The sequence below is a fragment of the Anas platyrhynchos genome, chromosome 5 (genome assembly GCF_047663525.1).
Source record: "Anas platyrhynchos isolate ZD024472 breed Pekin duck chromosome 5, IASCAAS_PekinDuck_T2T, whole genome shotgun sequence".
Lineage (NCBI taxonomy): Eukaryota > Metazoa > Chordata > Aves > Anseriformes > Anatidae > Anas > Anas platyrhynchos.
This window is the reverse complement of record NC_092591.1, coordinates 47,694,824-47,766,912: the sequence shown is the minus strand read 5'-3', so window position 1 is coordinate 47,766,912 and position 72,089 is coordinate 47,694,824. Positions and strand designations below refer to the sequence as shown.

The window sequence follows — 72,089 nt, the reverse complement described above, 5'->3', positions numbered from 1 at the left end:
GTGAACCAATATTGTCACAAGCAACAGGCTGGGAAAGAGCAGACCAATCGATGAACATGAACTGACTTACACTATGCTAAAATTAGGTACAATATCCTGACTGAAGTTATTACAATTAACTAAATAAATACACATTCCCAGTTAATTATTTCTGTAATACCCTTGTGCCTAGAGGCCACACTGAGACTGAGAGCCAGCCACACTAGGCACTGTACATACATCCAGCGAAGGTACAGCCCGGTCTTGCACAGCTTGCTTTTCATATAGAGGAAAGAAACAAAGGACCAGAGACAGAAATCATTCTTTGTTATCCCCGTGTCATAGAAACAGACCCAGAGAAATTTCATGATCTTGCCCAACACTGTGTAAGAATTATTTGGCAGGACTCAGGAGCAAATAGAGAACATCAATATCCACCTAACCAGACTGTCTGCCCAAACACTGTTTTTACCAGAAGACTTCTCATGCATGGGGCAGCTCTGGACTCTTGTTTCTCTACATTGCATTCATTCTTTTTCAAACACAGCACAGCATGTCATAGCTAGAGCTTTTGCTTTCTCCTGGCTGTTGTTGGGCCTGTGTCCCATCTATCTCACCCGTGTGAAACTTGCAGATATTCTGTAATGATGAACGATGCTTCACTAGCAAAAATTCAAGACCTCAAGCACACAAACCTATGAGCATACAGTTTCCGTTGGCTACTTACAGTTGTCTGAGTTCATGTACGTCCTTTCTCAAATCTTGAGACACGTTTTGCCTCCTTTTTATGCTTATGAAAATCAGCTACATCGAGAAAACTTTTAAAATGTAATGGCAAGCGGAGCACATGTGTCTTGTCTTGTACATCCAGAGGTAGCCCATTCTTTTAGGTCAAAACAACTGACTTTTATAGCCTCATGTCTTGGAAATAAGCCTCAAAAACTTACTTTTCTAGCCAATACTTTGTCTGCAAAAGCTAAGCTACCTTTGTCACGTGATAAGCCTTTCCTGATTAGTTTCTACCACATTAGGTTCTTGCACATATCAAATACGAAATCATCAAAGCAGATATGGTGTTGCTTGCTGACTCCTTCTGTCTGCTAAAAAAAGGCTTGCACAGAAATACAGCTTGGCCAGTGTGTGGTGACTTGACTCTGTTTTTAGAGACCTCCTGCAGTGACATCTTCCAGCGCTGCAGATCTAAGGCCAGGGCACTTGCTTTGGCCTTTCCCTCTCCATCTTCTGCCAACCTCAGTTCTTTCAAAATCAATGATAAAATGCTGCTGGCTTTACGGTCACCTGGAATTTCATCCTAGAGCTCCAGAGAAGCAGTGCAGTGAGGTAACTAGTGGCTGGTTCTCAAATTTTCTTTTCCCCATCTCTGAAGAAAGCAAATCTCATAAGAAAGCTGAAAATCATGAAGTTTTAAAAGTACTGTTCCTACGTCTTTACAAAACAACCACAAAGTTTTCTTCCAGACATTGACAGATTCATTCTGTAGTCAATCAATTATCCTTGTGGATTTGAGAAGGTTTGAAAATTTGGCTCCAAATAAGTAATCTGTTCTCTAAATCTTAACGGTGGAGTTAGTATAATGATTCCACAACGAAAATTTCCTATTCCAGCAGTTTAAGGATAAAATATGACTTTCTGTGGGTCCTTGAGGCCACCTGGAGTGGTGACAAGTCAACCTCTGTGCCATCTTCCTGGCCATAAAACTGTTTTTCTTCCTCTTTGCCAGGCTGAGCATTCTATGAAAGGTTGAGTGGACAAATTGCAGAACAGTGTATAAAACAATGAGAGTTCCCAGATAACCATGTCTGAAACAAAATATTCCTTAGAACAGCATGGGTGTATAATTTGAATACATGCTTATTTCGTAGTTTTGGAGTATTTGTTTACCTGAAGCCCTGCAGCTTTTCAGAACATTTTAAAGGAAAAAAAAAAAAAAGAGAGAGACTAGCAGCATAGGTGGCCTGGGCATCTTCCTTTTTGAAGTCGCCTGGCTGACAGTGTGAAAAAAAAAAAAAAAAAAAAAAAAAAAGAACCCTCTGTGTTTGATGAATGCAAGAACCAGGTTTCCAAGCATGGAAAGAGCCTTTAGAAACACAAGTGAGGTTTTGATCCCTGGCCCCGGTGTCATCCATCTTGGAAAGCTTTCTGTTTTTATTATTTTAAACAGGTCAGCAACAGTGAGGTGGGAAACTGTAGATTTCAAAACAGACGTCTCTAGAGTGCTTCAGCAAAACATTGTATGATTTCAGACGGGAATTTAATATTGGCCTGGGACGCCTTGCAAACTACGCTCCTAGCCTCTGAGAGAGCAGCACCCCCAATCAGCAGCCGTGACATTTTGTCCCACACTGGCTCACGGGGGCTTCCTGGGACACCTCTCCTGCAAACAGCTCCTGTGTGTGGCTGGGGGCTGGGGTCTCCACTTTAGTGCTTCCCCTGGGGCATGTCTGCAGGCCCCCAGTGCCGTGGTCTGTCCTCACATGTCCTTCCCTTGAGACTCTGCGGCCCTGTTGGCCACTTGTGGCCACGATGCCTCTGGATGCTGGAGGCCCCTGAGACGACACGGTCAGCCCCCGGCTGCTGTCCCAGCCCAACAGAGGAGGGATTGAAGGGTGAATGGAAATCATTTTCCACTTTCGGTTGCATGTCAGATTAATGCGAGTTTTACAGCTCACTCCGATGTATTTAGCACCACGTGTCTGGGGTATGGACAGGAGGGCAGCAATGCTTTTTGTTTCCTGCACCTGCGTACGTGAGAGCCTGAGCTGGGCCCCGTGTAGCGCTGTGTGCCGACGCTCCGTCTGCAGGAGAGGAATTCGGGAAGAACAACAAAGACCTCTTCGGAGAACTTCCTTACAGAAAAGGTTGCGGTCGTCTTGCCAGCTCTCAAAATTAAAGCTATGTTCCAGTCAAAAATGCCTATTCAGACCGACATCAAAGAGAAGACTGTGAGCAGGTCAAGGAGTTTAATTTCCATGGCACTCGCGCTTGTGATTCACATGCGGGGCGCAGTAATGACTTACATGCCCATTGGCAATAACGTGACAGAGGGCAACGAACAGAGGGAGAAATGAATCGGAGGCAACCCAGCGGGCCTGATGCCGCCCTCAGCCAGCAGTGCGGTGTCACCTTCATGACAGCCTCTGTGAGCACCGGCGGCCCGGGTCGAGGCCTTCAGAAGGGAGCCGTGGTGCCCCTGCCCGGGGGTGTCCCCTGCCCAGGGGTGTCCCCTGCCCGGGGGTGTCACCCCGCGTGCCACCCGGCGGCCTGGCGCCAGCACACTCCGTGTCGCTCTCCAGAGGCCAGGCCCTTCCGATCACCTCAGGCTGAGCGCGCTTGGGCCCTCCTGCAGAGCTGGGTCTCGGCGTCTGCTTCCCGAATCATTCGAGGCATGTTCTCCTACCGGCCTGTAGCCTTCTAGATGTCTCCAGTTAGGCGAAGGACTGTCTGTCCAGGTATGAAGGCGGGAGGTATGTAAACTTTTTAACAGTGTCTGTATGTTCTCCTACTACTCCTTATTTGCTTTTCTCATGGGACGATCCAACGAGGCATTACAGACTGTTGATAAATAGATTTTCAGCCCATTTCGTTTAACCATTACTGCATTTCCATATCAAAGATTTCACGCTTGGCATGCCCAAGCCTATTTTATTTGTAATCTTTTCTCAAATGAGAACTTTGGAATGTTTTTTCATTACGCGTTTCATCTGCAGCGTTCTGCCTTCGTGTTATTTTTAAGATGAGATCTTTTACTCTACCTCGAGTCATTCTACAACTCGTTGCCTCTTATTTATTCTGGCCTCCCAATCTAACAGAATTTCTGTGTTGAAACTTGTTGCTATTTTTTCCAAGGATATACCATATGATGTTAAGCCTGCGCCGTGTATCAAAGTGCAAATATAAACTAGTTGATAGTCTCTGGTCACACCCTGGGTAGGTGTGGCGGTTGGGAATTTTTTGCTTTCTGGCTGGAGATCAGAATGTGCTTAGCATGGTTCCCCATCCAGCATCTCGGTCGGGAGGGGACTGGCTGCTTTCTGCATGTATGTTGTTTGAAGGGTTGGGAGCCAAATAGTTGTACCGCTTCCAAAAACAGATTTTTACTTGTTTGGCTATATTTAGAGCTGCAATCGGGAGATCTGAGGGTATGATAATCTGCTGCCTCACTGTCTTTCTCCTTCCTCTCATTCTCTCTCCCTGTCACTTTGCGGGTAACAGGATGGACGAGCGTAGCTCCAGTGTCAGCCTCAGGCATGGTGCAGAGTTGCACTACTCCAAGAGAAACTCCAAGGAGGAAGTGTGACTCAGAGAGCTGCAATTCCTTCCACGGTTCCTCCTTGTTCCAGCCGGGGAAGTAAGTTACTTCAGCATTTGTGCTGCTAGACTACAGCATGCTTCTCCCCAGCTGCTTGCAAGCCTCAGCTTGCAGGATAGAAAGAGGGATAAGGGTCTGAGCCAGAACTGAGGCATCTCTAACGTGTGAATGGGGGTTTGCTTCCTTCTGCTCCTTGGTCGCCCACGTGAGACAGGGACCACTCTGTCTCCAGGCAGAGTTTCTCTGTAAGCAGTCCCCTCAAAGCCACCCGCCTATACTGGCTTTCCAGTCCTTTTGCAGAGATGCACGCAGCTGCCTGTCTTGTCAAGCATCTTTCACATTAGTATCACCAGCAGTGCACTAACTGTCGGACAACTTTACACTCTTTTTTCCCTACCCAGACTGTAACATCATGCCTGTTTTTGCGCTTAATTTTCACAGTCTTTCATCCAATAAGACATAGCCTCAGTCAGGGTAATGCACAGCTCACCAGACACTTCTGAATTGCCTTTCAGACAATCAATTTCCCACTGACTTTTATTTTCCCTAGTAATAGTTTCTTATACTCAGAGACTGGCAAAGGATTTGCAGGCAATAATTTTCTTGCCAAAACAGAAACACTAATCAGAGTACTCATAGTGAAAGGTTCATAATCAGTATTTCTTCACTTGGAGTGCAATTGCCAGGCCTGAGAACACCAACTGGTGTATTTGCAAATGATGCAAAGGACTCTTCACCCGCTTCACATTCTGCTCAGCATTGATACACTTTGGAAAGCCATACAAAATTCACAGCATTTTTTTTTATACTCTGTCATGCAGAAATACTCTCTTACAGTACAAAGGGATCTTTCACTGAGGACTATTTTTAAAGAATTTATAACATGACAGTAAAACGCTGTGTTAACTGAGACAGTGTCAAGTAAGAGCAAATGCTAAATACTTCAGTGATGCACTGGTCTGAAAGATAAAAGGGTCAGAAAACCAGAGGAAGAAAATAATCCATATGCACATCAACTAGGCGGTCCAGGTAGAAATAAAACCTCAATACTTCTTGCTGTACCCTGTAGATTTACTAGGCAGAGTTTTTCAGGAAGTGTTTTGCAAGTACAAGACCAGGAGTAAGAACTGACTTAAGAAAATAGATCCGGCCCTCATGTGGTGTTCAGCAGCACAGAAATGCACACACACATACATACATTCATACTTCCTGCCCGAGTGATATCAGTTTCAAAAATAGCCTCTGAAAGAAGATTCATGCTATTGGACCAGCTTCTGATTTCAGTAAAGTGGACTGAACAGAGATCTGAATTTATAGCTCCATGTGTGATTTTCTGCACCGACGTGTATAAAGCTCATCCTTACGTTATGAACTTTGAGTGGCATCAATGCTAATTCACCTGCCTACCTGACAGAGATCTACAGAGAGATATGGAAAAAGAAACATTATTCATCTGAGCTGGTCTTTATTCCTAGAACAGGGGAAATAATTGATGCAAATGAAGCATGCAGTGCAAATGTGCAAAAGTTACTTTTATTTTACATTGGTTTATTCAGGTATTTTAAATAGGCTTAGTTAAAATAATCAGTTGAGCCTTTTTGACAACTTTGTAAGAAACCCTTATGTGGCTAATTCTTAAATATCATCAGACAGCAGGCTGATTGTGTCCGAGTGCACATTGTTGCCCCAGGTAGCAGATAACTTCCTGTGTTGAAACGATGACTTGAGAGCGATATACTTGCAGACAAGGAAATATCATCTTCCAGCCCTGCTGTGTCTTAAAGTAATCTATGAGAACTCTTTCTAGCTCAATGCCTGTGTTTAGCCAAGGTATTAGACGTATTCAGGATGTATGAAACTCATACACCTTCTAAATTACTTGATGGTTTTGAGTTCACATTGCTAGGTAATTTAGTCAGATATCTAGTGCTAACAATAATTGGATATGCTGAACTGCCAAGAAAGTTGCTTGTCTAGGTATGTAATAAATGTGCTTAACGGGGCTTAATTATACAGACAGGCAATGGGCACCTTCACCACCTTCTGTAGTTAATATCCTGTTCCCAATGCTTAGTAACATGGAACAGCACTTTTGAAATAGGGGAATACTTTGGAACAGCAAACATTCATATTTCATGCTTTGGCAGTCCTGAACATACCATCAAAAATGGGAAAAGAACTTCCAGTGGATCAAATCACGTACTCATTAGTACACAAGTAAATTCAAAATAACTCCATAAAGTCAAGACAGAGGAGAACTTGACTCTCCTCAGTAAATACTTCCTTAATAAAATTGGATGAACAATTTGCTGTGAACAATTCAGTGAAAATATCTGTGTTTTGTATAGCCTTCCTTTTTCTTTTCTTTATATTCCTCTTTCTCTTTCTCATCCTCTTTTTAACCTTTTCCACCTTCTGATAGCGTGCATAGAAGGCCTAAGAAGCTAAATGAAAGCACAGGCAAGAAACAGATGACAGAGTCAGCAGTTTCACCAGGATAAAAGAAGCCATTGCTAGAAGTACAGAAGATAGTAAAATATCAATAATCAGAATGGATTGCTAACGGAGGAAGGGTTCGTTCCCTATATGGGTTTGTTTCCTGAGAATTCCCCTTGACTTCTACATTGTATAATATATCCTGAACAAAACACAGCTAAAAAAGGAAAATAGTAACACTGATTCTACCCTAAATAGCATTTAATACTGCCCATCGCTGCAGTATCTGAGAACAAGATATACTATTGCTGATGCAGTACAAAGTTCATGGAATATCAAGTGTTGGTAATCTGTGCTCTGAGCCTGTGAATGTATGTGCAAATGGATCAGATCCACAGCTGGCATCTGTCTGGCTCCAGATCTGGTCCAGTAAGTTTCTAAAGAGTAGTTCAAGTCAGACCATTGAAAACTTCCAAAAAAAGTCCCAGGGCATATGACAGAAATGGCCAAGTGGGACAGCACAGTAGAAGAAAGAAATCCTGTGGGTTCATTTCTTTAAAGCACAGAAGTCATTAATCATTTCTATTCCTCGCCATTTGAAACAGCTGCCTGCCTGCATTTGCTAAGTAACTGCTTTCCTAACCACACAGAAACGAGGCTGTGGGCCCCAGAACGCTTATGCTTCCAGATATTAACAAATAATTTCCCTCTTTCGCTGTGTCAATGAGAGCACGTTAGCATCCTTAGCATCTGGTTTTGGTCGTGAAATAACATGCTAGTGTTTCCACACTTCATGAATTCCTTCCAAAAATCTCGCTTAGTGCTTATCTTCTCAGCTGAGGCTTCAGAAGTTCAAAGGCATGACTTGAAAATCTCAGCGGCCTTCTACCTTTTACCGGTGACGCAGAACATTGCTCTTTATCAAGTTAGTAAATAATCTCTCCTATCATGCTTATTTGCTCATCTTCTTGTAAAACTGAGTTACATTTTCCATGTAAGCTCTTTACTTCGAAAAGCACGCTGTCATCTCTACAGGCTATTGCAATTAGTGAAATGCCAGCCAGCAGGTGGAGACGCATGAAAGCAATCTCAATTCATAGACAGGCTGCTTTGACATTTCATTCCCATAGCCCTGGCCAAGCACTAGAGCGGGCCAGAGCCAGAAAATATAGCTATTGGTTTCATGGAAAAGTTCAGAATTAAAATCTTGGATGGCTGACAAACATGTGACAGAGCAGCTTCTGCAGCATGACTGCTGCACACAAAGCCGCACTAGCGAGCTGTCCCGGCAGCACCTTTCATGTAGCAGTGCGTGGTGGAGGGAGGGAAGCCTGCTGCTGCTCCCTCCTGACCTCGCTTCATTCACTTTGTTCAGCAGTCCGGAGCTGCCTGTCAGTGTCAGCTGTGCCGAGTGATGCAAGGAGCCACGCGCGCCTCGGTTTGTGCGGGTTCGCGTTTGGCCGGGTGCTGGGCGAGGACGGGGCTGTGGTGGCCCAACACCCAGATGCATTTCCACCTATTTGCTGCGAAAGTTCAGCCTGCGATGGCATGAAAACAGCTTTGCTTCCTCTGTTCCATTCATAACTCCTCCCACCCAGTGTTTCCTCTTTCGGAATGGAAACATCATTGTAATAGCTATTTCTGAAATATCCCTGCCAAAATCAGGAAGTGCAGAGGAATACTTAAGTGCGAGGAGGGGGAAAGGTAGCTTGCGAGTTATTTCGGGAGTGGGGAATTTGTTCACATGAGTCTGGGAGAAAAGCCGAGGATAATTCTGTGTTGTCTTCAAATTAGATAAGTTTCTAGCTCAAGTGTCTCCATGCTTTAGAAACTGTAGGAAACTGCAGTAGTCTGTCTGCAGAATGCTTGTGTCAATGCAGCGTGCACGTGGAGATATGGAAAGAAGGAAGGAGATGGTGTAAAATTAATAGAGCTTTGAAACTCTGCAAAAATTATCTGCAAGCTTTTTGAAAGATTTCAGTGTTCGAATGCAGGACATACTGGCAGATAGCATTCATTGTGCAGATACTGGAAAATGGTGTCTAGTTTTGCACATTCAGACCCCTCAACATGTAATTGTTTGTGGTGAATTATCAGTTTGATATTCTTCCTTGGAATAAGAAAGGCACTTCAAACCTTGCAGATTCAACTTCAGTGCTTCTAAAGAAACACATTTTGCGGCTTTTCCGTCCTTTTGGATTCTTCTCCTCCCCTCTCTACCTCATCTCTTGCACTTTTCTCTTTGGAGAGCAGAGTTTAACATGCCATTGAGGAGATAGCCTGCATGCAAAGTCCCTCAAACATAAACACACTTAAAGAACAGATTCATCACAGTGTGTTTCCTAATGTGGAAACCGCATTCCATCTGCACCCTTATCCGATGGTCATTAGCTTAGATGTTGAATGGGCATTCCTTAAAGTGAAGATTATAAAAACATACATACTGCTCAACAGCGATTCATCAGCTTCCAAGCTCTCTCTGCTGGAGAGCAATCGAGCTCAGAGTGACTCAGGCTGGGGACTTTGGGAATGCACGGCAGGAATTTGCTACATCGAGTCTGCAAAACTGCCTTCAGATGATTTCTCTGGCCATTTAGAAGCCCTGTGTTCATTTGACTCAGGTATTTTTCTGCATTTGTTTTCTTTGTAAAAGTTTGTTGTAACTTAATGTATCAGTTATGCATATTTTCAAAAGCTTTTTTAGATCCTGGCCCTGATCTTTCATTCAGGTTTGCAGCACTGTAACATCAGTGACTTCTGTGCTGTTGCCCCGACAGAGGAATCGGCGTCCGCGTGAGCGTGCTTGTCAGGAGTTTACAGATGACAATGGTCACACGCGCACACTGCCTGACGATAAGGCAAGTTATCACCACTATTCCTTGACCTATTTTTTAGCTTGTAAATAACTGGGTCTAAATTCCCAGCCACAAACTGAAGACATTGTTTATTGATCTATTGTATAGGATTGCCTTGAAAGAGTTAGCATTTATCTGAGGTGACTCACAGATTGGTCTGATGATGGATGTGTTCTCTAGTTTGCTGTGTGTTGAATGTGTGTATATCTCCCTATATATGAAAAAAATATTCACTATATATACATACATACATATTTATGTATGTATATATATAGTGGTTTGCTTTCACAAAGTAGCCTGTAGAGCCTTTCTTTCCTTTGAAGGTTGTTTTTTAAAGAATCACTGTTAATCGAATAAAAGTTACTGAGGCAGAGGAAAATAAACTACCTGGATTACTCCCTGTGGAGCTATCAAAGACATTAGAAATAAAGGACATATTATTATTTAGGGCAGTGGAGTAAGGGTGCAAAAGGAGAACTGAATTCAAGTGAATTATGTGGATATGTGTATGAACATATTCTTGATAAGCTCCTTACTACATGATGCTTCAGTTCTCTGTTTCTTAACATAGGGAAAGTGCTCAACAGCCTTGTTAAGAGGATAATAATAATAACAAGAACAACAACAAATTTGTGAATGAGCACATACTGCAGACATGACAGTAATGACAACTTACTCAGAAGTTACACAGTTATGCCTTCTGCCCAGACCTTGCTATTTGATATAATTTTGAATCCTGCTGTAACCAATACGCTATTGCAGATGCCTTAAAATGCTGGTCTCTGTGGCACCTATTTGAACTGGAATTAGGTCCTCATTACATTGTGACAGAAGACAATGAGAGTAAACTAAGGATAGAATCACAGTGAAAGATTTTAGGGCAAAACACCAAAATAGTTGTCCTGGGCTAAAATGAATCTCTAACAGCACTGTACTCGCACCTATCAGATGTATTAAAGAAGTAATAAATGTTTGATGAAGTACCACTTAGAAAGGTGTTTTGGAAGCACCTATTTTGTCTACATAATTACTGTTCAAATGCAGGCTGTGAATATTTGACATCTACTCCCACTGAGTATCACCAAGCTGCTTGCTATTCACTGCAAAATAAGATTACTATGATTTTATTTCCTTCTGAAGTGCGATTGCAAGTATTTTGAGATCCCTCTGTTCCATTGTTAGAGTTTTACAGGTCACATGGATGCATATTGTACCTGTATATTAATGACAACATTTGGTTTATGTTATAAACTTCTCTTCCCACAAGTACGTGGTGGTGTTGTATAGAATGCACATTCCCATAATCATTTAATATGTTTTCAGTCTTAAAAATAAAGTTTATATAATGAAAATACAATATAATTATACACATGAGAGTTCTGGTTTGGAAGAGGTTCAGCGGAATTCTTTGATAAAACAAGCCCCCAACCACAAAAACTACATACAGTGATTTGACAGTCAAACATATATAATCACTTATGCTAAATTAAAGGCAGTGTCACCACGTTAAAAGCAGCACATTGAAATCCCGTATGTCAGTTTTGGCCAACGAGTGACAAATACTGTAAGTCTAACCAAATGCATCCTTGAATAAACTTTGAGCAGCTTCTGAAAAAGGTGCTTAGGGTGGTCAGTTATATAAGGAAGGGAGAGTGCCAGGGATACATTTATATAGACTTATTTTATGATGATACTCATTGAGCTCTCTTACACGGAGTCAGCAGCCTAATCCTTTTTTGCTCCATACCAGTTTCTAGCACCCAGAAATAGACCATATGAGGACTCTCAGAGGGCTCAAAAGCAAAAATTCATCCAAAAATTATCTTGTTGGGCAGAACCAAAAGGTTAGTGAAGTTACACACCTTATTATTGGTATTTTCCATTTGCTGTTCTTGCTAATATCTTGTCCCAAAACACACGAACCCATTTACACTCCACCAAAACTGTTTGCCTGCTTAGAGAGTCCATGGACACCAAATTTTGTAGCTCCACTGAGAGCAGCAGGATGATGCTGATTTGCACCAGATATGGATCTGGCTCACAGCATGTTCCAGTCTGAATTCACAAAGCATGGAGTAATGTGAAACAAGGAAGTGACTTTTGTGAAAAGCATTTTGGAAAGGAAAACCAAAAATGATGGATATACCACTGGGGCAGAGGGAGTGGAGCCCGCCTCAAAGAGGACCTTGTAGAGCTGCCAGCCTTCCCACAAAATGTGCTGCTGCTCTCAGAGAGGAGGGGGAGGTTTCCCCAGGACAAATGCAGCCACACCAAGCACCCTAATAACTACTTTGTAGATATTTTTATGTACCATCACATCAAAACCAGACTGAACTTCCAAAACATTTGAATTCAACCCATCACTGATTAATGGAAGGAGGAGAAGGAGAATGGGTGGGAAGAATAGTCATTGTGAACAGCCATAACACTGGGCAGTAAGCCACGCTATTCAACAAATGAGACAATACATTAAAAAATAAAACTTTGTTTTCAGGGGCCTTCTATATATATCAAGAGCTTGATTCATAGACCACTAAAGTTAATGGGAATCTTTCCTTTAACCAACTACTGATCAAGCTGTTACAGAAGAAATGTTAATACAGATTTGTAATTACTCAGTGTCTCAGTATTAGAAAATTACAAAGTCAAATACATCATCAACAGCTGGTAATGAACTGTAACTGATTACTCAGAACACACAGACATTTTGCCCACCTGTATGTACTGCATTTTACTGCAGAAGCTATTAGCACAAACCAATACACGGAGATTAAGATTTAACAAAAGACAAAAACGGTGGATGCTTACAAGAAAGGCCAGTTAACAATTTGTGTTCCATCTGGCATTAAAAGCTCTATAAGCAGCATTATTTGAGGGAAAACCTTAATTTCAAATATTGCATACCTTTTTACAGCATTTTTCTGTTTCTTGCCCTCTGGAAGCAATTAGCTCAATCATATTACAGCTCTTAGATCTTCAGCTATGCAACTGCCCATATTACCATTCCAGTTAAATATGCAGCAGAGCCACTAGTCCTTTGTGGGGAATGGGATTGTTCATTTCAATGGGAGTTTGGGGTGGGGATAGTAAATCATCCTCTTTCTGATCCAGATGTGCTAATGGACAAGGTGACCTTCCTGCTTTTACCATTAGTTTGCTGGAGGTTCTGCCCCCACCCATCTACTGACAGAGAAGTCAGTATGGGAATTTCCAAATCACATGAAACTTATCTGTACTAAATTAAATTCTTGATCTAATTCTCAGTCAGGGTAATTCATTTCTCCTGAGGTCCATAATCAATTGAATTTTACCAAAGTCAGCTCATCAAGAAACACTGAGTTTAGCGGATAGGTAGGGACAATGTGCTGCTTTCACAGGTAAGAAGAGTGGCAGCCCACCCAAGCTATGCTCTAAGACTCAGAGAATAGTAAGCAATATGGGATCTCTCAAAAAATGCAGGGAACATGACACACGTGACCTTTTGAAAAGGTAGACATGATTTCCCTGTAGGCTGCCATGTAATGCAGGCTTGGATTGAAATAATCTAGTTGGTTTTGCCCAAAGTGGACAAATTAGGACAATGCTCTGCTGATGGGTAAGTTGAAGGAGTAATGTTAGCATGGGTGGCAAACCTCCTATGTGGATACAGAAGGAAACCGCTATCAATAGCCTTAATGTTAGTCACCACATTCAAGGAAAACCATTCCTCTCTCTCACTCTTTAAAGATATTTCCTCTAGGATGTTTTTTGACCTTTTTTAACCATGTGAGACACACCACAGTTACAGGCTCTGGATCAGATTCCTGTCATATAACCAAAAATGTGTAGAGAGAAATTAACTTCTGTAGTAGAATACCAGGTGAAAGTTGGTGGCTTTTCTGCATACTCCAAATCTATGATGGTTAGATCCTTAGACATATTCAGCAAAACCTCTTGAAGGGTACACAAAACTCAACAGTTTTCTAAAAGAGCCTAACCGCATGAGATTGCACTTCCCTGACGTAACTGAAATCTATCCCAGGGCACTTGCTCTCTGCCTTTGGGAGCTCTGAAACTGCAGCTCTGCTGATTGCACCAGCTCCGCAATTACACTCATGCTTTCATTCTCTAATCACTTTTTTTCCCCTCATAAGTTTGGCACTTGTTAATAGAAAACAGATACTTAGTGTCATTAAGGATCAGGGCTAAAGACTCTTCTGGTGCAGAACTTTGTCAACAAGTCAGCTGCAATTCCACTGAAGCACAATTCAGGTGTTTCTACAGTCCAGGAAATGCTTGGATCACTTTTTCCCTTCCTCTTGTATACAAATGCAAGCATATTTAATATCCTGGACACCTCTACCTGATAGTGTTGACAGAAAGTGGCACTGCTGACATTGTGATCAGTTGACACTGGGAAGTCAAATGGCAGGGGCAAATTAAGGTGGCACAGGCATGATTGTAGATATTTCTGGCCCTTCAGTGACAATATATGCCAGTAAACAAACAAGAAAAATAGTTCTTTTGGTCATACTTAATGTAAATATCAAAAGGATTATGTCTGATTTCCAACCAAGAAATGTCAGGTTCAGAAATTTCATTACAGCAAACAGGAATGGTTCTCATCTCATTCAATTCTACACTTATCTCTACCTGAAACTTTTCAGAGATGTTGATGCTATCACTTTCTCCGCTTCATAGCTGGAAAGAAATTTTTCTTTTAATCTGAGTTTTCTAGTTTTTTGTTTATTTGTTTTTAATTTGAGGCTTATTTCCCCCCTTTCTTGTTGGAGAACAAAGGTTTAATATGAAAATTTGACCTTGTTTGAAGCCAGCTGTGGCTCCTCATCCAAAAGGTAGTTCATAGGCAGGTGACTTTTAATTTGACTCAGGAAAAGATCTGTTAAACACAAGCTTGCCAAAATCGGGGTGCTTTCCAAAGCATGTTCATGTTAAAAAGAATTAAAAAGTAAGGAGAAATACAGATAATACCCAGGTAAAGTAGATGGCTGGAGAAAGGCAAAGTAGCCTGGCTCCCTCTTGACTCTGTTTAGGTCAAAGGGAAAAGTTGAGGCCCTGGCTTCTGCTTTTTTTTTTTTTTTTTTTTTTTTCTTCCATTTTATCGGTAACAGGAACACAAGTCTTGCTCTCCAAGACTTTCTGTCCAAGTTTCTCCCTTTGCTTGCCTCCCATCCCAACACCTACCCTCTTCCTTTCTTTAACCTTACACAGCAATATTCAGCTTTGCCTTCTGAAAAGGCCTGAGCTGTCCCTGTGCAGAGGTAAGGGCTGGCTGAAGGAAGGGTGCAACTTTCATTTTAAAAAGCATTTTGGCATAGCAGTAGGTAAAAGGATTTTAGCTAGGTTGCAGGAAAGAAAGTGTTTGCATTCTTCCTGGTTTTTGTTTAGTCCCTGGACCAAACACTTTTATTTTGTGTACCTAAAGAGGCACCTACATCCGTACTTCAAGACATTGCCTGAATGGGATTGGTTGCTGCTGGTCAACTTCCTTGGAAATGAACTGAAATTTCATGATTGTATTCTTCAAGGCCCAGTCATTGCAAATAATGGTCAGGGTTTCCACGCAGGAAGAACTTTTCAAAGCATTAGCATGTTTGTGGCTGAACATGTATACCTGGTGACAAAATCAGGACCTTCAAACCCAGCATAGATCCACTGTGGTGCTCCAGGAAGATCTCCGTAACCTTTCCTGCTCCTGGAAGAACATGAGGCCATTGAATGTATAATCAATGGTGTCAAGGTGATGCAAGCTACTAATTCTGAGTAACCACATCCATGTCCATGGCATGCTCAGCCAAACTGAACTTCAGTCGTCAGTCTTCTCCATCTGCTCTGTCAATTTCTTTTGACTTATCTTTTTTTAAAAGGCGCCAATTATGCGCAAATCAAATGAGTCTGTTTCTTCAGGTCCATTAATTATTACATTCCATTTACATTTTCTGTTTACTTTTTCCCTTCTCTATGGAAGCTATTGAAGGTCTGATGATTCAGAATGCTCTGGGAACACTATGTGGCTTTCCTTCTTGTTTGCCCATTGTAACGGAGCTCATTTTTCAGTGGAGGTTTCCCATTCTTTCTAGGAAAAATGTGGTCAAACCCATGTACTCCCAAACCTTTTGATCTCCTGAATCCTCTTCATATCCCAGATAAAAAAGTCAGTGATTAAGACAGAGTTCCTAAAAGGACACATAGTCAGGCTTCCCTTTGACCAAAATGGTTTCCCAGTGAATCAAACCTTTCTCAGCTCAGGGGGGGCTCGACAATAGGCCCTGAAAAGATGGATAGAGCAATTGTCCTGCTTAGTGATCCACGAAAGGAAAGGGGTCCTTAGTGAAGGGAGACCTACACTAAGTCTGACCTGACACTGCAGGAGTAAGACAATGAAAGGTCAAGGAGACTAACGAGAGGAAAAATGCAGACAATAGGTGCCACAGCTAGCACACAGCTCCTGCCACGCAGACTATGGGGCAGCAACGTTAACTGCCTCAGACATGTGAAGGGGAAGTGAAGCGGAAAGAACTTGAAGTTTCCTTCTTAAGAATTGTGGCCCAGCATCTTCAGGATTTACCCAGGCCTCACAGAGAGGTCAAAGTGACGCAGCTAGACCTGAGATGAATGAAAAATAAAGATTATCTAATTGGGGAGGAGAAAAATATAGACGTCTTTTAGACCGAATGAAAAAGGCAACAACCTGATGTCTGGGATCTGCAGAAAGATCCCAAGGCATTTTTGTGGGAGGAAGTAGAGAAAGTATTTGCCTAATTCTATTTAAACAAAAACCAAAATATCCAGAACAAAACAAACAGCTATGTATGTGGACTTGCAACGGGCATATTTTTCTTCTGCATGAACACAAAGATCCTCAGTTCACACTACCTGGGACTCAGCTCTCTGCATTTCCTTCAGGCACTAGGCAATTGTCTCTACATGTGAATGAATTCTGGTCCTTGTGACCAGTCTGGAGACAAAAGCAGGAATCTCTGTGGCTTCTGCAAGTATCCCTGTCGTCAATGGCATCTCCATTATCACTTCTTTGTAGCTGGGCCTTGGCCTCGTTAAACGGAACAGCCCCTTCCTGCTTGGGTCAGACAAGTGCTCTGAATGCTACCTTTGCAGCTGTGCATCAAGGAGCCGCCCTTTAGAGATGTTAACAAATACCTGCTGCCACACCACCGCCGGCTCTTGAAAAGCCTGGTGAGGGAAGACAATCTCCCTCGGTTAGGTTTGTCACACAAAGAGCTGAACGTTTTTGCCATGTTAAACCACATTCTTCGTCTTTGCAACGGCCTGGTCTTTTGACAGCCGACATCACAGGCACCGAGGTTCATCAGAGAACTGTTTCCGTGGCAGGAACTGACAAGTGGAATAAACACCACGCACTTAACAGCGAAATAGTGCAGAGCTCTAAAATTCAGTAGGTTCAGGTAAGATGACTTGCTTTGCTTTGCAACCTGGCACCAAAATTACACTTCTCCAACATATAGAAATCAGATATGGCTGTAGAGAGAAGGGATTGGGGTGGTAGTATTGGTTAGGGGACTGCACGAAGAAATTAACCAGCACACTCGGATTTTATTCCCGGGTCAATTGCTGGCCTCTTGTGTGATCCCAAGCAAAGCCCTAGAGCTCCCTCTGCCTCAGCTTCCCTGTCTGGAAATTAAATCCAGCTTCTCCTAGGAAACTTTTTGGATCTTGTGTTAAAAGTACAGCAAATTATTATTTTCGCCTATTTATTCAATTAGACGTATATCAAAGAGAGAGAAAATATAAGAAGCATATGTTGGTTGAGGAACAGTGTGAATTTCAGTTGGCATTAGATGACTAATGAAAATTACAATTTAAGAGTAAAATATTTTTCCGTATTCTGAGATGATGACTCAATCAAAACCAAATCCTCTTAAAAGCTATCTTGATTGGAAACTATTAGATAATTTCTTCAGAGGGTAGAGAAGGGGGGTAGATGATATTCCTCCTACAATTACCGAGTCTCCTACAAATGAAATGATCTTCTTGCATTCCAGTGATGACCCCAGACATTGATGAAAGCTGTGTTTCTCGTCTGACCTCTTAAGTTTCCACCTTTGTAACTCTGTTTTATTACAATTAACTCTATAGAACCTGTAGATGAAAACAACACTTATGGAAGAATGAAAGATGGAGCTTTTCTCTAAGGAACTTGCAGTTTAGGGAACTTTATTCTCAGTCATCTCCCCTAGTGATGGAAGAAATTCTACTCAAGATCAAACTGTAAAGTGACAAATGCTTTTAAAGCCTGTAGGTTTACAAAAGAAAGGGAACTGGGTATTTCTGCAGTGCCGAAGCAGAGAATTTGTATGAAGAAAGAGAAAGGATTACAATGCCTACATTTTCTGGACATCTGTTTTTGACCAAGCCAATCTGATCTGTAAACTTAATCAGGGATTCAGGTTAGAAAGAAACACAGATAGTTAAATGTTTGCTCAAAATGCAGTAGCTAAAGCAGAGTTTGAAACCCAGGCAAATGCCTGCTCCCCAGGCACTTTTGTCCAAAGCTGGTGAGCGTTGTGGTTCTGAACATACTAGGTGTAGTTAACAGAAGTCAGCAACCACACATCCCAAGATAGAAAAAGGAGCAGAGTACTTTATCTGGCTCTGGGAATGTGTAACCGAGTGTCTCAGACTATGGGCTGGGATGGAGAAGATAATGACTACTAATAGAGGTTTGCCCCAGGTGCTGAGCACAGGTCCACACAATTTTTTTGTCATGAAGAATAAATGTTTGGGTTGTTCCTACAGTAATACTGCTGTACAGCCCTGGAGTATGCTTCTGAAGTGAATTTCCCTGTTGTTCCCCTTGTGCTTTGGTTCACATCATAGAGCACATACTTTTGGCTCCTTTTGGGTTCTTCTAAATCATAAGATCCTTCCCAACTCCAGGACTACCTAATTTACATGCAGTCAATGGGACTAGACTACAGTTGGTCCTGCGTAAAATCCCTAAAGTGATGGAATTATGGATGCCGGGACCTCAGTGCCAATAGTAAGTAACAGCTGACATCCTTTCTGGGGTCAGCACTTACAAGCAGTGAGACAGCTCCAGGGCATTTCTCTGCAGCAGTCCAGGGGCTAGCAATGGCAGGGGTGACACTGTGGATTTGAGCTGAAGACCCCCTCCCTCCACCCTGCTGTTCACAGATCATTTTCCATCAGGTAGAACTGTGTCATCTGGCCTTTTCCTGGCTGCTCAGAATTAGGGCTGGAGCTCATGTTTTCTTAACTGCCATACATACTACAAATACAATACATCTGTCTAAATGTAAGGTAGGTGTTTGCCTCAGATCAAATGAATCATGCTGTAGAAGTGCCCATTTTTTTTCCATTGACTAGCTCAGATATAATGAAGACCAGCTAAAGTGTGGTGAAACTGCTCCCACTGTACACACCTAATATCTCATTTTTTTCAGGTAAAGTCTAATAGATTTAATAAATGCTTCACATGTAAAGGAATAGTAACTCATTTAATCAATCTGCTGGCCAAATACCTATAGTCAGTGTGCTTTTGTAGTGCAATCAGTGAGAAAAAAATCCACTTAACACAGGTGCAATTAACATATAAAAATGGTAAATCTGTGCTCTTCCTCTGTAGCCATTAAGGACCCCCGTGAAGCTCCCTTGTGATCTTCATAGATTTTTTAATTGAGTTTAATTAGCCATTGAAACAATCTCCCAAAGTTTATAGTCTATTTTCCCTCATTGGAAAATTTTAAATCAAGATTATATCTTTTTCCAAAAGATATGGTCCAGGCCAGGTAGGGATGAATTCCAGGGAATGCAGAGGGCTGACGCACTGCAGAAGGTCACAGCAGCTCATCAGACCAATCTCTTGTTATTTGCATGCTGTTAATTGGAATTGTTAATGGGTGGCTTTTCTGCTGATGCAAAGGAGCACAGCAGCGCAGGAGGTGGCCACGATGAAGGGGGAGGCTCCGCTGCCCCCTTCCCACAGCCCCAGGAGCACACCAGGCAAATCGCAGCCTGGTGCAGTGGTTTCCCTACGGTCCCCAGTGCCCAGCCTGGACATGTCAGAGAGGTGCTGTGGTTTGAGCTGCCTCAATAATGAACTAAGAGAAACAACTATGCTAAACATGGAGAAGAGTTCACTCGAAAGCTTGTCTAGGTTAGCTGGGTCCTCTCAGGTCATTCATGAAATTTTTTGGGCAAGCAGAATGTAATGCTGCTGGTAGTCAGCTCTTGCTAATGAGCTCCTCAGCTAAGTTTCACAGATAGCATGCTTTCCAGAACCTCTGGGCACTTTCTATAGAGCAGTGCTTCTCAAACTTTGTTTGTGGACACCTAAATGCACTATGTTGGAAGTACAAAGCCCTCGATAGCAAAGTGAAGCATACTGCCAGTGGGCTTGCTTTCCCAGGTGCAGATTGAATGTGCAGGCTCACAGGATGACAATCACTTTAGAGGTACAAATCAAGGCATACTTTAAAACATTTGCCTGAAGCTCAGAAAACCCTAAAGTACTAGAATTTTCTTCATTCATTCCATGTTTGGTTTTAACTCTGATTTTCAAGTCCTCCCAAACAGTATCACCGTGAAATGAAGACTCATCAAAGTGTTTCACCAAGGTAAAGCAATACATTCTTCAATATTTTGTCAAAAGCTTTGTTTCATTTCTCCCTAGGAGAGGTTTTGTTAATCAAAATGGAAACTGGCTACATGGGGCCCAACATGTAACATTTTATCCCAGTTGGATCTGAGGGATACAGAGCATTTTGCTGTATTAGGTCATAAATTTGGGCCAGATACTGCAATCAGTCTACTCTAGACTCCTAATGTGAGTGTGAGTGCCATATATAGGTCAGCTACAAAATGAGGTAATTTTTAAAAGGAGATGTATTCTCATGGAATATGTCATGATTTATATGGGTCCCACAAGGCCATACCCCAAGCATTTAGTGAAGTGATGTGCAAATCTAACTGCATTTTATCTAAAAATAAGAAAGGAACCACAGCAACAGAATTGACTTTATAGTTGTTCTGGTGAATAAGGAAACAAAGAGGGCGTATTTTCCTATAACTGAACACGGCTATGCTAGTCAGTTTAACACCACAATGCTCTCCACCAGCTTTTGGCCAATACATGGCATGAATATCACTGTCAGAATTATCCTGATTAATGAAGAACAATTCATGCTGATCAAACAGACCGTGAGGTGGTCAGTGCTGAATTAACTAGCTCAAGTGCTTCTCAAATGTCTTCGGACACTGCAGGCTTTTGTAAAAGGGCAAGACCAAATAGGACAGTAAAAATTGCAGTATAAAGGTTAATTACTCGCATGCCTGCTCATGCTCACCATTACTGTTTGGTTCTTATTCATGTTCTAACTTGAATTTGTTTGCCATTTTCTTTGCTCCATTCTCAATGGCCACGTTTGCCCCTTTACCCACTGTTTTACGACTGAGTCCTGATCGTGTCTCATGTTTGTTACTGTCACATATTTAATATCCTTAATGATAGTTTATACTTCTGTAGCACCTTCCACTTACTTGTTTCAATGTTTTTCATATGCACTAACAAATGAAACGTCTCAATAACCCTGTGAAGTAAGGATTGCTCTGTCTGCTTTACATGTAGGTCAGCCACACTTAGATAGGTTACAGTTCATGACTTGCCCAAGGTTACACAGGAAATGTGTGGCAGAACTCGGAATGGAAACCAGATTTCGCGCTCTCCTGCCTTAACAACAAGGTTATCCTTTCTCTTTGTGATGCTTTTGGGCAGTTCATATGGATCTACGCATATGTTTCAAATGAGCTAAATTTCCATGAACTTACTGTTTCAAACAAAAGTGGATGAATAAATGACAAAGGTCTAAATTATTGAAAAATGGCAAAAGCTGCTTGGCGATTTGCATACCTGGTCACAGTTGTTGTAGACATAAATAGTTAATTGATTACATGCATAATTGTAGGAACTGGGCATGCAATTTTCTGAAAATTTAGACCAAAATGCACAGAAGGGTAACTGGAGAAAAGGGGGAAGAAAAGGTTTAATGTAATACATGTGCATAATGAGCATGGGTTTAAGCCATAAAGGATCCTATATTTAATTGGACCTGGTACTAGAGTGTGCAGCTCACAGATCTTGCTGTGCGCATGGTCACTCTGATGAACTAGCTAAAAATCCATTATGTCCTGAATCTTCTTTCATTGACTAAAGAGTGATTTTCTTCTCATGCCACCAACAAGAGTAAGTAGGCATGCTCATCACTCTGTTTTGTGTAATCTATTTATTTCTTTTTAAAGCAAACATGATCAGAAAATCTTGGGATTTTTAAGACTGTTTTCAGTTTGCCAAAGACTTGTAAACTGAACCACAGTGTGATCAGAGCTTTACTAAGTAACAGTGCTAAGACATGCTGAGCACTGTGGCGCACAGAAGCGCAAGCAGGCGTCCTCAATGCCAGCTTCCCCCGAAGAACTGACTTCAGTATTACTGCTTGCCAAAAAAAAAAAAAAAAAAAAAAAAAAAAGGATGGAAAACTTGTGTTTAGAAATACATTCAGTCACAGAAAAATCCTACAATTCCTGTTTGAGCGGCAGTTTTACCAGCAGCTGTTTCCTTAGCTAGAGAATAGGAACCATCAGCTATATAGCTGGGGTAAATCAGGACAACTTGCTTGTGTCCCAGATTGGAACTATGGCACTTTGCACCAAGATTGGATCTAGCCTTGTGGCTTTCAAGGTGGTAAAAGATGTTTTCATTTGCAGTGCATCTGACAGATGATCGTCTGGAGCAGATAGAAGGGCCTGGAGGTTGTCAGTGCCGTGTTTCTGTTCTTTGTGCTTCATTGAGTCCATTTCTCGCTGATTTGATAATGAAAGTGTGCTGTTAGTGGATGCTGAGCAACACGCTGAAAGTTTATGAAAATGAAAAATCTTTAACAAGAATTGAAAGGAAATCATTGACTTATGGAGGGAGCTTCAGTTAACCATAGATTAATTAAAAAATAATACAAAGATGAGCATGGGATGAGAGATGAGAGAAGATTGAATTTTGCCAGGAGCAGGACTGTTACTGGACTCAGGCATGTGGGTGGAGGGATAATAACACCCGGCCATCTGCATACAGTGCAAAAAGTCCTGCTGGCAAATGCTGAAATATTACAAGTCAAATGCAACTGGCAAATTGTCAGCAACTGTTCTGGAGACGCCATTCGGAATAAAACATACATGTGGAATTCTCTGACATCATCTATCTAGGTGTATTTTTCCCCTATTTATAGGGCTAATGTGATGTGAAGGTAATCAGGCAGCACAGTACAGCCAACATATTTTAGGGGTTATAATAGGTGTCTCTTGGCACAAGGTAGGAAAACACAGAGGCAAAGATCTGTCTTCAGCTACAGTGGTGGGAGCGACTGTGCTGCTGGGAGCAGAGGGAGCCCTGAGGCAATCCCCAGGCAGGCAGCGCTGTTGGCAGGGCATGGCCTCACCTTAACATCTGCCCTGGGCTGGGCAGACGAGAAGGGAGGCTGGCAGCAGCAAGGTGATGCAAGGCTTGGCAGGGTGGAAGGGGAAAGGGATGTCCTCTCTCCCCTTCCTCTCCTTTGCTTTCTACCAGAGAGTATTTTGTGTGCACGCATGGGCTCTGCCTGCCCATGGGGATGTGGCAGCTCTGCTTAAACCTCACGGGTGTATGAACACTCACACGCAACCCTCTGCATGAATCACACACCTTGTGTTTTAATTGCATTCCTGCTCTTTGCCTCCTTTCTCTAGGCTAGCAGAGTGGGGTGTAGGGCATGTGTGACCTCTGCGGGATCAGGCCTGCAATTTTGGTTATCTCCGCCTCTGCCAGACCTGCAGGGACAAGCACAGCTGCTGCTCCACTGCGGCGCACTCCTCTCCCTGTGGTGGCAGGAGATGCTGTAGTAAAAGGATGGCTGTGAGCAGCTGCTGCCATTCTAGCCTGAGTCTGTTACCAGCCCTGCCAGGCAGGTCCTCACGCAAGACCTGCGTGGACACATGGCCTGTGCCATGCCTTTTATACCAAGCCTTCTACTCTCAGTCTGTAGTTCTCTATTTACTGTTCACAATGAAGTGTCTTGTAGATAGGTAGGAAGCCAAAGTCCCAGCCCTAAAATTTTCTAATCTAGACCTGAAGTTGTTGGCAGCACTTCTGAGGCTATCATGAAGAGCAAAGCAGCTGCCCACAGCTTCAAATGGATAGAGAACAAGTAGGTATGGATCATGCCTGCCAGGGAATTATATGTTACTGTTTTTTAAAAATGTGGGTTCGTTTTCATGCTACAGTGATGGTGGTTTCACTTTGTGGACTAAACATAGGCTTTTTTAATTATCCAATTCATTTAATTTGTAGAGAGGAGGATTTTATGAAGTCGGATACTGTGGCTGTGTTGGTGAAGGAGTAATAATTCAGAGCCACAGTTATGAAGTGCTATTTAGTAGTGGTGGGTTTATACTTCTGGTTACTGCGTGCGTTTATATTTTTTATGGTTTTGTAATTATTTATATTGGTAACAGTAAGTTTATGAACACAACTTTATTGTTGTGTTCATATTAAAGAACAATATAGTTTGTAGAACAATTATAGAAGACATTTTTCTCTATTATCTTGTCATTCGAACATAAACACATGGGCTGTTTGCAATAGGAAAAGAGTGAAATACACTAATTAAATGATGTCAAGAGACTGTATTTTACCAAGGTGAAATAGAGATTGTGTGTTCCAGCTGTTCACCTGGCCCTTTATGCAAAAGGACTGAACATCTGAGCAGTGAATCTACCAGACAGCTCATATTAGTGGAAAGATGAATCAGCACGGGAATCCAGAGCAGTAATTTTATACTGGACAAGTGGTGATGGAGCTACTGTAACCTCTTTTCTTCTTTTTACTCAACTTCCATTCACTCCGGTTGTGTTCATTACTCTGGTCCTTGAGTACCTCTTCTACCACTACCTGAGCATGTAGGAACTTGATTTGTAAATCTGGAACCATCAGTGGTGTGTCCTTCCATTCCAGAGAACCAAGTAGATTTGTCTTATCCAATCCCATGAATCTATTTAGCCTTATTTTTTTTTTTTTTTTTTTAAGCAATTAGTACAGGTTTGGTATTTCTCACAGAATCACAGAATGGTTGAGGTTGAAAGGGACCTCTGGAGGTCATCTTGTCCCATCCACCTTTTTGAGCAAGGTCACCCAGAGCACATTGCCCAGGATATGTCTGTATGGCTTGTGAATATCTCCAAGAATGGAGACTCTACAACCTCACCTGTGTCAGTGCTCTGACATCTTCACTTCTCAGGTGGAAACATGTAATCCTAAATCCCTTGTCAGGTCCAGTAAAAAAAAATCATCTTTGGTTTTCAAATCTTTGCACCCTGTTATGTCTATTCCAGTGCCAAGGACCTCGTAGCTACTGGAGCAATACAAACATCACAGAGAAACACTTGAATACTTATCTAGAGGCAAGAGATTTTAAACAATCTCTTAAGAGGTAGAAGCACAAGTCCTTGTGAAAATTCCTGTAATCCAAAATACTAATCATTAACTGCCATGAACAGATAAGACACTGGATCCCAGAAGATCATCTTTATCCAGGCAGCACACTCCTGGACCTGAACAGTCCTCCTGTTGTGGCTCCATTGCTCCGATGAGAAAGGACTCACTTCCAGATAGCTCAGGTTTCCCTGTGTCATAACTTGCTGCAGGCATTCTGTGGTGTCCTTAAAAATATTTTCCTTTAGTCATTAGTAAGGAGTCTTTTTGGAATGCAAGGAGTTACAGTAACATTTAAATCAGTGTCAAACTTCAGTGATCCTCTCCCTTGTATTGTAAGGAGCTAGAATTAGGGTTCTCAGAGAACATTTTGGAGAGTAGCAGAATAGTGGGGCAATGAGGAAAAAAAAAGAAAGGGGAACTTTGTGTGATCAGTTTAACTTGGGTAGAAAAAAAATGACTCATGGAACACATCTTGAAAATTCTCTTGATGCCAGCAATGGAAAAAAGGCACTTTTGACAACAGTGAAGGGAAGTTTACTGAGATGGGAGAAGAGAACTCTCATTGTGCTTGGAGATGTGGTTGGATGGAGGAAGAGCTACCCTAAATAGAAGGGACGAGATGCTGGGTTTATTTTAGAGATGTTATTGGCATTTTTCTTGCTGGAATGAAGGGAGCCAGGAGTCTGCAAATGAACTGACCCAAACCATTCACCACAATCATAAAGTGTAGCTAAAGTGCAATGGGTTGGCATTTGCAGGCTTTGATTTTTATTTTTTTTTTCTGTCCTGCCAGATTCTGGAATGCTGTATCACCTATTTAGTTTTTAAAGATAGCTTTTAATATACAAAATGTCAGTCTGAAGTGACTATTGAAGCTGTAAAGATTTTCAAAAAATTCCAACCATTCTTCTGGTTTAGCAACCATAAAGGTCTTGCAACTGTTATCATTTGTGGTGGTCACAAGGAAGTGACATCGTCTAATCAAAAAACAGTAACAACAACAAAAAAACAACAACAACAACAAAATCCAAGCCAGTTATCAAGGACATAACTTAGACTTTGGTTTGACAGCTTTTTTTTTTCTTTTTTTTTTTTTCTGCTGAATATGAACTGATTAAGTTCAATTATTTGTTAGGTGCATTTGTAGGTGTTTGTGGTTTTACATACTACAAGAGAAAGTGGCAGCTTATATGCCATCCTTCTCTTTTCTTACGAAAATGCACTCTCTCATAAAAGTACCAGAAGAACAGAGAAATATGGTTAGTCACTCCTTGATAACGTTGGATTAAGATTTTGCTTTATTTATGTTAGCAATAATCATTGTGGTTTAGTGGCATTTGAAACAGCTGGAACCTTCTGTTTCAGCTGATGTTTTGATATGTCATTTTTTCTTGGACTTTGGTCCTGATTTTCTGGTCTGTGTGAAACAGGCAAACCATTTATGTATCTCTTAGGAGTGCTTTTAATTTAGGAATTTAAGGGAATTATCAAAGGTGGTTATTTTAATCTCTGCCACTCATTCAGATGCCTTAGTGACTAAGGGTTAGTGACTAGGTTAGAAAATATTTAGGAATCTAAATTGGTACAGAAGTTAAATTCAAGTACTATGCCTTTAACCTGAAATTAAGCCCTGAAACCCCTTGCTCAACTGATGCCTAGCCCCAAAGGTACTTAAGGATCGTATGATCTTTTTTCCAGATTTAAAGTGTACAAGTTTTGAAGTCCTGCACATGCTCAAAAGCACCTGAGGCCTGATAAAGCTGTGTGGCTAGAAACCAAGTCCATGTCCAAATCCCCGCAAAAGCTGCCCACCAAAAAAAAGATCCCACTGGAAAAGGGATCTCCATGCCACTGTCATCTGAGTTTGTTGTCCAGGACTGAGTGAAAGTCTGCACATGCAAAACTGAAAAACATGTAGGAAAATGTATGTGGAGCACCTTTACTTACAGTAAAATGGGTCTTTCTACAGTACTGCTGAAAAGCGGTGGGAAGGATACATGGACCACAAAGGCTGTTTAACAGTGCAATGGCAAATTAGTTAAACTCTACTGGGTGTGTTACAAATCTAAGTAGTAGATTAGATGTCAAGTTTATTGTACAATGGGATTAATTCTCAAACTTTTCATACTGCTGCTTATCTCCTATGAGCACCTGCCCCATCGGGCAGGGCTTCCAGGGTAATTTGTGTGAAAGGAAAACAGCATGAGCTGTAGCATTGGAGGAGCTAACAAATGTTCATGAGCCAGCCACAGTTCTTAACTAATCTTCATTTTTTTTTTTTTTTTTGCTTCCAGGCTCCAGAGCCTGGAAAATCAGGAGATTTTATCAATGAAGGTCAAACTATTGAGGTTTTAAACCTCAGGAGGCTGAAGAGCAAAATTATTTTTATGGTGGCAATCTGAATATCCAAAGGAACAGGGAAACTCTTGCATGGGAAGAGAAAAACAATTATGTCCTTATCTGGTGCAGTGTGACAAAACATTGGTTGCAGCCTGTGATTTCAATTTAAATTATTTGGGAAATTAGGCTCAAGACATGCAAGCACTAGATGCTATGCATGTTATGCTGCCTCTTTTCAACTTGGAGACAGGAATAACTGTTTGCTCTCATGGTGGGTGTCTATATGAAGCTATTTGCAGCATTATTCTGAGGAAGGATAAACTTCTCTGCAGCTGAGTTTGGAGACTACCACTTCTTTCCTTACATGACCTACTTCCAAAACTTTGCTTTTGTTTTAATTAGGCAAAAAATGTATATATGCAAATACAATTCTGGCTCTTGACAGCAACAGTTCTCTGTTGCTATTACAGTTGGGAAGCGGCATACTGAGCAGCATTCAGGTTAACTTCGGTAACTTGCACAAGGAAGTGGATCTTAAGACAAGTGCTTTCCTGTAATGTCAGAGCACAGGGTGAGCTTTACCAACTGGAGCACATGGCAACTGTGGCATCAAGATGACTTTCCTTTAATATCTGTCATATTTTGCACACATTTTGTTCTGCTTGTCTTTAATAGTCTCTTCTGCATGCTTTTGAACTGTGGATGAAGACAGCCTCACCTGTACTGTTGGGGAAAAAAAAGAGCGAAATTCTCATTTTTGTTGCATATGAAGGACACGTGAATCTCTAAATCTTGCTCATGGTAGAGAAGCTGGTTAATGTTCGATACTATGAGAAGAGGTTTCCATTGAGGAGCTTGGACTAAAACATGGCTGTGGGTTGACACTACGTCTGACCCACAAAAAAAAAAAAAAAAAAAAAAAAAAAGAAGCAATAGGAAGCAGGAATGGATAGGAAGATCAAGAGTCTTGCTGACAGTGGGCTAGCTGGAGAGGCTTAGACCAGGTAATGTTGGCATGAAAGGGAAGGAATCAAAAGGAAGCGCAGATAATATCTGTCACCACTGATGTCTGTGTAAATAGTTAATAGATAAGGTTTCAGAAGATAAGTTCTCTAAGACCAATAAAATTCCTCCTTTTTTTTTGTGCATTGCAAAATGGTTTCCTTTGTTCAGTTCTTTGCATCAGCTCTTTACAGTATCAGTCCTCTACAGGGTGTGCATAAGCTCCTTGTTATGCAGGTTTGCATTTCAGGGCTGCCTGAGAGGCTCAGCAATTCCTGGATGCTCTGTCCCTTAACCTGTAGCCCATTACCCTCAACATTTGGTTTTGGTTCTTAGAGGTGCCACTTTTGTTTCAGATGCAAAGTTTTTAACTATTGCCCAAGACTTTGTCACCTCTTGACCTGGCTGCAGTGATGTGTTCTAAGCCACAGCAGAGCTGAACTTCCTCTGGGGTGCAGATGGAGCATTGCTTCTTAGACTGTGTTTCCACCCGCAAAACAAATGAGTTAATTTGTTCATTGGTTTGTTCAGCCCTTTGCTTCTCCTTTCTTCATTCCTCTCTGTCCTCTCTGCCTTTTTTTTTTTTTTTTCCTAGCAGGATGAGGAACTAATCAGTAAAAACAAGGCAGTGTAGCTTTTCTGTGATGTGAAGAGGCAACATGGAAGCCAATAACTGAGATATTGTGACCTTTCTCACAGGAAAAAGAAGACTTCTCTCCACTTTTCTCTCTTTGTAGTGTAATAGTAGAGATGTGGCAATTGTCTGCCTACTGCAAGCTCTTCCGGTTGCCACGTAGTTTCTGGGTAAAATGTTGCCCTGAAGCTTTGGTTTTAGCCATTTGGTAAGACATCTGTTTGAGTTTACATTTTTTTTTTCCCCAAAATACTGGTGTCAAGGTATTTTACAAAACAGAATTTTCAGTCTTTAAAACCTGTCCTTCTTTTTATGCTCCAAACTTCACAGTACGATGCAAAAGAGGTCACCTTTTCTTGCCTCAGAAGAGATATACAGAAAAATTGCACTGATTTGTTAATGCTATTTCCTTTGTTTAATTTACTCCACCCCAAGAACTCCCTCTCATAAACTGGAAAGAAGGGCAGGAATTTGTTTTGGAATTCCCCCCACCCCCAAGCACCACCCTGTACCTAATGCCATGGCAGCTCATGCTCTTGCCTGAGGTGAACTTGTGGAATTATTTCGTCCATGGTGTTGCAGGGACTGGACTGGGTGCCCTGTGGTGCCTGCTATATGGGGAGCATATCCTGATTGTGTATTAGCCCTGTTACAACTGCTGCAAGCCAGAAAAATCTGGGTTTTCAATCTGTATTTCTCTCTCACCTCAAAGAATGGCCTGACACTATAGATTTTAGCTCTACAGGACACTAGGATTGTCAAGTCTACAAGATTCCTGTTTCTCTGGTGAGCAGCGTAGGTACAAGAGGGCAGAAATGGGACAGTGGAGATAGTCACACATTTTCCTGTGACGAGAAATTGGTGGTAAGTGATGAACATCCACTACAATAGAATAACAGTTCACTATAAGCACCTACCAGGATTGTCTTCAAATTTGGAGATCCTAGATCTAATGGTAATTTGTGCCTCTCCAGCCTACGTGTGCTGCATTTTCTAAGCAAATGCAGAACTATTAAGGAACAGTAGACTCTAATAAAAACATAGGACATACTCTACTGTCATTTCATAGCAGACAAGAGGTTTGACCATACTAAAATGTGGGATGTGTGGCAACTTTTGTACAGGAGGTCCATGTTGACTGGTAGGACAGACCTTAACAGTACTCATAGCTAGAAGGCAGCAATCCTTCCCTTCTGAGACAAATTTCTTGACAGTAAAGCTCTGCTTTTAGTAATTTTAAACCGGTCTATTTTAATAAACTCTATTTTGGACAAGACTTTGAACATATTCAAAGTGAAGATAATGAAAAAATATTCTAATTTACTGAAGCACATTGAGAGACAGATTTTTCATCTCAGGGAATGTCTTACGGTAAGTTTTACTTCCAGTCCTAGTGAAAGCAATAAAAGAATCCAGAAAGCAATTACAAAGCATGATTATGAATAAAATGATGTTGGTCAATCAAGTGATTTGTTTGAATAAAAGCTAAGTATTTCATCTAGATCTCAATTTGAAATAGGACAGAAAATAAGAAAAAAATATTTGCAATGCTAAATTGGAAATGTCATTCTGAAAATGTAGTAGCATTTAATTTTCAGCAAGTTGATTCTCTTGTTTTGCTCTTCTAAAGGAACATTAGACAAGATCACTCTTAAGCCACTGTTTTTTTTTCTCATGAATTGGCCGTTTCTGAGAGTCTAAATGTAACTGATTTTTATGTAAAATACCTAACAATATGTTAAAATGATCCAATCTCAATGAGTTACTTGTAGGTGTTGCTATGAACCTGCATTATCCAAAAATATCTGAAGCAGTCCTTAAAATAAGGGTTTGTTTTATTTTCTTCACAGTCCTTGGTCAGCCAAAGTATTTGTATGGACAAAATTATAATAAAATGAAAAAACAAAAGAAAATAAGGATTAAACAAGTTGCACCGATTTTTCTGTTGGTCTAGAACTCTGTCAGATACAATTTTTTAACCCAAGTGGAACAGACTTCAAGCCAGAATGCTGTTTCTTTCAACAGTCTGTTGTAATTCCCTTTTATTTTCACATACTAAGCCTAAGGAAGCCTCTAGAATATTTTCTGGCCATCTGGAATGGTATCCTAGAAAAGCACGCATTTGTTGCTGATGTAAATACTGTTCTTTGGTCAACTTCAGCTGCAGCTGTTTGGGTTTTTAGCCATTGATTTGCACTGTGATCTCTGTGTAGCACTGCTCCCTACTGCTTGACAGTAAGAGAGAAATTTGTCCCTATAGCTGTCCAATGGTATTACTGGAGACCCAATGACACTTACGGTAAACTGTGTTCATTATGGTGGCAATTAAGCTCAACAGTAGCTTTCTGGAATCAATGGAAATTAAATGCAGATAACAGACATTAATTGAACATTTATTGGAAACAATTTAAATTATGTATAGTTGTGCCTTAGTTAGTGGCAATTAATGACTACCATTTGGGTATAAGCAGAACTGCTGGAATGTAATGAAAGTCAATACAAGCAGTTACAAATGGCTGAGATAAGGAAGTACTTATTGATATTAGTGATCTTCAATATTTTCCATTGGAACTATAAGCTGATACAGACCATATTGCCATGTAAAGTGATAAGAAATTGCTAATAACATTTTAAATGTAAAGTGTCACTAATCTGGTAATTTGCTACACTGGGTATTGAAATAATTAATGCAGTAGATCATTTTTAATTATAGTATTATATTTACAGATAAACTGAAACTGAGACTGTTATTGATTAAAAGAGGTGCCATACTGCAGACTTGTCTAACCCTGTAAGAACTATATCGTTCTTGAATTTCATATAGTGTAGCTTAGATTTTTACATCTGATTTGAATTACTTGAATGTCTTAAAGATCTGTGTTCCAACCAGATGTGAGAAATGGCTTTGGTTTGGAAAGTTTCAAGGAAGGACCACCAAATAATGAGGAAAAAAACAAGTCTGTATTCTTTTTTCCCTACACCTTCATTGGAAAATCAAAACATAAAAATGTAGCCCAATTTTTTAATATAAATTGGATTCTTGTCAGGAAATTGTTCTCTACCTGCAAAGTATAATTATCCTTTTTTCCAGCCTGGTGTGTTTCTCAAAGTAAAATTATGTACAGCTTTACTGCAATTGATAAACCTCTGTAATTGGATGTTTCTGTGCTAGTCTCACTATTTACTGTGCTTTGTGTATGTTGTGTTACAAGCCACTGTTTTTAGCTATACCGAATATCTGCTAGTTAAATACCGCTGACTATACTGACTACTGTAATTGGCTGTACTGATAGAATACAAATATTCTAGTTAACAGTACTAAAACATAACACCTTTTTCCGTTTTTCTTGTCAGTAAACATTTTCTTTTTAAACTTAATTTAGGTATTTTTAAAGTTCGTTATAAGGAGTCATTAACAAGTATTCAATTTAAAACGGAGTGCTACCTCTTTAAAAGAAAGATTAGTTCATGTGGCACTTCATTTTGTTTTGTTGTCTTTCCTTGATGGAAGTACATTATCTCTCAGAATCAGATTTTTTTTTTTGTTGCAAAGCTATGTTATAAAGAAAAAAAAAATATATATATATATATATATATATATATATATTTTAAATATTCTGTGACCTGTCAAGAAACCTCTCTATTCCTGTAAATTTCTCATTGGAGAACTGAAGATGACTGCTAGAAACTGACCACAAAAAAAAAACAGAATGAGAAAGGCAAAGCGAATTTATCTAAATAAGGTTGGAAATTTCTTTGGAAATACTTCTGAAGCACTGTTGAACACAGCAGTGCAAAACTGAAAGAATTAACTAGTTTGTTATGCCATATACAATGTGTAACACTGGTATGTATTTCAAGCTAGTGGTAAAAACAAAGGACCTATAGTAAACGGGTTACTATTAGATCACAGAGATTCTATCTCTACTTACCTGTGAGAAGTCCAAGGAGTACAGAGACCAAGTTTAAAGTACTGAGAATGACTGGAAAATATAACTGGCATTATTCCTTTTAATTATACCTGGTGATTTGTTCTGGGATTTATAATCCTGACCTTGATATTCTATAAACAGAACCTTCATTTAAAAGGGATTAGGGTTGGCTATGTGTGATAACCCACCTTAACTTAAACTCTGTCTATAAGAAGATGCCAGGTTACGGAGCGCCTCCTGACCACTCTCTTCCGTCACACAACTTGTCTGCTGCTAACAAATGACTATGTTGCTTTTGGAGAACTCCTCCTGCCACCACTGAACACATCACACACAAGCCTACCCAGGTTACAAAATGCTGTCTTATTAAGATCAACATTAGCATTATTGGGTATTGACGTACATGACACACACAAGTTCAATAAGCAATATTTTATGCATCTGTGAGCAGAGAGTTTTTTACGGCAAAGCATCAGCAGAGAGATCTCCACAGATAATCCAACCATGCCAAATCTCATGGTCTCAGGAAGGCAAAGGCTTCCGATACAGATTGGCTTGTGAACTCAGTCAAGTGCAGATTAGGAAAGGCTCTTCTGCACCCTCCAAGCTGGTCAGCTGGAGGCTGGTTCCAGCCCAGAAAACTTGCATCGCTGGGTAGCCAAGGTGTGGCCTCCTTGGCTTCCACACTGGTCTCAGATTGAGTCAACTCAGAACAGAAAAGCTGGGGAGTGCATTGATGTCTGAAGTAGAAACCATAAGGGCACCAGTATCTCTAGTCCAGTCCCAACGGAAATAAACTGCTAAGAACTATGCATCTTTCCTACGTGCAACTGGCAAATGAACTAAACTGTCCTCATCCTGATTGTGTCTCCTGTCCAGCTGGAAATCTGGGGAAGGATGTCCATTTCTTCTGCAAATTCCTTTGCACATACCACACGCACACACACATACACAGCTGTGAAGTGGTTACATCCTTGCCGAGAGTTTTGTTGCAGGCTGGGTTAAGCCTTGTTGAAAATGGGAGGCTTAACCACCACCCTTCTCTTCTGAGCAGTAAAAGACAGTTCAGCACACGTTTCTGCCCAAAACAAAGGCAAATGCAAGGTTGCCTAGGAATTTAAAAGATCTGGGTGGGGAGCCTTGGTGAGTTTGTTTTGGGCAGGGTTGTATGTAGAAAAGAGAGAGCAGACGCAAAAGCAGAGAGAGCTCAGAAGCAGACCTGAAGGAGAGGTAGGCAGCCTGCAGGAGTTGTGGCGCACAGCTCTGGGAGGAGCCTGCAGAGGGGGATTTCAGTCCTGATGTTTGCTGAAAAGATTCTGGGAATGAGAGCAAGGAATCTTTTCCTGATTACATGAGTCCTCATCTGCTCAGGACAGCAGAGTTCAAGCATCTTTTGAACAGAGAACATCTCAGCAGGGACACCCGATTTCCCCCACTAGCTAACCCTCCTGTTCTCCAAGCCAAACAACTTACGAGGTGCTGAATTTCACTTAGTAGTGGCTCAAAAGTGTGCAGCCATGTGTAGAGTACCGTTCAAAGCTGTACATAACCATAGTCATCTCAAGTAATGAAAAATTGTGAATAAAACACACAAGAAAGGATGAAGAACCAGGAAGAAATCTGCTTACTTCTGACCTATGTGCTTGACATGCATGACCAAAATACTTTGCCGCTACCTTTAGCCATCAGAGAGTTTTGAAAGACTGGTTATTTACCAGGCCAAATTAAAATCAACTTTGGGAAGCCCTTACAGGTCTACTTTTATATTAATTGAGAGTCACAATCTTATCCAATTTATTTGAAAATTCCCAGATAAACCAGTCGTTATTTCTGGATTATGAACAGTGAATTTGGCAAATTCTGTATATAGCCAAAACAAAGAGTCAGGGACCTTCTTTAGATAGGAATTGTAACTGAAGTAATTGAACCATTTGATAACAAACACTGAAATGGGCCCTAGACTGCTTTTTAAGTCACAGTTTTAACAAGAGCCTTGGAAGATTTACCTTTGGTAGGATAGGAGATGTGGTAACCCAGAGATTTTGTAGGATTTTAAAAACATATAACTGTAATTTATTTCTATATACTTAGACTGGGGCCAGAATACTTATCATTGCAGAAACAGGGATTTATAGCACTTTATTCCCTTTAGTGTTCATGTGGAAGGCCATGGAGTCCACGTTCCTAGACTTGCTGATAGTAAGATAATCATCTTTGAAATAAACTTCCCAGGAACCAATTCCAGCCAATGGAAATGCTACTGCAGCCTTCAGTGGGAGTAAATTTCAGTTCTAATGTTTTTTATGACACTTCTATTTGGGACAGATAGATGAACAGATACGTTTACTTGAGCATTCATTACAAATGTATGCCATTAGTTTTTTTTTTTTTTTTTTTTTCCTGATGTTATGGTTAAATGAGGCTTGTAATGTATTTCTCATTTTATAACAAAAGCCCCTGTGAAAAGCAAAGGATTTGTGTTGAGCAAATCTTTTAAATATTAAGCTAGCTTATCTTGTTCATCTTCTTGTTTACTACCCATTCCTTTAAAAGGAAGGTGTTTATGATATGAGGTTTGGCAAAAATTTCATAAAATTTCAGAATTGTATTTTATTTGTTTGTGATGCAGAGAGAGGAAGAGAGAGAATTTTCATCATTTCAGCTATTTAAACATTCTTTTTTTTTTCTTCACATTAAATTGCATCTCACCATGACTTGCAATGACAGATACCAACCCCAGCAATCAATAATATACAGTGGAAATGCCAATGGACTCCTCAGAACAGCACCGCTAATGGCACCACTCTTTACTACTATTGAAATGAATTCAAAGGAGCTGGGCTTTTGCTCTCAAATCATGCATTATGTTATCACTTTTCTATTCTCACATCATTTATTTAAAAGCAATTGTTTCCTTGATTCACAGCTATCCACACATATGTGATATGAAACATTACGTGCCATATTTTATCTCTCCCTGGGTATAAGTCTACAATGTGTTGATGTTGATGTGAGATGAGGATGCTCAGCACTTCAACAAAACCAGGCCCTAAGTAAAAGGCGAATGTAACGTTTCAACAAGTACAAGTAACAAATGGACATGGTGAAGGTGGTGATTAAAGACTGTTGTAAGTACACTTTGGGGTTCTGATGTTGCAGTACTAGCCTGCTTCTATTTTACTCCTGCAGCTCATTTCTTCGCAGAATACCTCTTGTCACTTACTGTTAATGTTTCCTTGCCGATCTTTTACATACTGTTTTTATTTAATGGTTCTTGACCAAGGGAAGAATTCTGTGTGCAGTGGCACAGGCTAGAGCGCTGACCTCTGAAACACTGAGTGTTCTGACTTCCTTCCTCCTCCACCAAATTTTGCAGTGGGGAGGGCACTCAACCCTGTTCAGCAGACACTGAGAGTGGCACTCACCTCACCTACCCTGAAGGTAGAGAGCTACTCATCAGCTCTTCGCTCCCATCTGCCTTGTAGCTGATGGGAAGAAGGAGGCAACTATAGGCTGTGGTTCATCTTACCGATCTTAAATATCAAGGATAATGTAAATTGAGACCTGATAGTGCCTCATGCTACAGTGACTCATTCAGTTATAACTGCGTACACTGTACATATCTACATTTGCTCAGCTGCATCCCATGTCTCGATACTTCTCTCACTATGACCTTAAGTCCAGGGTAATTCCAGCTCAAGCCATTTTCAGGATTTACACAAATTGCCTCAAGACTTTTCTTCACTTATCTTGAAGGCACTTTGATAAATGTCCACATTCAAGGATTTAAAAAAAAAAAACACGAAATCACCTCCTGACAATGCAACATTTACCACACACTAAAGCAGTTAATTTGGATTTCACTTACATTAATATTTGGGCATCAGCAGGAAGCGGTGTTTCGCAAATATGATTTGGCAATGTGTTCATGATCTGCATGGATTCATTCACTGCAAAAAAAAAGAGAAAAGATTGTTTTACAGATAAAATGTTGTCATGTCACAAGCCAAAATGAAGGAAGTTCTTTTGTTACAAACTGAGATGTTAAATGATTTGTTTGGTGTTCTTGCCTTAAATAGTCTGGGCTTCTCTTAAAAAATAAAACGTGAAATTCACTGTTAGTTTTTTTAATACTCTCTAAGAAGTCACAGAGCCTCTTACATTGAATCCTGTCCTTTGAATCACTTCTTTTTTTTTTTTTTTTCTTTTTAATTTTTTGTATATTTTTCAAATTCAGACCTTTATCACCAACCAAATAAATCTCTCATTTTGACAATAGAAAATTTAGCTCCAAATCTGAATTTCATAGTTTGTGTTTCCTTCTACTTCCTGTCTGAGAGCATAGTTACGGCAACTATTTGCACAAGTTCGTATCTAATTGAAACCCTGTTGACATGTGTATGTGCTAAACAAAGGAATGTAATAAAAATTTATGAGTTAGTTACACTTTGAATCAATAAAGTGTTAAAGAGTTAAAAAGAGCTCATTTTTTCTCAGGTCTTTCAGGCCAGGAACTGTTTGCAATGCACAGAGCACATCTGGGACATTATTCCCTTTCGCAGTGTCCTATATACATATCTTTTTTGATTACCATGAATATGACAGAGATCTACACAGTGAAGCATGATGCAGTGATATGAAACTCTCTCAGTGATTTTCAAAATATGCAACTCATAAATCATCCATCTTAACCTGGGCCCAAATTTGCATGAAAACATGGTAGATCATCTCAAAAGGTAATTTACCCAAAGCCCAACCAATCCCAGCTGTGTGAAGCACATAACAAAGTTAAGAAGGTAGATTTCACATGGCTTCAGGGTTTGTAATGGATGCTTTGCACAGCTGTAATGATGAGTGGGTGAGGAGAGTTAAGAATGAATGAAGTGTGGGTGGTGGAAATATTCACTGGGCATGTCACGGCCAAGGGAGGAAGCACAGGGGCCTCCCGGTCTCCACGATGGGAAGGACATCAAGGCTCCCTGGACAGGGGTCCTACTTATTTATTTATTTCAGCTCTGACACATTCTCATTAGGAAGGCAAAAAATGTGAAATTGATACAGTTTCTTTTGAACACAGGGAGATGACTGTGGCTGCGCAGCAGAGCTGTCTTATAATCTGCTTCCAAACGTGTGGGTGCCTCTTGGGTTTCCTCAGATATTTTATGGACTGTTTTCAAAGATTTTTATAAAATCAGGCCAACAATGTCTGAATCCCCTACCACATCAGTGAAAAATTGGACCGTGTTTCAGAGTCATGTAAATTCCTTCTATAAGAAACATTTACATTTTACTAAGTGAAAATTTAGCAGACCACTTCATGGGTGAATTCATCCCTGGTTTGTCTCCCTCGTTACAGTACAGTTACCACAGGGATGGGTTGACTAATAGGTTACCACTAATGAACAGAAAAATGAGTAGCATGTATAACTGAACATTACAAAGGTTTCTTCCAGGATTGCCATGGCACGTTCAGATAGTCGATAAGATACTTCATTCTTACCGTTCCTGTATTTTCATGAGAACTTATCTGTAACTTATCAAAACCTGAAGACCGGTTTATGTTTCTTTATTGTATTATTATATGGCACAGTAAGTATAATAAAGTAATCTCCTAACTGTTCTCCTTGACTTCTCATATTCATTGCTCTTAGGTTTTCTTGCACATAAATACAACAACTTTCGTATCTAAGGTCCTAGTAATTTAAACATAGTCCACTTCTTTCTTGGCAAAATATTCTTTGCAGTTAGGACTTGATTAGGCTGGAAAATATTAAAAATATGTTGACTAATGCACTGTTAAAAATACAGAAAGTGTAACATTTAAATAATGATAGATAATTCATGGTCTAGTATAGGATTAACTATGATCTTCTGATGGGATTTTAAATATGGGCTCTTTATTTGCCTTGAATGGTTGTTCATGGTTCACAGTTGTAACCACAGCTGATACAGCAGTTAAAAAGATGCTGTTCTACAAAGCTACCCCTATCGCCTAACAAGCAAGTTACTCAAAATGGTGGGGTAAAATTATGTCTTCACTGAAGTCTGCCTGAACTTCATCGATTTGGAGGAGGGGAACATTTCTTTTTTGTAGAGAACAATGTACTCATTCAATCTGAAAGCTATGTAGTTTTTTCAAAGTGTTTTTTTTAGCCAAGTAAAAGTATCCTAAAGGACAAAAAATGTCTTTGACCCTGGGCAAGAATTAGTGACATTGATAACTGTCATGTTTGAGGTCTTAAGGAAAGCAATGAAAATTCAAAATTTGCTAGTGTTTCATTCTTTTAAGCTAAAAGACTCATGCAGCAAGAATCTGTAAATGACACTCAACCAAGGAAAAGCTTTCTGAACAGCTGATGTGAAACTTGAAAAGAGGCAATGTAACAAATGTAATGCAGGGGGCAGGGGGAAGTGCTTTCATTCCAGTTCAGGAACATCTGGTTTATTGCAACAATAACTACTGTAATTATATCACTGTTGGAAAAGCTGCTCTAGGTTAGGTTAAGTTTGTGGGTTTCTATAATAAACACTGCTTTGGAGGAGTGGGGGTTCAGTATTTCAGCCATGTCAGATCACACTGAACTGAACTATGATTTGAGGCAAAAATAACAAAATATGGAAAACATAAAAGCATTGTTTCTAACCATATATTTCTTGAGATATACTCTTGGTTTATTCCTCATTATAGCAAGTGGAGGGTATGCCAAAGAAGCAAATTGTTGGATGACTGACCATATTTCACTGATAAAAACTAAAAAAGTAATTTTTTTGTCAGTTGGAAATAGGCTTGTTAATACATTATGGTAATGTACATGGCTGTAATAAATAAACAAGCAACCCGCAAAGGACATTAAGTACCATTATTGTCACTTCACATACAGGGTCAGATAGCAGCTTAATGGCAGAGGGTCTCCTAGTAAGAATACAGTGGATTTTTCCAGATGAGTTCCTGTGTGATAGGACTTACTGCCTAGCCACCATATTATTTCACTAGTCATTCAAAATGAAGTATCTCAACTACAGTATGATGCTTTTCTATCTAATGGGAAATTTGAGTCTCCACCAACCCTTTACTACAGCAGAACCAACTTAATTCTCTCAGTTGCCAAGTGTATTTCCTGCATACTATGCAGCAGCAAGAAACGACTCTTTTCTAGGCAACAGGGTACATTTACTGACCTCAGCACCAGTAGCGTTCACAGCAGTACCATGGCTGCACTCAGATCTGCGATGGGCCAGATGTTGCATGTGAAAATTTTCTCATAAACTGCAAAATACAAACAAACCACTTTTTATTCTACTGCTAGGGCATGCTTAGTCTATAGTGTCTCTAAAAATGCTGTAAGTGTACTAACAATATATAAAAAAGAATGGGTCAACATCTTCCTGACAAGGGAAATAGGAACGTCATTGCAAATATATGAATACCCATTAAAATGCTTTGTTTTTATAGCAAGGTCCAAAACAGCTTCAGACTTCTGGGAATTTAAGAATGATGAAGAAAGAGATAATTTAATATTGTAGTTTGCTTCTCCATCTCATGATATGAAGTTGTGTGCTGCCATTTGTTCAGATTCACACGTTTGTAGACAATAGATCAAATGGAATTTGCAAGTTATATGTATGCATCACTTTAACAATTGGCCTATGTCTTGCATGCTTACACTGGCAAAATATTACATAAGCAAGAATCAACTTATATTACACATGCAAATGTGGGGTTATATGTGCAGAAAATTTGTTTTATAAATGCAGGTTTAATATTATCTTTAGTTCTATCTCTACACATTCTATTTCTACAAGCTCAGTCCTTGGAATTGAAATGAAGCCTGTACTTCACTACAGGCAGAATAAAATGCCAGAATATCACAATCTGTTTTTCTGGGTGTCTTTTTATTCTACCGGAAAAGTTCAAATTAATGGAGTGTAAATTGCATCACATAAATGGAAACTAAACCCTGTTGAAGGCAGACCAGTGAAAACATACTATAATTTTCAAAGCAACATAGTAGAGAAAATAACAAAGTTGTTTTAAAGTTCCAACAAAAACAGATTGATTGCTATTTATGATTTACTCTATCTGAATTCCCCAAGCCATTATGGAATTTAGTGCTAGACTCATCAGTCATACAAATAGTTTTTTTCTTCGGTAAGCTTTTCTCTATAACTTTTCTATATATTACATATATAGATATATATTTTATACACAGACATACCACTGTGATGTATGTACATGCATACATACATCTACATCTTTTGGGGGAGATGAATCACAGATTTTTTTTCAAATACAATGAACCACAAACAGAAAAATATCTCTGACTTGAAAAAATCTTATTTCTCACCTGTCTCTCATCTCATCACCAGTTTTGAAATGCTGGCCAGGGGGCTGCTAAAATTTTGTAACATTTAAAATATATATATATATTATATACTCATATCATAAATACTTTCATTTTATATATGCTTCTGATTTTATTTCATGGGCTTTGACTACACTCATTGACTCAAATGGCTTAATTCCGTGTGATTATGTTCCAAACAGTTTGGATATCAGATTTACAAATGGAAGAACAGATCATCAACAAATATCAGGGACTGCAGAGCAATTTACATGAGCTGAACTATGGGAGAGGTTGTTCAAAATATGAATGGTCTGGTGGTGAAACCACTTGAGGCACAAGCTTGAAGCTTGCTCTACACTCATGCTAAATGGCACCCACAACACTGATCTGGTCCTTCAGACAGAAAAAGTCAAAAGTAAACAGTTTGCAAGCTGCTGGCAACAGCACTGGGCATGCCTTAAACATGCTAGCTTTAAAATGCTACCTAGAAGTAGGATGAACCCTTCACCTTTTTTTTTTTTTAAATGTTAAAATATCTACATCTCTGCTCCTGCCTGCCGAGACACTGAATTTTGGAAGACGCTGACTATTGCCTGGATTACGCTAAGTGTCCTCAAATGCCTTTCTTGTCAATGGCTCTAGATACCTTCCAGAACCTTTCCAGCACCAGGCATTCATTCATTCAAAAAGAAAAGAAGTTAAGTTATTGCAGAGTTTTCTGAGTTTTCTTCAGTTTACCTGGTGTCAGAAACTTGCAGCACTTAGCATTTAGACCTGCAAAATACTGAACTTTGTCTTCTTTTACATGAAAATGGAGCAGGGCTATACTGTATAAACCACACCTTGCATGATTCAATATATAGACCAAAAGAGTAATGATTTTTTTTTCTTTTAATTATCAGGAAACAAAGAACAAAACTGAATATCAAATAGTGGACTGAAACATGATTTAAAATAAGTGCTGAAAATCTGAAGATATAATTTCCAATTGTCTCTTTGTTTTTTTCCTCTCTGCTTTTATAGTGTCTCATTAGTACATCTAGACAGCAGACAAATGTGCTTGTGGTAGGCTGACTTCCTCCCATGGTACTCCTAAGTCACTACTGATTGCTTCAAGCGCTTTCCATCTCTACTAAGCTCATCCCAGAACTGCATGTGCTGAGGATGGGGCAAGGTCTTTTCCAGTCTTGGGTCCCATGCCGCGTTAGAGTGAGCGATATTTACTGCCACTGGCTGCTTATGAGCAGCAAATGCAGTAAAATTATGTATGGCAAAGGGCAGCACCTGGACCCCTGAGACATTCTTGTTTCCCCTGTAGATAGCACTGGAGATGACACCCTTGAGCCCTAAGGGATTATTCAGTTCAGGACTTCTCTCTTTTTTAAATGCTTATATTGAAGGGGAAGCTCTGTTTTCTGAGAATAGACAAAATGAGAAGTTTGTAAGTGAGGCAAGGAGGTCTACCAAACAGAGCAGAAATCTTGGATATTTGCAGTGATATTATGAAGCTTAAAAGCAGTTTTCTGCCACTTGTAAGATATGACATAAATATGAATGAGAACTATAAGATACACACAGAGTAAAAAAAAGAGAGAGAATACTAGTTCCACTTCTATAATGTTCTGAGCACTCTCACATCTAGTCCTTGACCCCCCCTTTTTTTTTTTTTTTTTTTTTTTTTTTTTTTTTTTAATTCTGAATGGCCTTGTTGTGATTACAAGAGCTGGTTGTACTTCAGAGACTGTATCATTCACAGAAGTGCTGAAACTCTTTTCTGCATGAAGGCAAAATATCTTCACATTAAGATAACCTAGGTTTTGTGGAAGCATTCAGAGATAAGCATTCTGGTATTGAGACTTTGTTCAGTGATGATAGTGCAGAAGTTCTACTAGAAGCTAGGGAGGCAGAGACTTGCAACACAAACCTGAGAAAACATATGTCCTAACGATAAGAAATTCTGTAGTAGTCATTGCATGTGCATTATGGTAAGTGTTTTTTTCTGACTTTGTTCTGCAACTTCAAAAAAAAAAACACTTTCATGAGAGATTAATGTGTTCTGCATTCAACACCACTTGCATTTTATAGTCTGGTCTTCTCACTACAGGTCAAAAACCAGAGACAAACACAAAGCATAAACGTCAGACCGTGAAATATGAAACACTCCAAAACTCCAAGTTCAGATAAAGAGTCTAACCATTCAAAGCTGAATGTCACAGCAAAACAATGTGAGAATTTGTGAAGCATTTGTATGAAGGCAAGGGCTGTACATAGGTTTCAGGTCTATGTAAGGCAAGTGGTTGGTAAGAGAAACACATCTGAAGTTTGGACTGTTCAGAGTCAGAGTTAAAAATGGAAAATATTGGGAACAATTAGACACTGAGTTTTTACAGATGATCATCAGAGGGCTATTGAGAACAGATGTTTCCGTAATCATGACACAGTGGAAGAATTCTTAGTGTTCAATGTCCTTCAACTCTGCATTTCCTGCATGGTAAGATATACGCTGCGTATCAAGAATTACTAGGGTAGACTACAGCACAGAACATTTAGGAACTCATCTCAGAGCCTGGTAGAAAGTTGGTTTCACAGGCAGACATTTTAATATTTATCTTACATAAATGGAGCCACTAGAGAAACAACAACCATAAAGGTTACAAACCCAAACAGTCTCTTTAAAACCCCATTTTCAGACCAGTAAATAGGTTCTAGGTGCAAGACCTAGACTCCATCTCCCCTCTGGAAGTAGAAACGAAGAATGCTTTGCTGATTTCTACTCAGACCTTTAGATGAAACCTCTCAGGCCATGGTTACACAGCTACTTCATTCCAGCAGGAATCCACAATCCCAACAAAATGCACAGTCCTGTCACTCCTCCCTGCTTCCCCACAAAGTCCCTCCACATGGCCAGTTGCTCATTCTTGTGTTAATTACTGGGTGGTGAGAGCAGACCAGTGCTCTCCCTGAAAATGATACCAGCAACAAAGCAATTAGTTTTCATTGTGGGATCCGTGCCCCATCAGCCTCCCCATGGGACTGTCTGAGAGAGCAGCAGGAATGGGCTCCCCGGGGCAGAGCATGTTGGGGTTCTCAGCAATGGCTCAGGCTGCCATAAGACTTCAGTGACTGTTCGACTTTGCCTTCATCCATCATGTGTTTGTCTCACTGTGTTGGACACACTGAATTTTCCTGTCCAAGACTGTTTGATACTGAGGCGCATCTTTTCCTGCATCTCCCAGCATTTTCATTCCAGAGCACTACCTAGCATCACTGTAACCATGTGCTAAATTAAAGTTACATCTGTGCAGCTGGCTGTTTTTTTTTTTTTTTTTTTTTTTCATGGTTTGTCTTTTTCTTCCACTCCTTCCTCCAATTCAGAAATCTCACTCTTGTGGCCTCCAGAGAAAAACCCACAGGGGAGAGGCTCATTTTCCCTTCTTCAGAAAACTCAATGTCCTTTCAGTGCTCTCCCATGGTGCATCGGCCTTTACTCTCCGGCCCAAGCCCTTCCGAGGCTGCCGGTCACCCTGGAAGAGCTTTCCCACATGCTGTATTGTCAGGGGACTGCCTGACCGTGGTCAGTGGTTTCTGCCTGTCTATATGTGGGTGGAGAGGGGCAGAGGGGCCACACCAGAGCAGAGCAGAACAACTGCAGGGGGGAGGCCTGGGGACAGCTGGGGTTTGTGGGTGAGGAGCTGCTGACCTGCCAGGAGCTGGGGTCTGTGCAGACCTATATCAATAAAGGCATTAAAAATAGAGAAAGTAACGGCTTCCTAAATTGCAGACCTTGGTTTGCGGAGAGAGGTTTTGTCTTTTCCAGACTCGTGCACGTAAAGTTTGTCATCTGTCCACATCTGCTGCATTTGCTTGGTGAGTACGTAGTGACAGGATACTTGACCTGGGAAATTACTGACACAGAAACTTCAGGCATTTTCTCACCTGCACCACGTTGATAGCACTGCCTTTACATACCAGCTGCTGGGGTGGTTTTGAGCCCCCCGGCCTTGTTTCTCACAACTAAACCTAGGGTGGAGAGATGTTACTGAAAATAACAAGTGATACCAAGCTTGAAATTCAGACACAGCTTTCCCCATACTTCAGGTAAGTTTGGGCTATGGTTTGGATCCATCTCACTTGTGCAGTTGTGACATTCTGTGTTGCTGACAGTCTGCCCACACCAGCAGTGGCACAAAAGGTAAAAAATAGCCTCACTAGCACAGCATCACCCTACTTGGTAATGGGGATTATTTTGTGTAAAGGCTAGCACGTTAAACTTGCACCCAGCCATCCATATGTTACCTGAACAAGACACCAAACACGACGCAAGGTTGAAAGAGTCAGATTTCCATGGTCCGTAACTAACTGAAAGATAAAGCAGGCTTGCAGCCTGGGATTTTTGTTTTGTTCTCTGTGTGTGTGCATGTGTGCTTGTGTGTTTATGCCAGCTTCATCCAAACGACGGCTGGCAATACTTCCTGATTTTGTAGTTGAGATATATAAATACAGCACGATTGAGATAGTATCTGGTAATGTAATACTTTTTCTTCCCTAGGCATTGACAGGTGTTGGTTCTTAACTACCCTACAAGTTCAGACCTACGCAAGAACCCCCAAAGTGCAGCCACACACTACTTGTAGCAGAAGCTGCTCCAACTGGGCTTGGTTTTTTAAGTTGCTCAGCAGCAAATGCTAATGCTCATCTCTCATCAAGGTCAACAGAGACGAGGAACATGCAGCATCGTTTAGAGGTACGAAGTATCTCAGAAGATCCACTTCTGTGGTTGATTCAGGTTCAAATCAAGGCTATTGATATTGTCTTTAAGTCAATACCTTAGACCCTCGGTCACGAGAGGTTAGATAAGATTAAAGAACTAGATTTTTTTAATCTATTGAATATTAAAAATGGCCACTTCTGGCTTTTCATTCACACCATCTGTTGCTAGCAGGTTGTATCTGCAGTTTCAGGACAGATTAATAATTGTTCCTGATTTTTGCACACCAAGAGGTTAAAAATAAATCTTTAGCCACACAGAAAAGTCCCCAGCCATTGATTTCTCTAAGATATTTTGGCAACATGAAAAGAAAATATACCGTATGAGCCTTCCTAGAATTATTTCTCCCTGCCACATGTGATATAAATAAAACAAACCTCAAGAATCTGGCTTAGAATATGGAATAACATTATGCTACAGTCATTTCTGCTGTGTTTACCACAGCAAATGTTGAATTACAGGCGTCACTGTACATAATATTTAAATATTTCAATGATACACAGAGCTCTCAACACTCTTGTTTCTTTCCCATGTTCACAACAATTTGCCAGCAACATTTGAGAACAGAGCAGTCATTTTATTGCAACCTCTTTGTGTTAAGAAATGTGTGTACCTGCTACACAGCTGTATCCAAGACTAAGCATAACCCCCCGCTTTAGCATCCTTGTCATGTTCTGGGGTGCAAAAGGATTAAGACAGTTCCAAGACGTCTGGCTGAAGGTTTCCCTGACCTAGAGGATCTATGGTTGAGAGGCAGTGCTGTCAGGGCTTGTGAAAATGAATCACTGCCACAATTCCCAGTGGCCACAACTGTCTGTAGGAGTCTTCCTCCTGGTACGTCTCGGTGCAGCCCTACTGCTGCCACGCATTCAGCCAAGCAATACAGACTGAGGAAGTAGAAATTCAATGTGTGTTAGGCTAATACGACTCTGTTAAATTTCTGCTTTGAGAATAGTCTGTCTAAACAAAAGTCCAGCCCAAGGAGAGAATGAAAACTGAGCGAGAATAAAGAAGGGAGCCTGCAGAAACTTTCAGTTATCCAAAATACAAGAATGAAGATAACCGCAAAACTGCTAGATGAGAACAGTGCAAGTATCACAGATGACCTCTTAAAATGCAGATGTTTTAATATAAAAATAGCAAAAAAGGGACAGACTAAAATAAAGTAAAACAGCTACATGAAATAGATATGGGCGTTTAAAAATGTTTCATTAAGCATCAGTGACTTTTAACAGGATTTTGAAGTGCATGTAGGAATTGGACTTTTAGACATGTCATTGATTTTTTTTAACAAGTTCTGCCTACAGTAATTTATTCCTTTCATAAAGTTCTGTCTTGCTGGCTACTATAACCAAACTTTTCAAGAGAGTAGTTGGCAAATAAATGTAGAGTGCTGAACACATCTGAAAATGCGGTCATTGTAAAGTGCCCAACTGGAAGTTGAGCTCTTCTGGCCAGTGAGTTTTGTATAAAGTGAAACTTTTCTTCATAATCCAAATATTCAGTGCAACTCCCCATAGGGCAATGGGGGTAATTATGCATCTGAGAGTATCCACGGGAGGGTGCTGTGGCAGGGAGGAGGAGAGAGCATAGTCACAAGCCTTTGAGTCCAGTTTAGAGGTGGGGAGCAGCCACTTCCTCCAGCCTATCTCTTCTTCCAGCCTTCTCCTGAGCCCTGGCTGTTTCCAGGTCTTGCTGGAGCCTCAGGCTCAGGCTTTAGCCTCTCCCCAGTGTGGAAAAGTCACTGGGAGGGCTGCACTGTGACAGGAACTGAAGCCAGCCGAGGGAAGGACTGGGATTATTGCTGGCAGCACAAATAGGAGCATTATATAAAGCAGTGTTGACTGGAAATGCGTTCTGTAGAGCTTAATGAAGAGCAAGGGAGGAACACATTGACTGGCTAGTACAAGGGATGAAGGTGGGCGTTAGCAGGGATTAAGCAGTCAGTTGAAAAGTCCTTATTTGTTGGATGGGAGGCAGCAGGAATGAGAAAACAGAATATTTTCTTCTGAGCCAAAAGATGATTTTCATGTAGATCTTCCTCAGCCTTTATTTCTTGATAAGTTTGTGAGATGCTTCTGAATCTATGACTTGGGGGGCCCAGATTCCTACAGAAAATCAGACATGCACTTAGTCTCTACTTTGGGCTGCTGTTTTTCCTTTGTGGTTATCCAAGAGTTCATCTGAAGGTCAAAGAGCTTAGATTAAGATTACAGAAATGACCTTCATAATATGTTGGAGAAGTATGGTCACCTTCATTTTAATTAATAGCTACCCAACTCGTCCCCTATCACAGACAGATTCAGTATCACAGCAAGGAAAGGATCCAGGAATCCCACCACATGCTCTCCTCGCTAGCAGGACACCCCACTGCCACATGACCTCCTTGTGGCTGGGACACAGTGGACAAGGGATGTTTTTTTCTCCCTGGAAGCCAGGCAGTAGCAGTGTCTACTGACAGCATGCATGATCAGATCACTCTGTGGTCAAAATAGGAAACATTATTCATTCTTCTTCTGGGACTGCAGCAAATCCTTGTGCGAGAAAAAATGCTGTCAGCTAGAAAAAAAAGTATGCTTCAAATAAAGCTAAATGGTTTAATTAAACACTAGATTAACTCTTCCCAAAGCCACTAGCTAAAACACCACAAGCATATGCAAATGAAGGATGTTTGTGGATGGACCTACACAACCTTTTTCACAACCTTTTATATAACATTAGTGCAGGCTTAGACAAAAAGTAGTCTTGTTCTTTTCAAGCCAGCATGAAGTACAGCCAGGAAGCATTAGTCATCAGAGATATTTGGTAGTTGTAGTTTGGAACCCCAACTGGAGTGTTTGCTTTGTACAGTTTGCTTTGTAAAAGCTCAAAAATCTAAATCAAGAATTGGCCGCTATCTTGGTCAAAACATATTTCCTCTCAAATAGCTTTTGACTAAACTATCGCTATTAGAAGAAATTTTCCTTTTTACGCACTTACAACACAAAATAAATGCCAAAGAAGCAACCCTTCCCTCTTCCCCAGGGAACTGTAACAACATTTTTTCAGTAACATTTTGCAAGATTTCATATTAAAATATATTCTGAATTGTGTTTTAATGGAAAAAAAATAATTATAATTTTTGTAACCAAAATAGAACAGATGTAAAATATTTTTAGAAGGTTTTTACCTTCAAGACTGAAACTTTGTCATAGGTTAGTCTGAAATAACACATTTGAGGATTTTGTGAAACAATATATGGCTTTCTTCAGTTATTGGCCATTCACAGCAATTCATCCATCCCATATATTTCTGTGTTCTGGTCATCTTTGTTATTGCCAGAGCTTTGGCATAATAAACAGTATTTTTGCAGACAAGAAGGATTTGATTCTGCAATCAAGATGATTTTCTGTAAAGCATTTAAGAAGTACAAATGGTTATGTGTACTTTGAATTCTTGAAATGAATCATGGAAAACTAACATAATAATGTGCTGTTAGTAAGTGCTATACTGCTACAGTTGCTTTAAAAATGAAGAAGAAATCTGAGGTAGTGAAATAAATCTTCAGCTGGTACAAATCATCACAGCCCTATTGAACTGACGAGAGCTACATCGACTTAAACAAACTGAGGTTTTGATATGGTCAGCGTTTCGCCATACAGAATAAACTGCAGCATGGGATGGTGAAATAACAGGATTCGCCCTGAAATCCTGATGTAAGCATGGCCTGCACTCTTAAAGATCTCTTCAAGAAGGCCTTTCAAGCACGATACACACTGTGGAAAACAGACAAGGTACGATGATGATGGCTAAAGGGCAACCTCGGTGTTCCTGGTGCAACAAAGGAGATGGATGTGAATCAGTATAACTCTAAGACACCATGTGCTGGAGCAGGTACCGATTCCCCTGGGTGAGCACTGACTTGAGATGGAGCTGAAGCACAAGCCAACCTGCTTTCTCTAAGCTCCCTGCTGCTCTTTGCCTCCTCCTATCCACATGGCCTTCTCCTTTGTTGGCACACCTATTTATGCACATAGATGGTCATCTGCCGCAGAAAACTGAGTAGGGTTTAAGCTAACCTGGTGGAAGATTGCTTGGCTTTAACATGGCTCAGCTTCCCGCTTCAGCCTGTAACACTGCTGGCAAAGGTAGGGGTGGTGTGGTGGCATCTAGGACAGCTTCTCTTGGTGGGAACACCAGTGATTCTGATTTAATGGCTTTACAAAAGTAGTGCCTTAGGAAGAAGAAATCCCATGTCCTCCAGACTAATTCTCTGACTTGTCAATATTCAGGATAAAACAGAATAGAGTGTGCTAGGAGCAGAAAACAGTGAGCCTGAGGAAGTATGCCTTTAGAGTTATTTATTGTTAGCTTTTCCACTGTACTCCTTGCTCCCTAGGTTAGTCACTTACTGCATCAGGAAGAAGTCTGTTCTACCTGGGCCTTGGTACAGGGGAACAATATTGTGGCTATCTATGATTAGACGTAACCCTTTGGAAAAACTCCTGCTGGCTTCAATGGTGCAGGACTGGGTCCCCTGTATTGCTCAGGACTGCGCACCCCCTGCTTATTCATCCAGCAGCTCACACCTCTGAGTGCCACATCAGATCTGTAGAGGTGTTCAAAGCAGCTCACAGGATTTGCTCCTCGTGGCCCTAAATGACTCCTCTGAAACAGATCCCTCCTGATTGCTGCACAGCACGTGGTGTAAGCTAGCAAAATACTGGCTCAACCTCTCCCAGTGGGGCAGATTTTTCAGTATGTGATCTCCTCCCATTGCTGGCGAGCAAAACACAGATGTGTTACCTCAAAGGCGGATCTGCCTTAAGCATCACAAAATAACACCAACCCATGAGAAGCGAGACTTCAGAGGAGGTCAATTTAATTCAGGTCATAACAGGTATGTTATTCCCAACTGTGCAAGCTTCTGTTTCAAGAGTTAATTTGCTTAAAGAGAAAAATTATTTTAATCACAGATGCACCCTTGTCAGGCATGTTGCCTCTAACATGTTCAGGATTTTGAGGAATTTCATAACAGTGCTCTTACATCATTGCATCCTGATACAATGTTAACCATTGTGAGATAAAGCCTGGGCTTTTTCCATTTGCATAAAGCATGTAGCTTCCTTTTCTATTAGCCAAAGTTTTCCTTTTTCAATTATGAATATTTCAAATTATGCGCTTTTTTTCTTTTTTTCTTTTTCTTTTTTCTTTTTTTTCCCTGGGGAATGACAAAAACATCTGTTTTAGGAAAAACAATGCTGCTTTTAAGTGACACCAGAGCAGGGTGGTTGGATGCTACCTATTCACAAGTTATCACCCTGACATAGTCAAGACAAAGCAGAGGGCACCGGAGAGGTACGATGCTTCCTGCGCTGTTCCCTGCTTCGTGGTAGGTCAGCATGTGATATGCGGACAGCTTCGATTAGACACCACTAAGTTCCAGCAAATCGATAACTACCCTTGTGGACTCCGATTGAAGAAGCATGACAGCAATGACCAGAATAAATAAAAAATATATGTATCAGATAATAGTTATTTATATGATTGACATTCTGCTTCAGTGTATTCACACAAAGACCTCTCTCTCTGCCTGACATGCAGGCACTGCATTCCCAACGCATTCTTGCAGCCTACACCACATAGCCGAACAATAGCGAGCCTTCTTTCATTTTCCTGCCTAGTTTCTGTGAACAGCACTCTGTTGACAACCAAGTCTGTTCTCACTCCTGAAGAATTCCAAAAATTGAACGATATAAGGACAGCCTGTGACTTTCAGGAGGCATCTTAAAGCATCCTATTTTTAAAATTGTGGTTTGATGCTTCTTTTTCTGTTTTGTTTCTGTTTCAGAGGAAACCTACAAAAATGCAGTTACACTACAAACCAGTCCTCAGATGAGAGAGCTGCTCTGAATACAGCACCACTAATAGCACTAAAATGCAAATACGCGGGTGACTTTCTCTCTTTGACCATTTTAGAACAGATTTTCTCCTCTAAACATTAAGGTTCACAACGAGTGCCAAGCTGACAGACCCTGTGCAATTGAAATATTTGGTGCAGGAAAAATAGCTGCATGGACATTGGTTTGCTTTCCCTGCCAACCAGTCCCAAGACTGAAATGGACAGGACACGTGTAAGATTAAAAAAGTCCAGCCTTTTTCCAAAAGTCAACACTCATTCCAACTCCCTCCCTTGCTCCTAAAGATTAATGACTTCTGGTCAGATGACAGTGATTTCATAAATAGGAGCAACATGCATAAAAGACCCAGATCTCCCTCCCCTTTGCCACACATCAGCAAACCACCTTCCCCAAGATAGCGTAGCGCTTAGTCTTGTGGCTGGCAGTGAACCAAATGAAAACAGAGGAGATGGGAAATCGCTGTGATGAGCTAGCTGGCGTGTTGTGCCTTTCTTTGGTTGCTGATGCACTGGGTAACACATCCCATAAACTAGAAGTGCTTTTCAATTCCTCACTGACAACACGCTCTCACAAAGTCACAGTGATAAGTAATGCTTTGTCATCTCCAGTGGCCTCCCACCCTGTGAGGACCACTGTGGCCTCTCAGCAGGACTTGAGGAATGCACTGTGCCAAGACATGAAGCATTCAGGCCACAGGACATTTCAGCTGGTGTGGTATGACTGATCAGTGTCTTCACAGCAGCAATTCGCACTCCAAACACATGGATCTGACCTCTGCTCTCAGAAGTGATTTCCCATAGCATTACCAGCAAATTCACTCGGTTTGAAGTAGGCAGCCAGTATTTAAAATTGCATTTTGACTCATTAACATTTTAAGAAACTGAAAATCTAAGAAACAAAGGCTCGTAAATTAACAGGCACTTGAAATGCATGGAGAGGAGAGGAGAGGAGAGGAGAGGAGAGGAGAGGAGAGGAGAGGAGAGGAGAGGAGAGGAGAGGAGAGGAGAGGAGAGGAGAGGAGAGGAGAGGAGAGGAGAGGAGAGGAGAGGAGAGGAGAGGAGAGGAGAGGAGAGGAGAGGAGAGGAGAGGAGAGGAGAGGAGAGGAGAGGAGAGGAGAGGAGAGGAACTTGAAGCACCCTTTCTTAACAATGCTTATACAAAGCTTCATCATTGTCTGTATCTTTCCTCAGGATCTTATATATAAGGATGCCTTAAGGAAAGCCCTCTTAATTTAGGCCTGTTGTGTTTTTGGCTTCTGATTTCTCTGGGTGGATCTGGCAGTCAAGGCCAAAATGGAACATCAATGAACAAGTGTGCTGACGTCACTGAAAAATGAAAACAATTGCAATGTGACAATCAAAGGAAGGTGAAAGATCTAGTCCCAGGGCTTCCTGTTTCAGCTGAGAGTTTATTCAGATGGCCTCCAGATAATCTAAGCCAGAGAGAGGACACACGGACTTATTATGGTGTTTATTCTCTCGACTTTGTTAGCTGTCAAATGCAAGAATGATCTACCCAGGATGCATTTGTGCTCTACAATTTCTACATATCGTTGGATTTAGGCCTTGATTTACGGTGTTGCGGTGGTAGAAGCAATATGGAGTTGAGAAAGAGTATAAGAAATGTGAACAAATGAGAAGCAAGAAATTTGTGTCTTAAAACATCTTTCATAACATAATTATGTACAGCGTTTTTTCTATAGCAATTAAATATACCTAGTAATCAAATACACTGCCTTCCTTTAGACATCTCTAGTATTGTAAAAAGGGATTCAAACTCAATGAAAATTTAAGATTTCACTTAATAGTGCAAATAAATACATAATAATGCAAAAGAACTTCAGTCTGCCTGAAAATCTGCCCCACAGCATGCTAAGCCTTTCCTGTAAAAAGTGGTTAGCTAGTTCAGCTAAGGCTACTTTGAACTGAGCAGTTAAAAGAAAATTAAACATGAAGACAAGGACAAATCATTTATATGGGAACCAGAAGTCAAAGTCAAGTCATTTAACCATTGCCAAAAACCTGGTTAGCTTATCTTCACTGCACGCGGATTAATAGCCTACGGCTCCAGCACTCGTATCTTCAGGGAGTCAAACTATTATCTCCACTGGAGCAAAATACAGGCTCCAGAGCTGGAAGTCAAGGTGGTATTAAGGTTTCCTTAAGATCTATGATGGATAAAGAGGACAGATACTAGCCTAGGTAAAGGAAAAAGAGAACAAGGCTTAAAGCAATAACAGCATTGGTTTACAGTATATGGACACCAGAAAGTTGACAGAATGTTTTGCCTGGCTTATTCTGCTGCATTTATCCCTGCTGTAGCTTCACTGAAACTTGTAACTAGCACCAAGAATTTGGGATTTCTAGCTCTAAAACCAATTTCCTTAAGCAACGCCAAAGAAACTCTTTGTTAAATGTAGCACTCATGGAACTACTAAGGGAATTTATCTCCTTTTCAACCTCCAAGAACTTGATGAACTTGGTAAATGCTAAAATTTGAACTGGTCAGAACTACCAGTATATGCTTGAAGTCTGTTTCTATCTTACCCACACACCTGCCCAGGAAGATCATATGCCAATATGTAAGGGTATTTTCAAAATGTAGTTCTCATTACAATGCTATTATGAAATTTATCTTCTTTGTTCATTGTGTTGCATGGATTTAGGTGTTTTATCCTAGGTCTTACATTTACTGCCTCTAAACCTAAGATCTATCTCAAGTATTACAGTAATCATATTAATCAAGTGCTTCATCCACTTCCCTTCTTTTATGCTACAGCTTATATTCTGCAAGTTCTTAGGTCACAGAACCTTGAAATTCACCTTGCAGAATACACAGTCACTACAAGTTATTAAAATAATTCCCTGATGGTTACTTATTAGTAGTAAATTTAATATTTGCTCATGTATTTAACTTTAAATGGATGCTTCAGATCAGAACCTGAACTGTACTTTTCTCTAAATTGAGAGCAAGAATTGTGAATGTAACATTCCAGTCAGAGACTGAACAAATTTGTTACGTATATCCAAAATGTGTTAAACAATGGCAGTACAGACACTGCTATACATGTTGCATGGATGTACATGAAGGATATAAATTACCACAAGCACAAAGTTTTTTTTTTTTTTTATATAACTATTTGCCAACTTTACCCTCAAATCATAAGTGATCACTGTCTAATTACGGTCTATCTGAAGTAATGGAAAGTTCCTAGTGACCTATGAGACACAAAATGTATCTACTATACAGTATATATCTATTATACAGTATTAATGACAACTAATCCTATGTGGGTTCACTTTTTAGGTACAAGTGATTCTGAGAGTCCCACCTGGGGACCTGAGAGAAGCTTACAGGTACAGGGCTGATGGCAAGGAACCAGCACTCAAGGGCAGTGAGCAAGCCCTCAGCAGAAGCCACAGCAAGCTGGCCACAGAGGGACCCTGGCTGGACAATCCCTCAGGTGGGAACCAGAGGCTGGCATCCACACCTCACCTCCCTCCTTGTTTGCACAGCACTGGTTTGCGTGCTGTGCTTAGTGGGTACCACTTGTGCTTAACCATGTTGGCCAAAACTGAAATATACTTGTTCTTGTCTAGCTCTGGCCATCAGAAGACATGGCAAGTATATAGCACATTGTGATTTCTTAAAATGAAAATATCAGCTCTTTAGTTACCAAAAAAAATAAACAGAATCTTGAAGTATTGCAATGCCTGTGAGAGCTGTCCTCATCTGACTTGCAAGCCTGATGGTAAACGGAGGGGCTCTGGCCTGTCAGGATGCTGCTACCACTGCCTGATCTGCAGGAGTGTTCCTCCGTCCCCCTGGCATAATAGCTGGCAAACAAAAAGCAGTTGAGCAAACTTAATCTGCAATAATTGTATATTACAAACATATTTATTCTGTTGAGAGAGAAACCCCTTCAAGGCTCCAGATGAGACATTTCTCACGTATATTATTTAGCTTTTCCTGAGGCCTTAATGAATTGCTTTAAATTACAGACTTAGATATTGATTAGCCTCATTCAGTTGAAATCTAGGCTTAGCAATCTATACCGGTCTATAGTTTATTTGTGATATTATTCCTAATAAAGAGCTGCAATTAATCCACATCAAGAAAAATCAATTAATACAGATTTGTATCACAAAGAAAGAAATCCTCCTCGTATCTGCCCACTAATCCTAAAGCTTAGGCCTTTCTTTGCTACCAGGGAGGACAGACAAAAAATATTGATTTCACCCTATTTTAAAAACTTACAGTGATACAATAATAGCATGCAGAACAGACGGGGCTTATCAATTAAAACTATTTTTATATATGATGATAGATGAGGACACACAATGCCTGCTCTCTGAATTATTATTCATTATTAGTATGATGGACTACTAGTTTTGTAATAATAATCCATAATGTTTCTGTTTCCATCATTTCATGCATAGCTTTCAAAGAGTCTGAATTCACTTCTGGTATGGTTATGACTCTTGCAACTTGTGAATTACAGTACAGTAATGGTTCTAGGAACAAAATTGCAGTTAGCTGCAGCTGCATGGGAAAGCAGAACTATTCTGTATAATTTTAGTCTAATGGTACAACATGAAGGAACACAAGATGTTATCCAAGTTAAGATCTTTCTATTTTTATCCAGTTCTATCTCTCATTTGAACTTAGCTAATATCTAACCTAATTTATTACAAGTAAAAAATCTTATCACGGTCTTCTTGCAGGAAGCATCACATAAACACCACAAATTAGATTTTGCAATTTTAGAAGCCAAACTTTATCCTTGCTACACAAATAAGACAACAATGTGTCATTGTCCTTTCACAATTCCTACTGTAAACAGTTTATGTGATTTATTCTTTTGCATGCGAGATAATTACATATTTTATACCAGTGTATCATCAGTATGTTGTTATTCTGACTGCCCCATAATAGAAATTGTGTATTTTCCCACTGCAGTGAATGCTAGTCTTAACATACATTGGCCTCAAAAAGCTAAAAATATCAGAGTACTGTTGCCTGTGGGAAAGTTTTGCTGAAGTTATTTCTGTTAAAAGTTTAATATTAGTCTCTTCCATTTTTCATACTGTATCTGCCATTCACATTTAATGCTGTCTTCTCTCATATGCAATTACTTACAAGTACTTAAGTGTCACATATGGCACATATTAGGCAAATAATGCCCTAATTCACTCTAATGCTAACATTAATATGAATGATTAGGACTGAGATAAGTACTAGAGAATACCATTTTAAAATAAATTGTGATGGCATAGCAACAGCTATATGAAGGATTAAGGAGTATGGATTATTGCAGGTTATGGTTCAAGATATCAAATGATATGGCTCTGTGTTTGCTCTTGCCAAGTACACTAGGCAATTAGAAGCCCAAACTGACAACTATAATTCTTTGTATCTTTGGATTCGTTTGCTTAGTTTTTTTAAAAACTCCTCCAGTTTTTGATAGACAGTAAGTTCTGAAAAAAAATAAAGATCAACTTGCTGTGAGCTGTCTACATCCACAAAAAGCTTTTTCAACAGCTGTTTAATTTATCTGGCAATCTAGAGCCAATCTGAGTGCAGGCACAAAGGAAAAGCTCTACTTTTTATAAACATTCTATTTTGAACCCTAATGCATATGTTAAAGGAAGATGTCAGGAAATAAATGACAACATTGTTCCTTTAAATTTATCTCTTCTTAATAGTATTTTTACTTGTCTTTCTTCAGAAGATAATGGAAGCCTATTTAGAAACCTTAACTCATCATATTGAACCCATAAGACCCTACACAGCTTTCTACCTACAAAGTACAATCCTCATGTTTCTGATCTCTCCATATGATACTTAATATACTCATAACATATGATATACTCATCAGTTTGTAACTCTACATGATTCCATTCAAGGTAATGAACAATGAGCTGAGAAACATTAACTATTCCTTCTTTAGATTATCAGATTTTGGGGAAGACCAAAGAACGAAGGTACCATTAGCTTTTGGCTCACTTGAATACTTTTTAACACAATGGAGAAAAATATTTCAGTTACTGAAGGTCTGACCAAGTGTCAATTACCTTCAGCTTCGATGAAGCTTGCAAGTGAAGGAATATTGGTGATGTTCTACATAATGTCATGATTGTTAGCATGAGTAAGTGATGGTGCAGTTAAGAAAAAACAAAAGAACGATTAAATGGTTTTCTCTTGGGAGCTGTCTGCACCGGTATGTAAAGATCAGTCTCAGTCCAGTCTCAGCCTCAGCTTTGGTATTCTACATCAGCTTAAGCACAGCGTCTTCTGGAGGGAACAGCCTTTTGATTATTCATTACAAATGGGTGATCTCTGGGCCTCAGTGAGGTTTCATTGATTATCTCTAGTAAGAAACCACATATCTGGATCCAAAATTAGTCACAAAACCTTCTCTCACACTGCTGTTGCCAGAATAAGGACACTCAAAATTAGGAGGCACTGAGGCAATACAATGATATGTGGTATACATGTAAAAAACAGTTTTTGTGCAAGATAATCTTTCATAAAGTAATAGGTGCATTAGCATTGCATCAAAACAGGGAACACAAGCAATGAGAACCAAGCATCTATTCCACCATGGAAAACTGTTGTATTCATTGTTTCTCATTACTGAATTTGTATTTTTAGGTCAAAGAAGACATGCTTAATTTTGCAGATTCATACAGGACATTCCATTTGGATTATCCAACACAAAATTTACATCAGTGACTTCAGCTCAAGTTACAGCCTGTCACCCTGATGTGTGCTGCTGGTGGTACAGCAAAAGCTGAGTTAGGATCCTGGCTTTGCAATACAAGACATAAAGAAAACATAAAAATACACTTCAGGACATACCAAGATCAGCATGTTGAGTAGGAAACCTCTTCAGATAGTCAGTTATTGACAACAGAAAGTTGGACGTAAGTATGTGCACATTTGTCCCATATTTCTACCGCTAATGCAGTGTATTCTACAGGGTTTCCTAAATGGATTCTTACTCAAACTAGAGCATATCTTTCAGTACAACTACTCTCTGATTTTAAAATTTGTAGAAATTCAGAACCTACTTAATCTTCACTATGTTATTCTAGAGAAATGCAGAAGTAATGTAACTTTTACTTCCCTGTTTGACAGCTCCATTTTAATAAAAACATAGCTGGTATTTGCCACTTAGTGTTTCTGGAAGATCCAACCTAGAACTTCTGTGATTCTGTGATTATACACAGCTGATATCTACTGCAAGCACTGGCACTCCACAGAATCATTCAGCTCATTTAAAATTCCTGGATACAGGTGTGTGGATATCTTGATTTTAACACTAATTTCAGTACTTTGGGTTTAAGCTCCTGAGTTACGGTTGGAAAGGAAAACATTTATGACCACTATACTCATTATATGATACGGATTTTTCTGAAATAAAGCCAGTTCTATCACTTCTACTGTATTGTTCTACTATTTTAAGGTAGTGAAAAAGAATAATATTGTTCAGGCTTTCTTCTTAATAAATTTAAAAATTATCCTGGTGGACATGGATCCGCCTGTTCTCCTTATGTTTCCTTTATTATTATTCTGCAGTTTTAAGCCTCTCACTCATATGTATTGCTACAGGCTTCCTTTTCTCCATATATATAAGTAAATATATTCATATATACATGTAACAGCTATTTTCCCTTCTCTACTAACATACTACTTGGTGATTTTTTTAACGACAGTAAATATCTTTATTAATTGTGGCTTTTCTGAACAGTCAATAAAACAACTTCATTGGGAGTATTTATATGCTTAAAGTTAAGCACATATCTAAACGTCTCCTTGAATTGTAGTGTACCTGTTTTCAATGAAAGACCAAAAAAAAACAGAATAACAAAATTGGTTTGTCTTAATCTGGAAATCTGAATTAACATGGAATATAGCCAGTTTTTAGCATAACTTCCTCTCAGTTTGTTCCTTATTTTCTCTTCTGTTCCTTTTCTGTTTGATGTTTTGATTTATTTTCACCTCTCACTCTGTCATTTTAATTCCATCATGCATGTCATCCATGTCCTTGTGAGGGCTCTCTCTCAGATAATATGCTGTGTGGCTTTTATATGTATGCACATATACACATAAACACACAGACATACATACTTGTTTCTTCACTTATGTGTAAGGAATGCTTACACTATTTTTTCCAGCTGTTTCTGTAAGCTCAATATGCTTATATGTAATGAATATCCTATTCATTAAAAAACAATCATAACTGAACATGAGTACATTTAATACATGTGCATTAAAAATATTTTCCTTTAAAGGTGAGCTGCAAAGGGAATTGAGGCAGGGAAATAAATCTCACCCAAACCTCCTTTTTTTTTTTTAGCACATGTAAGTTTTGCCTGTAAAATTCCACCCTCTCCCGCTTCCCTCATCTCTGTCTTCCTGATATTTTGAAGGTCTGTACTACAGCAAATGCTTTGCCAGTTTATCTATTTCCTATGGACAGAAACTAAATCTATTGAAAATGACTGCACCAACTGAAGTGTGTCCCCCAGATGCTGATGAGGGTTTGGGTGTCTGTAGGAGACATATCATACATTAATGTAGCAAAATCAATCTAAGCTAATTTAATTGTGCTGGCAAGAATTGTGTGAATACAAAATGCTTGAGATACAGAACAACAGTGAGTATATTAAAAAAATCAAGCTGTGAACTCTTTCAAGCTTTCATTTTAAGTCATCAAGAAGTGATGAAAAAATGTAATAAAAATAATCATTTGCAGGTCACTTTTAAATTATGTGACAAATGCAGACAGTGATATCATAACACTGAACCAGAGAAGACTCACATTCTCTCATCATTCATTTCCTTTCTCTTTACATTCCCATGCACTGTACCTCTTTTATACTTTTCCTTCTTCCAATTAACTTTCCATATTGTCTGCTTCCTCCACCTCTCAGTCTTCTGCAGAGCACACTTTATAATCTTGCCAGGCCTCCTCAGGGACTAAAAGTACTGCAGTCTTTCCCTAACAAAGTTCTGGCACTTCCTCTTAAAGCTTCTTCTGGAACCTGGAAATGAAGAAGCATGTGAAAATGACAAATAATCGGAATAAAAGTCAACTCACATCTTTGGAACTCAGAGGGACCCTGGACTGAGTGCTGAGGGAAAAGCACCGTCTCATCTGATCACAGCATGAGCGGGGTAAATTCACTGTCTGAAACTCAGTAGAGCAGGAAGAGTTTATGAAGGCTGCCATCAAGTGCATGGAGCCCTACAGGACTGAGCATCAAAGAGATCTGTGATAATGTTCATTCAGACAAATTCTGCTGGTGACAAATGATTCATCACGGAGCAATACACGAAGCCAGTAGGAATTAAAAGGTAATAGTCAGGACACCAAAATTTATTTCCAGCTAAACCACTAGTCTGTTTTGTAATCCTTACATCTATATTCCTTTTCACCTCCTTTCTAAAGCATTTGCATCAAACTAGGAACCTTTTGAAGACTGCTTAAGGCAGTTAAGCAGTTAGGTTAGGTTCTATAGACACTTCTGTAATAAGAATAAATCATCAGTAATGATGTATCACTGGTGAGCTCTAAAACATTTTAGAGAAGTACAAACTCGCTGACATTTCTTGTATGTTCCAGGCAAACATATATGGGAATATAAATGGAACACACGTGTATATATTTTATATATACATATTATATATATATATATTTACACACCCATGTATGTATCTGTGCATGTGTGTGAATGCAAATGTACATACATGTCTGTCTCTAAACAAGAAGTATACCAAAGCTGAAGGAGAGCAGAAAATTAATAGTTTGAACTAATGATGCTTTTTCATTTATTTATTTATTTCCAAAATGCCTTTAGTTTCAAAAATTGCAGTGATAATTCAGAAGGTTGCTAATGGATAGAGTTGTGAACTCCTCTACTATGAAACAGAACAGTTAAATTCATTACTGGACATTAAGCTAAATCTTAATTGCTGTGGTTTAGCCAAGTTCACAATACAGTATGAGCCCATGTAAGCAATGAGTGCTCATACGTGCGCATCCTGCGAGTCTGTGTGTCCTGCTTGCTGACAAAACATGTACGCTGAATCTGCAAAAACAAATGTAGGCAAACCAAAGTCTAAGAGGCCAACTCTGTTCTCTGTTGGGTTAGTGAGAAATCTAGCGCTGGACACAAGTGCTGGGAAAGGATGTGCTTCTGTGCGTACCAGAAGGGCTGCAAAAAGGTGGGGTCATGGAGCAGAAACTTGCTGTCCCAAATCTGGAAATCCCGCCAGCCCAACCCTGCAAGCCAGCTCTGACAGAAGCTATGTAACTGTTCCCGATGGGGTCAGGGGGACATGGGCCATATGGTTGAGTGCATAAGTTTATAATTCAACAATGGAAATCACACACCTCAGGGAGAGCAGGTATTTTCTGATCAATGTAACTGGAATAAGTGCCTGAAAGAATCTGAACTTGGCTCTGTTGCCTGGAAAATAATAATTTCTCAAATTCTGGTTTTGCTTGCTCCCCAATGGCTGATCTGCTTTGCTCCTGTCACGCACACTTTATACAGTGAGAAATCAGTCCTCCTGTTTGTGGTGTTTTTTTGTGGGTCTCTTAACTGCTGCTATGGCAGGTAAGCTTGCAGGCTCTTATGAGCCACGACATTTAGGAAAAATGCTTTTGCAGCAGAGTATGAAATTTGCCTACTACCCCAGTGCCATAACGTGATCATAGAATCATTAATGTTGGAAAAGACCTTCAAGATGATCCGGTCCAACTATCCCCCTACAACCAATGTCACTGACTAAACCACGTCCAACCTTTCCTTGAACATCCCCATGGATGGTGACACCACCACTTCCCTTGGCAACCCGTTCCAATCCCTCACAATTCTCTGAGCAGAAATGTCTCCTCATTTCCTACCTGAACCTCCCCTGGCACAACCTGAGGCCATTCCTTCTAGTCCTATCACTTGTGAGAGGAGGCCGACCCCCAGCTCCCCACACCTTCCTTTCAGGTAGCTGTAGAGAGCAATGAGGTCTTTCCTCAGCCTCCTCCAGACCAAAAACCTGCAGTTCCCTCAGCTGCTCCTCACAGGACTTGTGTCCAGGCCCAGCTCCGTAGCCCTTCTCTGGATACGCTCAGCAAAAATTGTAACACAAAAAAACAAAGTGTAATTAGCAAAGACTTGTCCATAAAATTATGCTGAGTACACCAGAAGTGGCAGCTAAAGCGAGAACCTGTGACAGCCACAGAGCTTTCCACAGTTGCGAGGTTTGGGGCCTAGTTCCGGCCTGGCTCGCCTTCTCTCCTCGCCCCCTCCCTGTCTGCACAGCAGCTTCAGGACATGCCTGTTGTTCCTTTCTCCTCTCATCTTCTTTGTCCCTTTCCTTGTTCAGGTCACACTTCCTACACCCCCAGCCAAAAACGGGGCCCAGCTGATGCTAATTATTAATTAGATTACCCCATGCACTTTAAAAAAAATGATGGAAAAATGGCCACAGCAGCAGAAGAGGTTGATAACGAGACTGTTACTGGCTTAGGTACCTCCAGTGTCCACTACTACTGAGTTTAAGCCCAATTCAGTAAAAAACACGCAGGCTGTTCACCACCAGCACCTCACCCACACGCTATAAAAGCCTTCCAGGAAGCACCAAGTTATCAGGGGACATCTGATGACCTTGCAGAGTGGGGTGCTTGGCCACAGGCATGACAAAGTTTTCCACATCTCACCTTCAAGGGTTTTGCTTGCTTTTCTTTTTGGTAAAAGACAGCTTGTGAAGTAACTCCTGACAGAGGTTGCTGGTCCTGGTGAAGGCCAGCCACAATAATCACCTCAGTACACGGCCCTGCCTGCTCAAGACACAGTTCTGGAGTCCTAGCCATAGGGACAGTGATGAATGGCAGATTTATATTGTAAAAAGGCTAACAAGTATCAGCCTCTTGTCACCTGCCTTTGTCAAACCAATGACAGACCAACGACAGAAGGCAATATGTCTTCGCTTTCTTCGGTGCATAATTTCCAGGGTTTAGTGCAAAAGTGGGAGTTTCTCTGTCATACCACATAGGGGCAAACTTGCAAGTGAAGGTTTTCAAGATACAATATATGGAGCTGGGTGGGCACCTGTATGCAGGCGGGAGTGGGAGTGTGGGGTGTTGCTCACTAACCATATATATAATGGTACTTACACAGAGTCATATAGGTATTTTACTGCATCACACCTTAATGACATCAGCTGATAACACACTGGTATCACGCATGCCAATGGATACTAATACTTGTAGCCTGACTGGTATGGAGCTGGTTGGATTATTTACTTGACTCACTGGAATTTAGCTTTGTCTGCTGTTCTCAGACATTGCAAACTTCCACAACACACTATCAATGAGCAAGCAACAGTTCACAGCCAGCATTATCAGACAAACTGATATAACACATTAGACCTCTTTTTTTAACTTTCTGACACCCACTTTTTTTTTCTTTTTTTTCTTTTTTTTTTTAATTTTGCTTGGGCTTCAATACTTATGAAACGTTCCTTTTGCATTCAGGGAATAGGCTTAACCCAGGTAACAGAAGAGAGAGGTTCTTGGCACACAGATCAACTGCTACTGTACTTGGCACTGATCAGATGAACACCAGGGACTACTTTAGAGAGGCCAGTGTAATCTCTACGGCCATCAATTACTTGCTGAGAAAGTTCACATCTTCCAGCTAGCAGCAGCTGTGCTGATGATTTCTTTGATACATGACGCTATACATTTAAGAAGTACACTCAATAGCCTTTTGCCTTTCCTTTAAGACCTCTAGTCCCTACCAGCAATAGGTAACGTTTTCAAAAGAGCCTAGAGCCTATTTTCCAGAATGATTTAGTCATAGGCTCCCACATAAGCTTATTCATCCTGCCGCTGGGGCTGTGGTTACACACACATTTCTCCAGGACACGGAGTCAACGTCAGCAGGCAATGCCCACTCTGGCTCGCTGCTGCCTGCTCCCATCCTGCTGCCACCCCTCAGTGCAGAACAAGGAGGGCAGTGTAGAGACTGCCGCAAACGGCCCTGGCGGTGGCAGCATGACCTGCTGGAGCCAGAATTGCCACAGAGAGAGGTGTTTGTGGAACCAGAGCCTCAAGCAGTTCTCAGTCGGGAAAATAAATGTCCATGGAGCTCCAGCCTACCACAGCTAGACTGCTTTCAATACCTGAGCTCTAGAGATAACCCAGGTAGCTTTCCTTATCACCCCTGGCAGGTGTCTAGGTACACTTTTAGATGCTTCTGCTGGTTTGGGTTGCCTCATTCACTGGTGGAAATAGCAGTGTTCACTTTCCAAGAACCTAAGTCCCATCAATTATTGTGTTTCAATGGAGAAAGCAAGCATGAAAGCTCCTGGAGATGGACGGCCTTGGGCTAGCAAATCCTGGTCCCTCAAGACTTACTGCTTTGCCTACTGCAAACACACTATCTGACAGCCATAAATCACAAACTTATTATGTAATGGTCATGCCATTTCATAGACAAAGATGCATTTCACAGGGAGTATGGTTTTAATAAACAGGCAGCCTTTCAGTGGCTAGACTGGAATAAGCCAGTGATCTCAGTCCAATTCCTGCTGGAAAGGTAGTCACAGCACAAAAACCACCAGCACAAGCAGCCAGACTGTTACACATGGCAATGGGAAGCTGAATGGCTTTCTTGCCCCAGTGGTGGCAGCAGGCACGTTTACGGCAGGAGCACCAATGCCCTCAGCAGGCTGGGCGAGCCCCACAGAGTTGAGGTGCTGCAGGCGGCTCTGCCTGATCCAGCTTGAGACTTTGCTGAGGATTTTGCTACTTGGGGCTGCCTTGCTTGGATGCACACAATTATCTTTAGACATTTAATTAGTTCATCTTAATGCTACTATGCAGTAAACTGAGGGATTCATAGGGCTGACTGAGTTAAGACCCAAATTCACATGTGCAAAGCATGCACTTCTGAAATGCAATGAGAAATATTCATTATTCTTGGATAGAGCTCCCTTTTAGTTCAGCAGTTATAGCAGCTGTCGTCATTTACTGCATTAGCAAGCACTGTTCCTGTGAATTTATATCATCGTATCCTGGAGTTCCTTGCCAGCAATATGCTTAACCCACTGCTGCAAAATAATCCCATATATATTGGCTACATATTTGAGATATTATGATTAGACTTTTTTAGAGGGTGTTAGGAATTATTTTTATAAATGTGGCATGTGTGTATGCACAAGGCTTTTTACAATCAACCTTAAAAAGGAAAGAAATATATTTTCATTTTTAAACTTACTTAACTGACATGGTTTCCCCTGGTTTCTGATAGGCATCAAACTAATACAGCCATCCTGTTACTAAGAAATATTTAGGAAATAACCAAAGAAGTAATGTAACTTAATATATTTTCCTGACGTATGATTCTAACAGATTTCCCATAAACTATTAAATCTGTCATTATAATGGAATAGGTGATGATATCTGAGAATGTCTGATGAGGTCAGTCAGAAGGCTGATAGATACGTGCCTTTAAGAAACACAGTGATTAGCAAGCAACTTCACTATGCTCTGCAGTTCCAAGCCATGCAATAACCTTGTCCTTCCTATAACATCATCTTCAACGTGTTAGAGAAAATGCATAGAGGAAACACCTGATCAAAACATCTTCAAATTTTGGTTGTTATAAGGATACAAGAAGTTTGACTCTTTTTTTTTTTCCCAATGACTTTTAGACCTCAGAGACTTCAGCTTGCAGAGTAAAGGGCAGTTTTATTCAACAGAGAAAACCTTGTATATTCCAGCAGATGCACAGCTGCCGTTTCATGTGCAGACAAACCCTTTATGGCAAATTAATTCTAAGAAATAATTTCATGGAGGAGTATGAACCTTATCAATAATGATCATAAAATAGCAAAATCTCGTGCAGTTAAACAAAACAGTATGTGTGACTGCACTTTGAATGGGAAAAATAGATTTAGGAACAGCATGTCTCTAAATCCTTTTGATAAGCCTTGTAGAGTGTTGATAGACAATTTATGCACAAGATTCACCAGACATTCCCTGCTGGGTCTCATCCACTGAGGATATAAATCTGCCAGCACAGCTACCACATCATCCACAGCTCCAGAGTTTGTTCCTTGAGTCAAATTGCAATGGCTGGTGTGCATTGCTAAAACATTGGTGTGCTAGTCAAAATGGCAGCCCTCAGGAACACCCATGTTTGGAGACTATTGTTAAGTTTGTTAAAATAAGTTAGACCATCTTTCTCCACAGAGGTTTTGAAAACTTACGTTTCCACTTTCATTGAAATTCAGAGCCCTCTGGGACAAGGGATGCTACAGCTCTGCACTGTGGAGTTTGAACTTGAAGATAAAGATAAGATAGGTGCTTTACCCAGCCAACAGATTGCACCTTTCAGACTTTTTAAAAAAATTATTATTATTATATTTCTAATGTGTCTGTTAAGAACAGTATTCTGGCTAGTTTCTTCTTGCTCCTTCCCTCCCTCATACCTTTTTACTGAGCCACCTATCTGACAAATTAAAAGGAAGTCCCTAGTGAGCTCAAAGCACAACTGTATCTGCTTGGATTTCCTGACTACCAACACTGATTCAACACAAAGACACTTTCCGAAGAGCTGGCAGAGAGTCCCTTGGGCATCACCCCAGCAAGGCAAATTAGGGAGCTGCAAGTATCCCTATTTCTGACCAGCCTGTGTTTTCCTTCTCTAGATTTGCATAGCCAAGCCTGGATAAGGATGTGAACTCACCCCATAAGCTGGAACACACAGACTCTATTCAAATCAGCACTGCAGGACTGGTGCAGTGTCTTCGCAAACTGGAGCTGACTTGTTGATCCTCCTGCGCTCAGGAGATTGCTGTCTGGCACCGCTAGTAAGACTGAGATTTCTGACTACAACCAGGAGAACTTTTCCATGCACCAGTGTGCCAGGAAAACAAGGATACTCCTTGCAACAGTTGCTCCCTGAGGGAGGAGGAAATTAGGGAGAGGGAAACACAGAATTACAGCTACTTCACACTACTGACTTGGCACGTGTGCTGGTATTACCAGCTGTCAGAGCCTTGCTCTAGGAAAATGCTGTGGCCACACCTCTCAGAGCTCGGTGACAGTGTGGTAAAGGATGTAACAAAGCACAGAGGTAGGGGTGAGTGCAGTAAAATTAATCAAAGGGCCTGGTTCTGCAAAGATATGCTGTCCATACGCTGACTTCTTTACAGGGGACTTAACTCCCTTCCAGACTGGATCTTCTATTCAGATCAAGCTGTTGCAATAGATTTTCAAGAATGATAACGTAGTCTGAGCCTATGAGACACTGAGCCCTTGAGTTCAGGGAAAGTTGTGGGTGCTGTGATTAGACTTCTAGATAAACAAATCCTAAGGGATGTTCCTGCCCAGCACTTAACATTTTCAGTGAGATACAGTACTGAGTCTTTTGGAAAAGAGTCTTAATTTGTCCTTATTTAGAATGGCAAGAGCTTCTGTCTACAAAACTGCTTTGATATTTTCACATTATCTGCTATTAAAATCAAAGCAGTGTGTTGCATCACACTTAAGTGCTACCTGCAAGGAATAATCTGTCACTAAGTGAAGATAATAATCGCTGAATGAATGAATTGAGGTTACAGACTCTCCAGTCCCTTCATTATTTAAGTAGAAAAAGGTGTTTTGAAAATAAAGCAGAGTTTCAGAGAAGAGTCTTGGCAATAACTGATGTTTTTCAGTGCAAGCCATGTGATATGCCTCAGCAGCTCTCTAGCTGCTTCTGAGCTGAATACTGCTCTACTGTATATCCTGCTTCCTGGAGTCATCTTGGCTTATTTAAAGACATCCACCAGGCCTTTTACTTACATTTCAGCTGTAAGCATGGAGGAATACAAAACATTTTTAGACTGACCCCAAAATACTGTGTTGGCATATCTAAAAGCACCATTAATTTCATGTGAAAGCCACACCTTTAGCACCACAAATCCACCCACCAGCTATACATTCAATCCCAAACTGAAAGTTATGCATGTTCTTGCTAACCTAGTTTTGTATGTGTGTGTTTTTTTTTTTTTTTTAACAATAGGCCTAAATCCATATTAATGATCCAAAAAGTGACCAGGCCTCAGCACCTTTTGTCCTCTATACATTAACTATCCAATAATCAACAGTAGCTGTCCTGTACTCTGGTGTCTTTGGCCTAATTCAGAGGGACAGATATTTATCATCACCCTTGAATTGGGTGACCCATTCTGACAGGTCGACATCCTTATTTATGTAACAATGTCATAGACAGTAACTGCTAATGAGTGGAGTGACACAGGGGTCTGTTAGATGGAAAGGCAGAGGAAAGCTGAAAAGGGCATGAGGGGTTAATGGGACTTTTCTGTTCCAGCCTCCTGGGATGTGTAATTATGTCCTAATAAGAAATGAATGTATTGATTAGATTAGTGTGCAATTGTGTTCGTGTGCGCACGTACAGTGCCGCATGCATATAGTCAGTAATTGTGTGTGCCTCTATTTTTTCTGTATGTGTTTTTAACGTAAACTATCTTTGTCCTTTGGCCAAAAACAGGCAGCACACTCCCACAGTCCTCTTCTTGTCCTCACTGGGGCAAGCTCCTTGTGAATCCATGTGGAGTTTATCTGAGTAAAGGCTGAATTCAACTTCAGTAAACTCCAAATAAGGCCTTCAGGATTAGGCCCTCACAAACAAATGACTTCCTATTTGCATTGTTTGGTACAAATACCCACCATCACTTAAAACAGCAGCCAATGCATTGTAAACAATAAATGAGCGTTGTCTGCTTAGGAGACCTTCCACCAGACAAAGTAGGCCATGCTCATCCCTAATGTAAGTCCTCCTCTATCAGCCTGCTTACAGTAGAGAGGAATTTGGCCCAGCATTCTTTCTCATCAAGTAAAATATGTTCTCTGACAGGTCAAGGAAAGCATCCTTCACACACTCACAAAGGCCCAATTCTCCGCTGCGTCTCCTAAGTGTGTGATCTGAACTTGAGGGCGAATTCCCTTGATGGGAAAGACAAAACAATAGAGAAGAGCAGGGAGAAAAAAAAAAAAGAAAAAAAAAAAAGAAAAGGAAAGCATGTCTGAAAATCAGAGCTGCCCATGGCTCAGGAGGCAAAGGAATGCAGCTGATAGTGGTACTCCCGCCTATTGGTGCTGATAGGAAAAGGCAGAATTGTGGCTTTTCATACCTTGTAAATACTGCACAAACTCCAGCTAGGAACAGAGCCTTATATGTCCAGTAGGCCGGTATTTGATGCTTGATGCTTGGGTAAATAAGGAACAACAAGGGTTAGCCTGGCAGTAGGAATAGAGTTTTTGGGTCACAATCTTAGTTCCTTGTCCCTGGGATAACGAAGGCCACAGAAGCAGCGTGCACAAGCCTTTGATAAATGAGTACCTCCAGTAGCATGCTGAAGAAATAAATTACTTTCTAGTGACTCCCTCTGGAAAGAAGCAGCATTATTAGGCTCTAGTGGGATTTCCTTCTATCCCACTCTTGACTAGGACCTTTGTGAGGCAATGGGGGAAAAAAAAAAAAAGGAAATCTGAAGGATTTCTAAGTCTGAGAGGGCCCACTTTACCGAACTGCAATTTTTGTGAACTGTGGCTAGAATTCCAGACATAACACTCAGGAAAGGCTGTATTACAGAGAGGTAAAAAAGGACTTACTGAGCAAGGTTTCTGAACATTTCAGAAATGTTTGAACTATCTAATATAAGAGTACACTGTGAGGTCAGTGTCACAAGAGAAACATCCCTTGAAAACAGATTCTGACTAATCTAGATTTTTTTTCTAAAGAATGAAAGATGGCAGGTATGGCAAACATTGCACTTGCAACATGAAGATCACTTGAGCCCTACTACTGAGAGATACCATCACAGCTAAAAACAATTCTTGCCCATTGCACAATATTTCTACTTCAAATTTTCCCATTGGAGGAGCACTGTGGAGGCATTTTGGTAAGTGTTTTGTATAAAATATTTTAGGGAACATACTTATAAAAGCAATTGTAATGGTATTCCCCACAAAAAGACTTAAAATCAATGATGGGTATAACTCTGAATGTCCACCTTCTCAAAATTTGCCTCAGGAGTCAAAATACAGAGTAAAAACCTGGCCCTGGCAATGTCTGTAGGAGATTTATCATTGGCTTCAGTAAGGTTGAGACAGCATCTGAAGTGAAAACACTGGAGAAGGAACAGCCTAATAAAACCACGGTATTTTCTTCCACATTATGTACGAAGTTAAAGCAAGTTCAGTATCCAGAGTGAATGGCAGAAAGACGCTCCAAAGGAAGAGGCATTCCTAATGCCATAGTTCAAACGCAGGTCTGAAAAGCAGACGCAGGAAAGTTAATTTTTCAGTGACTGCTGGCCCTTTGACTCCTAATAGTTAAGGGTGGGTTCACATTTGGACACTCAAACAAAACTGATTTTGCCATTATATTGATGGGAACTTTGTAACGCAATGAATCATCATCAACCGGCTGATTTATTTCAGAGGGCAACTTGAAGCAGCCAACTTGGAGCAAGGTAGCCCAAACTAAGCAGAAATATCCTTCCCCGTCCCATTTATTAGTGTCAGCATCAGCATAAGCTTTTCTCCTTAATGGACCAATCTTTCATTCAGGCCATAGAGGATCCTGAGAAAGTTTTCCTCGTTTCTTTATATTTTGCCAAACTTCTAAGTGAGCTCCTAAAAACTTATTGAAAGAGCATTACTCAGTCTGACACATTCCATTTATTTCAATATGGTGACAAAGAGAGAAGATCTAGTTAAAAATATTGCAATAGCCTTATGGGATACTTATGGGTTTCTTAAATGTAATACATCACAATAGAATACTTTGTTTTTGTAGAAGGGCATTCTGTATTCGCCAAAAAAGCTGCTGACTTAATCATTAGTTATGATGAGAAGAGATTTAGTGCTCTCTTTCTTTACACTGTCAGTGAGAACAATGTCTATGAAAAAGCCTATGCTTCCCATTATAAATCACTATAAGCTCCATGAAAATTTCTCCTCT

General features: G+C 40.4%; 2 long non-coding RNA genes across 4 annotated transcripts; both read left to right on the top strand.

Moving 5' to 3' along the window:
* The first annotated feature begins 6,013 nt into the window (after positions 1 to 6,013).
* LOC110353308 (uncharacterized) lies at positions 6,014 to 38,662 on the top strand. Of its 2 annotated transcripts, XR_005266331.2 has the most exons (4): positions 6,014 to 8,183; positions 9,200 to 9,366; positions 9,475 to 9,603; positions 35,952 to 38,662. It is a non-coding gene; the product is annotated as an uncharacterized lncRNA (long non-coding RNA). The 2 variants fall into 2 exon arrangements; XR_011809775.1 differs by having other exon boundaries at positions 6,023 to 9,366.
* A 7,113-nt stretch (positions 38,663 to 45,775) lies between these two features.
* On the top strand, positions 45,776 to 68,180 carry LOC106018082 (uncharacterized). Of its 2 annotated transcripts, XR_005266332.2 has the most exons (5): positions 45,776 to 46,114; positions 55,345 to 55,501; positions 58,693 to 58,964; positions 61,076 to 61,401; positions 67,765 to 68,180. It is a non-coding gene; the product is annotated as an uncharacterized lncRNA (long non-coding RNA). The 2 variants fall into 2 exon arrangements; XR_001191952.4 differs by lacking the exons at positions 61,076 to 61,401; positions 67,765 to 68,180 and having other exon boundaries at positions 45,791 to 46,114; positions 58,693 to 59,475.
* Positions 68,181 to 72,089: the final 3,909 nt, after the last annotated feature.